Source organism: Mesoplodon densirostris, chromosome 1 (assembly GCF_025265405.1).
Source record: "Mesoplodon densirostris isolate mMesDen1 chromosome 1, mMesDen1 primary haplotype, whole genome shotgun sequence".
Taxonomy (NCBI): Eukaryota; Metazoa; Chordata; class Mammalia; order Artiodactyla; family Ziphiidae; genus Mesoplodon; species Mesoplodon densirostris.
Window position 1 is genome coordinate 85,818,231 of NC_082661.1, and position 72,089 is coordinate 85,890,319.

At 37.5% G+C, this 72,089-nt stretch overlaps 3 pseudogenes; 1 reads left to right on the forward strand and 2 right to left on the reverse strand.

Annotated features, from left to right (window-relative positions):
* Nucleotides 1–22,826: 22,826 nt before the first annotated feature.
* LOC132483482 (protein LTV1 homolog) lies at nucleotides 22,827–23,560 on the reverse strand (annotated as a pseudogene).
* Nucleotides 23,561–23,863: 303 nt separating this feature from the next.
* Nucleotides 23,864–24,513, reverse strand: LOC132488277 (protein LTV1 homolog; annotated as a pseudogene).
* An 8,097-nt stretch (nucleotides 24,514–32,610) lies between these two features.
* Nucleotides 32,611–40,547, forward strand: LOC132488284 (protein LTO1 homolog; annotated as a pseudogene).
* Nucleotides 40,548–72,089: the final 31,542 nt, after the last annotated feature.

Below are 72,089 nucleotides of genomic sequence, written 5' to 3' on the forward strand. Positions count from 1 at the left end.
AGCACTTATGATTCTAGAAGCTTTGGTGGAACTTCTTTCCCATTAGCTTTTGGGTACTTGGTTTGACGTTGATCCCATCTTACCTAAAGCATGCACCTTTATCTTTACAGAAGGTTTTTTAAAAACTTGTTTTCAGTTACTTGAATTTACTTTTATTCACAATTCAGTGACATCTTTCTAATGTGTATTGTTTAGGGGAAGGTTATTTGGACAGGGAGAAGTATAAATTAAGATTTATTTCTGAAGAAAATTCAAGCAGAGTGCATAATCAAATAACCTAGAATTATAAAAGAGATGAGTATGAAAACGTATGTCATAAACAGACCTGTATTCCATATTAGAATGCTAAAATCAGAAATACTCATTAAAATTTCCAAAACTAGAATCAAATGGAATTTTAGGCAGTTAACTAATAACTTAGCTGGACAGTCTTAGAGATGAGGAAACTGAGGTCCGGAGTGACTACATAGTCTAAGATTCAATATCTGGTTAGTATAAGATTTATAGTAATAGAGTCTAGGGTTCTTGACTTAGTTTCTTTTAAAATTATTTCTATTTGAAGACATGCTGGAAAATGCTCTTATTTTTAAAATACTAACTGATTTTAGACTAAGGGTGTTCAATAACCTGTATACTTGTCAAGAAAATGGCAATTACAGTCCTTAATGATTTTATGCCAGTGTGCAAATAGTTTCAAACGCCACAAGATGGCACTGTTTACATGTAAAATAATACTTTAAAAAACAGTCCATGTATATGTGCTTTAGTTCAAAGTGAAATGAGGAAAAAAGAATTTAGAGATTTCTAAGGTATTCGTATGTGTGGAACACATCACAATGAAATGTTGTATCATAATATATTACAGAACTGTTACACTTCTTTTAAACATGTAGCATGTATGCATACACACATGCCCGAAAACATATTTATTTACATTTACATTTAAGTTGCATATTTGTTTTTACCTGAAAAAGAAAACATTTTAGTTTGTTGCGTCATTATTCTGATAGACTTATGACAGTTTTCCATCACATTTCCAGGTGTTATTCTTGAGTCCAATATCTTGAAATAGAGCATTTTGTTCTAAAATGGGTAAAACAGGAATGCTTATCTTTATGATAATTTTAATAAAATTAAATTAACTTTATCCACTAAATTTAGATTAAAAATTCTGTGCCGGGCCTCCCTGGTGGCGCAGTGGTTGAGAGTCCGCCTGCCGATGCAGGGGATACGGGTTCGTGCCCCGGTCTGGGAGGATCCCATATGCCGCGGAGCGGCTGGGCCCGTGAGCCATGGCCGCTGGGCCTGCGCATCCGGAGCCTGTGCTCCGCAACGGGAGAGGCCACAACAGTGAGAGGCCCGCATACCGCAAAAAAAAAAAAAAAAAAAAAAAAAATTCTGTGCACATAGATATTTATGTCAGTATGGGGAATTTGCTCTCTTTAAAAGAAAGGATGCTGTCATAAGTCTTAATTATTCTATTTCTTATATAGATAATTTCTCATTTGATGTGAAGAGCAAGAATTAAAATCAGAAATTTTCTACTCTGATTACTTAAGGTTTATTTTGTAGATCTAATGAATGTTTACATTTTTTCATAAGCTTAAGAATTAAATTGTGTAATGTAAATCTCCTAAAGATCCATCTTCCCCAAATACTTTCCTTCTAAGGACTCTTTGATTGTTGGTCCACATGTTCAAAATGATAGAACAAATTTGAATCATGAAATTTGCGCAATGGCTTAATAAACTTAACAAATATATCTCTGTACCTGCATAATTCATCATTTTTAATGATCCAGTTGCATATATAGGATATTAAAATTTTATCTTTAGTAAAAATTCAGTACAAAAATTATTGAAAACTTATTAATAATTCCATAATTTCTTGTAATGAAAAGCATGGGCTGTTCTTACCGGAAAGTATTACCATGTTATATTATTTTATCATAAATCTATTATGATAAGTAATATATAGTCACTTAGAAGTCTTCCATAGCTCAACCATGATTAGGCACCAAAAGGCATAACTTGAAAGGTAGGTACTCTTATTCCTATTTAATCCTCAGAGACTGTTTGGAACATTTATATATATATGTGTGTGTGTGTGTGTGTAATATATATATGAAGAATGGATTCTGCAATCAATTGACTTTGACAGCAGAGTATATTTTAAAATGTAAATGAAATTCAAAACAGCTCAGAAGAGTGTCTGATATGGAAACTAACAACACAAAGCCTCTGTGAAGAATTAAAAGCCATGGTTGCAATTAAATTAGTAAAAACAGATTTAATGCATTAAATGATTTTATAATTACATATTAAATTTGGTTAAATATTTTATGCCTATAGTACATTTTAAGCTTATTGCTTCTGAATCTTTTGTAGGTGAAAGTCATTTTTACTATTGCTTAATATGTAAATATAGGTGAATTAGTTCTGCTGAATCTACCAACTAATAATACAACTAAGATGTTATTTGAGTAAGTGGAAAAGTATTTTTTGAGACATTCCATAGACAAAACAAAATAAATAAGCCATAAAGTTGGGTCTTTCTCAAATATTTGTTAGTACCTTTTCATAAAACATTTATGGGAAAAAAAAGCTTTGTGAGAACATGAAAATCACTTTACTTTAAATTCATTTATATTTTTCTATTTAGATAAACTTGGCTTTTTCAACTGAAACACTTTTCTTATAACTTGCATTGTGTTTATAGCTCATTCAAACAATACAGTAGTCAAGCCGTATTTATCAGGTTACAGATCAGTCATGCACATTAATTCTATTATTTGTGCTGAGGCTTTCTACATATAAATTGGCTATGACGGTGTTTTTAATTCTTGAATGATATATATAACCTGTTTAACATCAACTAACAGCAAAAAGGGTTACTGAATTCCACAGTTCTGGGTTTAATGCTGGAGCTTAAGTGGATTAAATATTAAACCGTGTCTTTTTCTGATTGCTTAGTCCCAATATGGTTGTAAATATAGATGGTAACATTTTACTCCAAAATAGATTGCAGTTTTGTTTTAAGACAATTGTTTGGGTTATCCAGTATATACTTCTTTAAACCTGTGTTACGCCATTATCAAAACAAAAGAAAACTTGAAATCAAGTTTCATTTAATTAGTATATCTCCAAGAATATTCTTGCAGACTCTAGTATGCGAAACAATGGACTGTAGCATTTTAGTTTACATAAATTTAGATGTTTTTAAAATTTATTCACAGAATTTTGTTATTAAAAGTAATGTGTGGTTATGAGTTTGTATAATTAAAAAATTATTAATAAGATAGATTTCTTTTTGTTTTTGGAATTATACATTAAGATTCTTATTAATTTTGAGCTACCTTTAATCTCCTTTAAAATAATAAGAAATTATGATATTTACTTCTCAAGAGCAGCCAAAAATGCTATTGTTAACACAGAAGTTGAACATCTTAGGGAATTAAGAAGTTATGTGTTGCTATTCCTAGGATGGCTGCCTGCCTTAGGAGAAAGATCAGGAGTGTGGGAAGAACTTAAGGCCCCAAGTACACTTGCCTGTGCCTTCTGGGAGACTGGAACTTGAAGGAAGATTATTCAAAGGACTCTGGAACTGTAAATGTACCTTCCTCTTCTCTTTCTCAGAGATCTTGTTTAAAATAGTATATCTCATCAGTAACAGAGAAGATAATGAATACACGCCAATATAGGTTTATTTATCTCTAAATTATATACATTTTCCACAGTATTAGGTATAGTGTGTGTATATGTGTGTGTGTATATATATGTATGTAGGAAATTAAGAAAGATGAGATAAAGAAATATTTATTTTAAAAAATGATTCTTGTATCACTAGAAAATAATTTTACTTTCACTAAATATATTAACTGTATTAAGACTTACATGGTTAATATGCTTCCTTTTTCTTAAAAATCTTGGTTTAATTATTTGTGAAGAGTGATTTAAAAGTCAGGTACTTCAGCTTAATTTAATACTTGGATTTTTTTATTTGTTTTTTGAGTTTTTGTTTTTTTGACCATCAGAGCTAAAAAAGTTACATCACAAAGATATGAAGATACTAATGAGAGTTCCTTGTTGACTTCTTATTTTTATTTACCTGTATTTAGCAATTATGCAGAGCCTTGAAAAGTTATTAAATTCCCCATTTTCCTGGTGCCAATTAGATGTTCTTACAAACTAAAAAGTGTTGTATTTTTATAATTTTAAAAAATGGGTCTAAAACAAAGGTTTAAGCAGTTTTGGTCCACTTCTTAAAACTATGAAAACACAGCACCTTTCTATTAGTTTGGAACTAATTGTTTTTATCTTTTTTTTTTTTTTTTTTTTTGCGGTACACGGGCCTCTCACTGTTGTGGCCTCTCCCATTGTGGAGCACAGGCTCCGGACGCGCAGGCTCAGCGGCCATGGCTCACGGGCCCAGCCTTTCCGCGGCATGTGGGATCTTCCCGGACCGGGGCACAAACCCGTGTCCCCTGCATTGGCAGGCGGACTCTCAACCACTGCGCCACCAGGGAAGCCCCTGTTTTTATCTTTTAATTGCCCTTGGAACTAATTTGTAATTTAGAAATATTATAAATAGATTAGAAAAACTTGTTTCCAAGTTTTTCAACGTTCAGATGAAGTTTTTTTAAAAAAATAATTGACACAGACATGCTCTCTCAGTAGCTTGAGTGTCTTGAAAAAAACTGTTCATTTTAAAAGTCACTTTTTCTCTGAAAGAACATGAATGTTAATTTTTCTGAAATTCTTGTTAGATAGCACAGTACCAACTGTTAGCTGCACAGAGAAAGAGCCATTAAATTTGCAACGGCTGACTTTCATTTCTTTGGGGATACTAGTCGTGACCTGTGACTTTCTGTCGTGCAGACTCTGAGGGTGTCGGTGTCAATCCATTTGTTACATTTTAGTACAGCTTATTTTCTTAAAGGGTCAATATAATTGGGAATTCTACATTTCTTCCTGTACCCCAGTGAATTGTTTTGTGCACACATCCCACTTTGGAAATAATTGGTTTTGAGAATGTATGCAGAAACCCTGTTGGCTGAAGGGATATATCACCAGAAGTTGGGGATGGTCATGGTCCTTGCTTGTCCCCTCTCCCAGGCAGACATGGAATGGATGTAGCTAGGTTGGCCAACTTGCATGCCTGTATAGAAATTTGAGTTTTCGTTCTTGCTGGCTTCTGTCAGAGCAATCCTATGAGGAAAATACATTATCTTTATTGGGAAGGAGTGCCCCAGACTTTTGAATCCCATTCATTCATTTTCCACTTAAGTCTGCTGAAGGCATGGAATAAAAACCCTCTTCAGAGTTTCAACAAATTCTTATGTGGTAGAAGCCCATTTGGATCACAAGAGAAAGAGCTTTACTACTGGTAGCATAGAGGTGGAGTGTCATGGCATTGCTTAAAGAAGCAGGAACCTCCAAGCAATCTATCAGAAGCAGAGTTCTTAGGCAAATGTGCAAGAAAGGGATGCCAAAATAGCATGTTCTAGAAACTTTTTAGAGGCAGACTATCTGGACAATTTAAAAAAAATTATCTAAGAATTTTTTCCCTTATCTGTAAAATGGAGGTAATAATAGTACTTGCCACATAAATTTTTTGTAAGGATTCCATTAGATAATGCAAGTGAAGCTTTGATTTACTATTAATATGATTCTTGTTATTGTTATATTATTGTTATTATTAGTTATTATTATTATTACTTAGGTAGCTTTTCCTCCACTTTCCCATGCATCTCTCCTGGTACTTGTCTGGTACTTGTTTAGTCTAGGATAACTGAAGGAGTCCTTAGGTAAAGCAACTTAAGGCAGAGATTGGGACAGACGCTCTCTTAACATTATGACAAAGAAGAAGCAATAATAATGCTAACTACCTTTAATTGTGCACTTATTTTCTGCCAGGCGCTCTTCTAAGTACTTTATGTGAATCAATGTATTTAACCCCTTCACAAGCCCATGAATTATGTACTATTATTACGTGCATTTTTTACAATGGAGGAAACTAAGTTACAGAAGGAGGTTGGATTAATTTATCCAAGGTCCAGGCCATCTAGATGATAGCAGGATATGAATCCTGAAAGTGTGGAAGGTCTGACTAGATTTTCAATAATCTAGCTTGAGGGGTCCTTATGCCCTGTCCTTCCCTCCATTTTTGATGTGAAACTCCTGGAACTCATCCAGCAATGGAACACAATGAAGCCGAATGGCTGGAAACCTAATGGAAACATAGGTTTCACCATAGAGAGAAGACTTTGGGCTTAGGATAGGGGTTGGAGCAAGGGAAAGAGGCCAGAAGTGGAGGAAGAGAGACAAGAGGTGGGGCCCAGGGTGAAGTACTGTCTCTTCAGCTTAAGAGCGGGCAGCTAAAAAGGGTACCCTGAGTAGGACTGCAACAGCAGAAATTGTTTTTTATTTTGTGTACTATACAAATGCTCTGGCTAAGGAACAGATTGGTGATTGAAATCCAGCCTTCTGCTCAGCTTGCCAACTCTGTGGGTAGTTCTGACAAAAGGAAGTGAGGATGTCCAGTACAATAAAAATGTAAAGGGATGACAAATCTGAGAGACATTTTGAAAATGTGTTCATGTGTTTGAATTCTGAAGAATAAAGTGTGATATCTTAGAGATCATAGTGAAATTGTATACATGGAGATGAGTTTGGGTGAGTTCAAGTGAGTTTGGGTCAGGAAAAGACTCAGGGAAGGAATTGGGGGTAGTAACTAATAAAATGTCACATAGTGGAAGAAGATACAATGAAGGAAACTCAGAAGAAATGGAGAAGTAGGAGGCAAATCATGAAATGAATGTCCTAAAAACCTACTTAGTGAATCTGAGTTGGGTGGGAAAATATTTTAGTAGTTTGGTATGCAATTCAGTACAAATAAGAATGACTGGGAAAACATTTGATTTTTTTTTTTTTTTTTTTGCAGTACGCGGGCCTCTCACTGTTGTGGCCTCTCCCATTGCGGAGCACAGGCTCCGGACGCGCAGGCTCAGCGGCCATGGCTCACGGGCCTAGCCACTCCGTGCCATGTGGGATCCTCCCGGACCGGGGCACGAACCTGTGTCCCCTGCATTGGCAGGCAGACTCTCAACCACTGCGCCACCAGGGAAGCCCACATCATTTGATTTTGCACTCGAGATCTTTGGTGAACTAAGAGGAAGCAATTGGGGGCATGAAGAGGGGATGGAAGTCTTTTTCAAGGAGTTTGGAAGTGAGGGATAATGAGATAGAAGCGAAAGTTTTATGAATTAGAGGCTTGGAGAGTGGGGGAAATAGCATGAACAATTGCTGGATCTTGGGAATTTTATTTTTAGGAATATAGAGGAAAGAGAGCCAGAAGAAATATAAAAACTGAAGCTGGAAGTTGGAAAGGTACAACTAATAGAGCCAGAGGCCACAGAAAACAGTGACATCGAGGACCTAAGTGGGGAATAAGCGCCTTAAAAGAGACAGTTTCTTGGGAAATGAAAATACACAAGAAAGAAGAGGTGAGAGTATAGAAATTTTTATTTTTAATGAAACATTGAGGATAATTGCAAAGGGTTCATGGACCCAATTCCAGCGTGTGTGTGTGTGTGTGTGTGTGTGTGTGTGTGTGTGTGTGCGCTTCTGTACAGCAGCAAGCAATTCTCTGACGCCAGCAGTGTCCGAGAATTCAACTCGATTCTGACACGATCTGATTCTACCCAGAAATAGAATCAGATTCCACAGGTAAAGTTCTCAGTCCCACAAGACCACCCTCCACTTCAGACACCAGTTTCAAGCCCAGGTTGGTTACCTGTGTTGCTGACCTACTGGCTACAAACCAGAGGTTCCCACATCCTCCTCCCTGGTTTCAAATAATTTGCTAAAACGGCTCGTAGAACTCAGGAAAGCTTATTTACTCACTAATTACAAACTTATTATAAAAGAATATTAAAGGATATGAATAAATAGCCAGATGAAGTGATACATAGATTGATGTCCTGAACAAAAGAGCTTCTGTCCTCTTGGAGCGTGGAGCCTGGCAGTGTAACACATGAGGTGTTCTGGTTTCCCTACATGGAAGCTCCCTGAAAAAGGGTAAAAGCTGTCCTTTTGGGTTTTTATGGAGGCTTCATTACGTAGTCATGATTGACTAAATCATTGGCCAATGGCGATTGCTTCAACCTCCAACCCCTCTCCCCAGGAAATCAGGGGGTGGAACTGAAAGTTCTAACCCTCTAAGCACAGAGTTGCTTTTCCTGGCAACCAGCCCCCGTCCTTTGGGTGGGACCCAAAAGTCACCTTCCCTGGAGCTTTTTCTGGAACTGAAGGCAGGAGACCAAATATTATCTTTTTTGCCCTTATTGATCAGGAAATTTCAAGGGCTTTGGGAGCTGTGAGCCAGGAACTGTGGATGAAGACCAAATATTTATCATTGTATATATATATATATATATATTTGGCCACTGTGTATGTATGCTTGTATATATATATATTTCTCATATGTATTTGGTCATCTGGTTGACCAAATATATAAATTTTCTATAAATCACAGTATTGCAATAACTTTTAGTTCTCAGTGGAGGAAAAGGCAAGATAGGGAAGTGGGGGAGGGCAGAGATAGACAGACAAGGTTTTTTTGAGCAGCCATTGTGGGGAATGGGAAGAAAAGTCAACCAAGGAGAATTAACAATACAGAGCATTTTTTTCTCAGTAGATATTTTTTCTCGATAGATATTTATTGAGTACTATTTATCTCATGATGTGGTACTGTGTGACTGCAAGAGGGAAAAGAAAACATCCTTTCTTTGCCAGGCAAATCTAATTGGGGAGCCGATACACAAAAATAGCTGCAAATAGGAGGTATCAGATGGGAATCAAGTGAATGTATGCAGCAAATGCACAATGAATTCAAAGATAACTATGGAATGTTTCTTGGAGGACAAAGAACTTAAAGAGTGCCTAGAACTGGCTGGCAGATATGGGTGGTGGTTAGGTTCTTAATGAAGAATATTAACTCCAATTTGAGTCATAAAGAAAAAGTAGATGTAGACATATAAGTAGGACATTACAGGCACAGAACTTAAAATCGATAGACCCAAAGTTTAAGCACCAAACTAGCTCACTTTACCCGGGACACAGTCCTCATGTAATTAGATCACATCTGGGTCTTTTTTCTAGAGAGTCTTGTGTGGCAGGCTGGAAAATTTGTACTGTTCCGGGACATTAGAGAGCCATTGAAGGTTTTTGGACCTGGGAACAACATAGAGTGATGTTTTAGTAACATTAGTGTAGCTGATAAAAGTACAGATTGCAGAGTTATAGTAACAGTCAAGGCAAGAAGCTCTCGAGTATTTCTTCACTGTTTAAAGTCTGGTGAGTGCTATAATTACCAGGAGAATCCCAGGTTTTGCCTCATTATCATAGATTCATCAGTTTCCCTCCTTTTTTTCCTTTCCAAAGACATCTTTGGTGTCTTTGATTTCTGGTTCTTTAACTCCTCCAAATTTTCAGTCATTAAAAAAATCTCCTATCCTTCCTCTTGGCTTTGTGTGCCCTGTCTTCCATTGCTCTTTTTGTATAAGCTGTCCTGCTCTCTGTCTTGACTTGATTCAGAGAGAGAGGCCTGCACGTTTCAGCCTCATCATAGAGAATGCCAATAAACTGATGGCCTGCGTCACTCAATTCCTAATGTTACGTATATATTCCATAATATTTGCTAAGCTTTCTATGGCTACTAGTGTTTGATATCATTTTATTAAATAAGTTCAATAAAGTATTTCTGCCTTTCTTTTTGGTATCATGACCAACAGATGAGCGTAGTAAATTTAGTGTGGTTGTATTTGTGACTGCATAGTAGCTCCAGGAACCCTAGAAGTTTCTTACCATTTTACTAAGTTTTCAGTCAATTTTAATTAAATTTGAAAACCTTTAAAATTGAGATCAGAAATTCATATACCTTAATTTGATTTTTTTACTCTCTTTAAAATACCAAAATATTGCTGTTGATTGCTATTGGATAAATTGTTTTTCATTTAAAAAATTATCCATTTCTGCCTTCTCTTACTGTGACTTAGTATCTAAAACATAGTGGATATTAAAATATATGAGATGAAAATATCTAAAGGGTGAAAATGAATAGAAAGAAGTCTTGATCCTGTAATATAGATATATCTACACACATAGTATGATCCTGATGTCATTTGAATCCATAATAATCTCCCTTTAAAAGCATCATTATAGTATTGATAGTTTCTAAGTCTCTTGAAATTATTTTTAAGTTACTTGAGACCTTAGAAAGTAGAAATTCTGAGTAATTAATACTTAATGCAATTTTACTGAAAGCAATAAGAAAGCATCAAGTAGTTAAATTAACTTTTTAATTCTGAGGTAATTTATGAATGATTCAGTCCTGCTCTTCTGCTTGAAACCTTTTTCCTTCAGTAAAAGAGGACAAACTTGGTTTTATCTTGAGAGTTCAAGAAGGAGTAAAAAATGAGTAGAAAGAAGTCTTTATTCTGGAAAATGGATCTGATTTCGAAGTTCAACTGGAATAAGCAATTGTTAAATTTTGTATAGAAAATTGTATCTAATTTCATAATTATCTGATTATTTGATTTATTGAGTAAACAAAGCATACTGTTTCGTAAAGTCTATGAATAAATACTTTTTCCAACCATGACAGATTAAGTGAAAACAAAGAGAGTGAACAAAAATGGAAGGGAGGGGGTCATGGATCTGCATCTGCATGGAGGAAGAGGGCAGTACTTTTGGGGAGTGCAATTTACATGAGCATCTGGGTCTTTTGTCATGTTTTGGATGGATGACCCGAGTCTGATATATTGGTGAATAGCATTAACAAAGGTCTCGTTGTCAAAGGCTAGGAAGAAAAATGCAATTAGCCACAGCAATGAGGTGATGTCTGTGTTTGGGGGAAAAACTGATACCTAACAGGCTATAGAAAAAACTGAAATGATACCATCAGTAAAAGGCCAGATTTGTGTGTGTGTGTGTGTGTGTGTGTGTATCCACTATATAGTGATCTTAACTCAGTGGGATATGACAGAAAGTCATTTTTTTTATAGTGTTTGGATTATGTGATGAAAGTGGATATGTACCTGTTACTAATGAAATGACCTGATAAACTCAGTGAATTCATAGTTCATAATACAGCAATTTCACCAACCTGACAATACTGGTGAATACTGCTTTGCAATACTGTTTGTTTTCTATTTAAAGAAAATTAGAATTAAGTAAAAGTGCACTGGAGTTCAAAAGAAGTTTGTTCTTTTTTTTTTTCTCTCTCTCTATAAACCATGCCATCCAGAGTAGGGAACCATATCTAATCTCCCAATTAGGTCAGGCCCCAGGATAATCAATCTCTTTAACAGCAGATGCCTTGTTTTAGCAAATGAATGCTTGATTTCAAAAGCAGTTTTGTGTTGAGAGAGGAGTGCAGTTGGCATGGGTGATTAGAACTCTTTTAAACCCTGTAAAAAGCTTCTGTAGATTGTTTTATGCCCACACTTTGTGAACTGAAGTAAATGCTGTATATATCCATCTTAAAATGAACATGGTGAGGACTTTCTACAGCCTGTGAGAACATCTACATGCATATAAATGGAGCTATTTTAAGTCCAAAATTTTAATACCCATTTGAATTACACTGTGATTTTGATAACATCTAAAACTAGTGTATATGTTTTTAGTAGGTGCTTTTCATGTTTATTAAGTATGCTCATCAATGACAATAACTTTATTAGATTAATATTTTTTAGACTGAAAATATAATAAGTTAACATGATTTTCATATTTGTTATTTGGACTGCATTTATATTAGTTTGTGAATGCCTTTTTTCATGTCTGGTGCCTTTTCAGTTCATATCCATGCTCTATGCAAATGGGCAGTGTGAGGCAACTGTGAAATCAAGAAGAAATAATTAAAAATTAAAGTTTATAAGCAATGTGTATTAAGTTAAAACTATAAATTGACTTAGTTTTGCTCACAACGCCATTTAATCTAAGGATAGTGAAATGTAGTGAGATACTTTTCAATATGGTAAAACAAAAAAAATTCTAAGCCTTCAATGAATTATTTTAGATAATCATTTTTCAATATGTGATTGCTGGAACTTATCAGTGATGCCTGAAAGTGATACAAAAATAATTCAGGAGGCCCCAAATTACCTATTGCCTGTTTTAGGAGAGCAGATTACATAATTAAAAGCATGGCATTGAAACATTTGCGAGGTAGTTAAGAAAAAAAGCATTCTCCAACGTATTTTGTCTGTTACCATTTAACTTTATTGTATAATGGTCAGTTCTACCAGTTTTTCTCCCGTCTTAAAAATTGTTTCAAACATGCCTAATTTGTGGAAAGTTAATATTTTTTATAGTGAAGGTTGATAAAAACATCTTAGGAAAAATTGAAAGCAGATGGTCTTTAAGAAACATTTATTGCTAATTACTTCTTACCTTTCACACAACTGTTGGTAAATGTATAGGATTATATTACTTTTTTTAGTAAGGTTTTAAGGCTAAATTGGTAGATAAGCTAGAGATGCAATGAAACAAGATTTCTTAAATACAGGCCTTTTTTAAAAAAAAAACCAACATTTAAATTAATTAATTAATTAATTTTTTGGCTGCATTGGGTCTTCGTTGCTGTGCGCAGGCTTTTCTCTAGTTGCTGTGAGCCAGGGTTACTCTTCATTGCGTTGCGCGGGCTTCTCATTGCGGTGGCTTTCTCTTGTTGCGGAGCACAGGCTCTAGGTGCACAGGCTTCAGTAGTTGTGGCACACAGGCTCAGTAATTGTGGTGCATGGGCTTAGCTGCTCCACGTCATGTGGGACCTTCCCAGACCAGGAATTGAACCCGTGTTCTGTGCATTGGCAGGTGGATTCTTTCTTTTTCTTTCTTTTTTTTTTTTTTTTGCAGTATGCGGGCCTCTCACTGTTGTGGCCTCTCCTGTTGCGGAGCACAGGCTCCAGACATGCAGGCTCAGCGGCCATGGCTCACGGGCCCAGCCGCTCCGCGGCATGTGGGATCTTTCCGGACCGGGGCACAAACCCGTGTCCCCTGCATCGGCAGGCGGACTCTCAACCACTGCACCACCAGGGAAGCCCGGCAGGTGGATTCTTAACCGTTGCGCCACCAGGGAAGTCCAGAATACAGGCACTCTTAATAATACCAGATACCAAAATAGAACTATGATGTTCACTCATGCTTATTCTAATGTGTAACAGCATTTCAATATGATTAGTAGAATAGCTTCTGTATATTAAAATTTTTAGCTGGAAGACAGTTTAATGTCCAGATCTGTTACTCAGCTACATTTTAGATTTTAAACTTAATTTAATTATTATAACATATCAGACAGTATACATTTAATTTAATGAAGTTAACACTTAGGTTTATACAATAGCTTTCTTACTCAGATCCCAATGATTTTCAGAATCTAGAGATTTCCAAGCTGAAATTCTTCATTTTCATGGAACTCTTGTAGCTAAATTTATATATGGATTATTTCTTCCTTGACAGGCACACACATTCACTATAGTATGAAAAAAAAGTCTGAAAGAAAATATAGTGAAATGTATATCTTTGGGTGATGGGTGGATTTGGGGTGACTTATTAAATCTTTACTGTATAGTATAGGCTTTATGATTCTTTTATAGTTAGGAAAAACATAAATATTTTCAGTTTCAAAAAAACATACAATTCCAGCATAAGTGATATGTAATTTGACAATAATTTTTTTTAAGATTTTTTTTGATGTGGACCACTTTAAAAGTCTTTATTGAATTTGTTACAATATTGCTTCTGTTTTATGTTTTGGTTTTTTGGCTGTGAGGCATGTGAGATCTTTGCTCCCCAGCCAGGGATCAAACCCTCACCCCCTGCATTGGAAGGCAAAGTCCTAACCACTGGACTGCTAGGGAAGTCCCTTGATAATAATTTTATAATATAGTTTGACAGTAACTTTTTCTTTTCTCTTGAAATTATGTAAAACCTGTAGGGGCAAATACCCTGTTCTTTCCTTGGCACTGCTGATTTGTCCATACTGTTGAAGTAAACCACTCAGTGGAAGGTATACTTTAATGACTGTAAACTTTAAGGAGTACATTAAAGCATCCCAGGAATGACCCAAAATAACAAACAGTAAACATGGTAAACAGAAATTGTATCTATCCAGGATTTCTCAACCCTTTTACACTATGAAAAATTATTGAAGGCCCCCAGAGAGCTTTTGTTTATGTAGCTTATATCTATGAGTATTTATCACATTAGATATTAAATCTGAGAAATCTTTGAAATATTTATTTATTAATTCACTTAAAATAATAATGAATGCCAATTATGTGTTAAAATATATAATGTAGATTTTTCAGAATAACAACAAGAAGTAGTGAAAAGAGTGGCACTGTTTTACATTTTTGTAAATGTCTTTAATATATGCCTTAATAGAAGACAGATGGATTCTTTTATCTGCTTCTGCATTCAATTTGTTGCAATATGGTATTTAGGTTGAAGTATATGAAGAAAACTTGGCTTCATGTAAATATGTAGTTGGAAAGACAGAATAATTTTAATAACTTTTTCAGCTAATTGTGGATATTCTTCTTTAATATTACACCAAATGTCAACAAGTAATAGTTTGTTAGAGACTAGTTGCAATGTGAAATCTGAAACCATATCAATAAACTTTTAATACTTTTGAGCTTGGCCTATTTCTCAAGGAAGGTTTCTAAAAGAAGTCTGACTTCTGATTTTAAAAATAATGAAATATAATATTCCAATAATAATAAAACAATCCCAAGAGAATTCCAAGGATATTTTAACGATTACTTTGCATCCAAGTGTTTTCTAAAACATATGAGCACTACGCGAATCTCTGAGCTTGATTTCTTAATTCTTAGATACATCAACTTTAAAGTTTACTATTTGTTGCATAGATGAGGTCTTAAAGCCTTTGCTTTTCATCTCTTTGGAGGTAACTTTACATATATGAATTCATCAGATGTGAGCAATGTAGGAATACAGTAAAGGCCTGATCAGTGGTTGCTGGCATGGTATTCTACTGTTGCAGAGCTCTGTCCTCACTGTAAGTATGAACAAAAGTATTTCCAAACAAAACCTTTGCTTGAGCCCTGAAAACCAAAATATTGATTTCCAAAAGAAAATATTTGTTTCAATTGTGACAAATATTTTTTTAATTGAAGACAAAATATACATTTTGCATTATGACACTCATATGTCAGATCTTATTAAAAGTAATTTAGAATGTTCCTACACATTGCTTTTGATGATGTCTCTTTTCTTTGTAAACATTTGTACAAAATGTCTCAACAAGGAACCTATTATAAAAACTTCTTATACAGCATACTGTATGCTGACACATATATATGGAATTTAAGAAAAAAAATGTCATCAAGAACATAGGGGTAGGACAGGAATAAAGACACAGACCTACTAGAGCATGGACTTTAGGATATGGGGAGGGGGAAGGGTAAGCTGTGACAAGATGAAAGAGCGGCATGGACATATATACACTACCAAACGTAAGGTAGATAGCTAGTGGGAAGCAGCCGCATAGCACAGGGAGATCAGCTCGGTTCTTTGTGACCGCCTGGAGGGGTGGGATAGGGAGCGTGGGAGGGAGACGCAAAAGGGAGGGGATATGGGAACATATGTATATGTATAACTGATTAAACTTGTAAAATAAAAAAAAAATTAAAAAAAAAAAAAACTTCTTAAAGTCCTCCTTCCTTCAAAATGAGGTCTAGTTGACTTCACTAGGAAATGTGGATGACATGTTTTCATGTTCTTTTTTTAATGGCAAAAACAATGATGTCACTCTTTAAAAAAAAATTTTTTTAACATCTTTATTAGAGTAAAATTGCTTTACAATGGTGTGTTAGTTTCTGCTTTATAACAAGGTGACTCAGCTATACATATACATATACCCCATATCTCTTCCCTCTTGCGTCTCCCTCCCTCCCACCCTCCCTATCCCACCCCTCTAGGTGGTCACAAAACACCGAGCTGATCTCCCTGTGCTATGCGACTGCTTCCTGCTAGCTATCGATTTTACATTTGGTAGTGTACATATGTCCATGCCACTCTCTCACTTTGTCCCAGCTTACCCTTCCCCCTATCCGTGTCCTTGAGTCCATTCTCTAGTAGGTCTGCATCTTTATTCCCATCCTGCCCCTAGGTTCTTCATAACCATTTTTTTTAATATTCCATATATATGTGTTAGCATATGGTATTTGTTTTCTCTTTCTGACTTACTTCACTTTGTATGACAGACTCTAGGTCCATCCACCTCACTAAAAATAACACAGTTTCGTTTCCTTTTATGGCTGAGTAATATTCTATTGTATATATGTGCCACATCTTCTTTATCCATTCATCTGTCGATGGACACTTAGGTTGCTTCCATGACCTGGCTATTGTAAATAGAGCTCCAATGAACGTTCTGGTACATGACTCTTTTTGAATTATGGTTTTCTCAGGGTATATGCCCAGTAGTGGGATTGCTGGGTCGTATCGTAGTTTTATTTTTAGTTTTTTACGGAACCTCCATACTGTTCTCCATAGTGGCTGTATCAATTTGCATTCCCACAAACAGTGCAAGAGGGTTCCCTTTTCTCCACACCCTCTCCAGCATTTATTGTTTCTAGATTTTTTGATGATGGCCATTCTGACTGGTGTGAGGTGATACCTCACTATAGTTTTGATTTGCATTTCTCTAATGATTAGTGATGTTGAGCAATCTTTCATGTGTTTGTTAGCAATCTGTATATCTTCTTTGGAGAAATGTCTTCTTAGGTCTTCTGCCCATGTTTGGATTGGGTTGTTTGTTTTTTTGATATTGAGATACATGAGCTGCTTGTAAATTTTGGAGATTAATCCTTAGTCAATTGCTTCATTTGCAAATATTTTCTCCCATTCTGAGGGTTGTCTTTTGGTCTTGTTTATGGTTTCCTTTGCTGTGCAAAAGCTTTTAAGTTTCATTAGGTCCCATTTGTTTATTTTTGTTTTTATTTCTGTTTCTCTTGGAGATGGGTCAAAAAGCATTTTGCTGTGGTTTATGTCATAGAGTGTTAATGGCTATGTTTTCCTCTTAGAGTTTCGTAGTGTCTGGCCTTACATTTAGGTCTTTATCCATTTTGAGGGTTTTTTTTTTTTTTTTTTTTGTGGTACGCGGGTTTCTCACTGTTGTGGTCTCTCCCGTTGCGGAGCACAGGCTCCGGATGCGCAGGCTCAGCGGCCATGGCTCACTGGCCTAGCTGCTCCACGGCATGTGGGATCCTCCCGGACCAGGGCACGAACCCGTGTCCCCTGCATTGGCAGGCGGACTCTCAAGCACTGTGCCACCAGGGAAGCCCCTTGAGTTTATTTTTGTGTATGGTGTTAGGGAGTGTTCTAATTTCTTTCTTTTACGTGTAGCTGTCCAGTTTTCCCAGCACCACTTATTGAAGAGGCTGTCATTTCTCCATTGTATATTCTTGCCTCCTTTATCAAAACTAAGGTGGCCATATGTGCACGGGTTTATCTCTGGGCTTTTTTTTTTTTTTTTTAGCATCAGTTACTACTTTATTTCTAAGACAGAAGTTCTTTATTAAACTATGCACATTCCCCAAACTACTGTAACACCTAAAAATTAGTAATTCTAATATTAAATAACCTGTCAGTGTTTGCATTTCCTCAGATTTCTTATGCCTTATAATTGCTTTTACAGTTTGTTTCAATCAGGAAGCACAAAAAGAAAGCCAGTAACTTGTCATTTATATTTCTCTTGAAAGTCCCTTAATTTATAATTGTCCCTGCCTGTATATTGATTACTTAACAATTTTTTTTAAAGAAACGGGGCCATTCATCTTGTTTTATGATTTTGCCAAATATCTCCATGCAGTGTCTTTGAACATATTGCTGTCACCTGTATTTTCTTTCAACTGAATGTTAATTCTAGAATCTTGGTGTGATTCTGTTTTGTTTGCTTGTTTACTTTGTGTTTTCCAAGAATACTTCATAGGTGGTATACTCTTCCAGCAGGAAACATATAAATGATAATCACTATTTTTCCTATTCCATAATGAATGACAAATTTATCTACCGAGTTCCATTATTTTGACATGGATTGCAAAATGTTCAGATTCTATCAGCCCTTCTTCACGTTTAGCTGTAATACTACACAGAACAATTTTCCCTTAAAGTTTGTTTGCTACTCTGAGGCAGAGCTTGTCCCTGGTAGAGAGATTAAAAGTTTCTCTCTCTTCACTTGCCAATATTCAGAATATGGAGTTGCTTTCCAGAATCATTCAAAGGTGACCTATGTGTTATTAATATACATTTCTGAGTAACATAATATTCTGGATTCAAATTATTGGATATGTTTCAGTACTTCACAATTATCATGCTTATTGATGCTCAAAATTGTCATATCTTTGGCCAGTGGGAGCAAATTCAGGACAACTTCTACACCTTCTTGACATGACCTCTAAATGATGTCACTCTTTACGAACAAGTCCAATAGCAATGCTAGAGAATTCCTGCGGATGTGGCTATCAAATATATTCAAGATTCCAAGGAAACCATCCTTTATCCTCCCTACTCTCCCAGAATAGATCAGATTCTCCTAATGTGCACTCTCATTCCCACAATCTTGGATTTCCCCATATTGCACTCATTGCAGTTGCTAATTACTTCTTTGCACAATCAGTTGATTAATAACTGCTTCTCTCACTATACTGTTAGCTCCAAGAAGGAAAGGTCTGAGCCAGATTTTCCATCTCATCCCCAGGACCTCCAGCATGGTCTTTGGCACGCGATGGGAACTCTTTAATAAGAGTTGCAGAATATATGATAGAATACTTCTGAGCATTTAATGCACTTTGGAGTCCCCAGAGTATTTTCCTGTACCTTTTATATTTTGGGATTCTTCATCCTTCTTGAAATTGGCTTTTGTGATAAATCTGAGTTCTCGTTTCTTTCTCACCTCCTTGATTCTTCCATTTTTGTCTTCCTTCATGGCTTTTGTTTTAATTTCTAGTTCTTTAAGGCAAGCATGAAGCTCTGTCTTGCCCTTTACTATTTTTCTCTTTTATACACTTTCTCTCAGTTACCCATAACCTTTGAGATTCTCAAATCTAAATCCCTAATCCCAATCTCTCCCTCAAACCATGGTTTTTCATCTTCCAGGTAGTCTCTCTACATTTCCAACCAGATATTCATCTTTAAAGCCAATAGATCTCTGACTAAATTCATCATCTTTCATCCTACGTCAATTGTCCCTGTGCTTCTCTGCGTCCTGGCAGTTACGTTTGTGCCGCCTTTATCTTTGCTTTCACTGAGTCCTGTCCGGTCTCTATCTCACTCAGGGTCCATGTTTTCATCCCAGTTACCATCACATTAGCTCACACCTTGGCTTTCTCATGTCTGTCCTGTTGTGATAGCATTTATACTCCCCCTTCTCTGTGCTGATTCTTTTCGTTTTAATACATCTTGTATACTGGTATGAGTAACTTTTCCCACAGAATTTTTCTCTTAAAAACTTTCATTCAATTAATAATTTGAACATTGCCTGGGCATTTGATGGTATTAAGGAATTTTAAAATAAATAAATCTATTTATTTATTTATTTATTTATTTTTGGCTGTGTTGGGTGTTCATTGCTGTACACTGGCTTTCTCTAGTTGCGGCAAGCCGGGGCTACTCTTCGTTGCAGTGCACGGGCTTCTCATTGCAGTGGCTTCTCTTGTGGAGCCTGGACTCTAGGCGCATGGGCTTCAGTAGTTGTGGCATGTGGACTCAGTAATTGTGGCTTGTGGGCTCTGGAGCACAGGCTCAGTAGTTGTGATGCACGGGCTTAGTTGCTCTGCGGCATGTGGGATCTTCCCGGACCAGGGCTGAAACCCATGTGCCCTGCAGTGGCAGACGGATTCTTAACCACTCCGCCACCAGGGAAGTCCCAAGGAATTATTATTTTTAGATCTGATAGTGGGTTTGAGGTTGTATTAGAAAGGAAAAGAGGCCCTTATCTTTTATGCATACATACTGAAATATTTATGAATAATTGATATGATCCCTGGATTTGATTCAACTCATACGGAGTGAGAAAACATGGATAGGAGTGTAGATAGATAGGACAGAGTTGATGCTTACTCAGACTAGTTGATGGGCACATGGAGGTTCACTATACTGTTCTTTATCATCTTATATATGTTTGAAATTTTGCATAATAAAAATTATTTTAAGTCAACTCTTTAGTTCTTTAAGTGCTCGTAAAATAAAGTCCAAACTCTTTATTTAGGAATAGAAAGCCACAAGCCAATCCCAGTCTATCCTCCCAGTGTCATTGGCCAGTGTCTCCCACATATATCCTTTGCTAGTGTGGCATATTAGCAGACTCTTCGCTGTGTGTGTGACCATCGTTCCCCAATCCTCTGCATTCCTGTACACTTCTTACCGTGAGCACCTTGGCTGCAGGATTGCCTTTACTCTAGGTATAAGGTAGTTTGCAAGAGCTGTACATCGCTGTAAAGCCATCAAGCAATGACAAAGAGTGTTGGTGATTAAATTCCCCAGCTGTTTTCTCTTTTGGGTGGATCCCCCAGAAGTCTCCAATGGACTTGAGTTCCACTTGCCCACACTGGTATCTTACTGTTGAACACATTAGTATTGCTTTCCTTCCCTTCTTGGTCTCACCTCTCTACTTCTGTACTGGATCAGTTGCATCGAGTCCTAGTTTCAGTCTCTTCTCTGGGGTCGCCAATCTCACTCAGCTGTAAACTCATCCTTTTCTGGTTCTGTGCCTTTGTTCAAGCCACGCTCTTGGCCATGCATGCCCCTCCATACCTATTACTTATATCATTGCCTTTTCTAATCTTAAATTTTAAAACAATGCTAGTTTTAGAAAACTTTGAACATATAAACATTACAGAGAAAACAAAAACCATTCACGATTACAACACTCCACAGATGAACATTTTCTTTAGTCTTTTTCTGTGTGTGTGTCTGCAATCATCTGACCATTTTCCTGGGGCTTGAAGATCCACTTCCAAGATGGCTCACTCACATGGTTCTTGGCAGGATCCCTTGGTTCCTCACTGACTGTGGCAGAAGGTTTCGGTTCCTTGCATATTGGCCTAAAAGGGCATCCTGAGTGTTCACGTGACATGGCAGCTGGTTTCAGCAGGGAACGTGATTTAAGAGAGAGAGCAAGAAGAAAGTTACAATATCTTATTATGACTTACTCTCGAAAGTAACGTACCACTTCTGCCTTATTCCATTGGTCACACCAACGAACCCAGGTACAAAGTAGGAGGAAACTATATAGGGGCATGAATATTATGAGGCTGGGAACAGTGAGGGCATCTTTGAAGCTGGCTAGCAGAGCTAGTTTGTAATCTGGAGCTGCTTTGGGGGTTTTCAAAAACTGCCTTTAGGGCATACCTTTTTTTATGTCTTTCTAGCCTGGCCTCTGAAGAGAAGTCATTTCATGTCCCTTTTCACTGTGTCTCACCTGCCTCTTTAAGATCTCAGACTTTCTTCTAGTTCTATTTTAATGATACTGTTTTTCTTTGTTTGTTACTATTCTGAAAATTTTCCAATTCTATGAATAAGACTCAGGCATCTTTTTCAAACCACTCCCATTTCTTCCTAATTTTTTAAAAAATATTTATTTATTTATTTAATTTTTGGCTGTGTTGGGTCCCAGTTGCGGCATGCAGGCTCTTCGTTGCGGTGCACAGGCTTCTCTCTCTAGTTGTGGCATGCAGGCTCTAGAGTGCATGGGCTCTGCAGTTGCAGCACAGGCTCTCTAGTTGTGACTTGCATGCTCAGTAGCCGTGGTGCACGGACTTAGTTGCCCCACAGCATGTGGGATCCCATTTCCCCATCAGGGATCGAACCCATGCCCCCTGAATTGGAAGGTGGATTCCCAACCACTGGACCACCAAGGAAGTCCCCTATTTCTTCCTAATTTCTAAAGCATATCTGATTTCTAGATTTAGAATGTTCCAGAAACATCCCTGTTAAATCACTTTCTTAGGCTTTGTTGCCTTATTTTCAGGATTGTTTCTTTACCTTAAGAAAAGAAGGTGAAATAGTATTTTTATATAACAGCTTCCTCCATTTTTAGTTGTTCATTGATAAAATCTGTCACTCTTCCCTTGGTGAAATAATAGTTCGGTTCTCATATCTAAAACTACCATCAGAATCTGTTCATTAAAGACAGTTTGTGTTATAGTGATGAGAGGGTAAGTTTTGAGGCCATAGGCAAAGCTGCATGACTCCTGAAGTGAACCCTTTCACAGATTTCTCCTTGGCCCTGAGTATAGTTTAAAGCAGAATAAGAAGAAAAATTATCAGGGCAGCTGAATTATACCTGCCCATCGAGGGCCTGCACTAGTAATTTAAAACTATGACTCCACCCATTAGTATTATGGCCCTTATGGAACTTTGTTGCCTTTGGATTTAAGTCATGAAGATATTTTCTAATAATTTATCCAAACATTTCACATTCATGAAATTATTTATTTTAGCGATAATGTAAAGTTTATAGCTTAACATTAAATGTAATTAAAACTTCAAAACAACATAAATAGACATTACAATTAAAATAAAACTATGACAGGATGTACATGATGGTCAGCAGGGAAAACTTGTGCTACAATTATTTTATAATTGAGCTATAAAATTAGTTCAAATACTCCACTTGTTTTTTCAGTACCTATCAATAAATATTGCGGAGTTTTGTCATTTGAAGATTGTAATTCATGATTGAACATAATGAGGAGTCCTTAATGGGGGATGTGCCTTTTCTTAAATGTCCCATTTTTATAACTTTGGACCCTCAACATTCTTCAAATGCAGCACTTATTTTCCTGCTCTCGTTTCTTCAGTTTGAAGGCTAATTTGTTACCTTTCTTCTCTGCTCTCTGTTCCCTGTGCTCTTCTTTTATAACTTGCTTTCTTGCTCTTTTATTTTCTTTGCTTTCATTTTTAGAATGTGGTTGAGTTGATACCTTAAGTAGATCACTGCCATTAATCATCTGCACTTATTAATTTGTTTTGCTGTGAGTCCTTTCTTTGGTAAGCCATTGAGAGGTATTCCTGTTTTATTAAATACTTGGATTTGTTTGGGCTTTGGTTAATATTTGATAAGCTAAGGATGGTTGAATAAATGTGAGCGTGTGCTACAAATGAATTCACAATCCCACTTCTCTTTTGCTTCTTCTAGAACTAGAGAAATCATCTCTTCTTCCTCAGACTCATCAATATCATTAACTGGCAGACCTTCATCCTCAGTCTTATAAAGTGTATTCAACTTCATACAATTCTCTGCCTTCTCTTTGCATTCGTCATTAAAAACTTCATGTAACCGATTGCTATCTATTGATACATGAATGGAACCCTCCAATTTGGCATTATCTGGCGCTCCAATATTGTTATCATCTTAATTGCTCATAAAACTTCTCAAACTGCTTACATAGGGTCAGCTGCTCATTTCTTCTCGCGGCTGAGGAAGTAACAGAATTCTCTATGAAGTGACTTTTTATTTCTCCTTCCTAAAAAAATGGCTTCCTATGACTTCATGAGGTTTGCACAGGCAGACGAATCATCTTCATTTGAGAATGGGCTTTAAAAATCATAGTCATCGGGCTTCCGTGGTGGCGCAGTGGTTGAGAGTCCGCCTGCCGATGCAGGGGACATGGGTTCGTGCCCTGGTCTGGGAAGATCCCACATGCCGCGGAGCGGCTGGGCCCGTGAGGCATGGCCGCTGAGCCTGTGCGTCCAGAGCCTGTGCTCGGCAACGGGAGAGGCCACAGCAGTGAGAGGCCCGCGTACCGCAAAAAAAAAAAAAATCATAATCATCATTCCTCCCTATCACTTTTCTTCCCATCCATATCTTTCCACTCACTGCCATTTTCAGCTTTAGATTTCTTTCCATCTATTCCCTCTTCCTCTCTTGTTCCTCATTAGCCTGAAGGATAAAATCATTTTCACATAGATGCTAGATAACAAAGTCGAAATCATCACCAAGAGCTGCAACAACGTCAGGATCCAAATCCAGTTGAGGACCCAAAATAGCAGCTGTTTTATTTACCAATTCAATATCTTCCTTAAGTTCTGATGCAAACTCTGATTAAGGCAAAGTAATTCCATGGCCTAGAATTATTAAAGTTTCCCCTTTCTCATCTCTCCTGTTATGCTGAAGGTATTTTGAATTTAAGCACATAGGGCCCAGATGATTCTTTCAAATGCCATAGGTAGTTATAATCATTGTCAAAGAACTCTTCATAACTTCCTCTGTTTTGCTCACATTCTTCATCATTTATTTTGTGTAGGCAACAGAACCCTCTGGGGTGCATTTTCATCTGCTACTAAAGACTCTTTGGCTTGAATGGACCATGTGGAAAAGACACAGTTTTCCTCTCTCTAAAGAACTTTTCCCCCCATTCTGTTGCTGTGTGGGGCTCACACCAAGAACAGTGACCTGAGGGTCCCAGAGCAGGTGACACATCTTGGAAGTGGACAAGGCCTACCTAGTAGCCACGTCTTAAGGCCATGCCATACATCTACTCTTGGACTTCACAGTGCAGGTCTGAAGAATTGGCTCAGAGACACAATAAAAGCTACAAATATTATTCCACCCAACAATGCTGAAAAACACTTAATCCCTGCCTCAGCTACACCTTAAAGGTCAGCCAAAGCTGTCAAAAGAGTCTCAAGTTACCTGTCTGACTCTGCCCCACTCAGGCTTGAAAACCCACATGGCATAACACAGTAAAGCCCCAGCCTTGATCAAAACACTGATTTCCCATGCTATTTTGTCCCCTCCCTCATCCATTTCTTATTTATTTCTCAAGGTTGCCTGCCCATTTACCAAGATGTTGGAGTCTGAGTGGATCAATAAGTACTTGATCCCTTCTCCCCATCCTGAGTCTGGAACCAATATAGAGACAGATGTAGGCTCCCAAGAGAAGAAAATAATCACTTAATTTATCACTTTTATTAAAAAGAAAGCTGATTTCTAGAATCAGAGAATTCCAGAGATTGTCCTTTTAAATTAAACTCTTAATTTCTGGCTTCCATGTGTTCACTGAGTGTTGTTTCTAAATTACTTAACCCCAAAATGAAACTTATTCTTTTCATAATATAGGCCTTCACTAGTTGTTATTTGTTCATTAATAAGTCTACTAATTTTGCCTAGTTAAATAATAATTTGGAAGGCAACTGATTCAGAAGACAGAGTAATCATCAGAGGAAAGTACCAGTAGCACATCTAGTCTCATCCCTGATGATAATTGTTTCTGCTATATAGGTAACCTACTAGTCAGTGAAAACGTTCAGATTTGGATAACAGAAAGTTTAGTTACAAAGGTCAAATCAAATTTCCTCCACTTAACTTTCATGATTTTTCCCCTCCAGTTTAAATTATAGAACAGAAAATGGGAATGACCATTTGTTAGCATTCTTCATGCCACTGAAGAATGTTCCTACCATATTATGTGGAGGCTAGGTATAAATTAGAGGATATGCTCCCACTTTTTTTTATGAGGCATTGACATATCTGTCTTATATTTTTTTATTTTCTATAGAGATAACAATCTGAGAATTGCTTGAGATGTTTGAGAATGATGCAAAAAAAGAATCTTGGGTTAGGCTTGGAAACAAATATAATTTAAAATATAATATAGTCCATAAGAAAATGTGTTGATTTACGTGTTTAAATAACTGATTGTGACATTTGAAGTGATTATAATATAGCAGGTAGAGAGAAAATTATATCTTTGTAAATATAAGTCAGTGCATTAACAGCAAGAAATTAGTATTGTGAAATTCCAAAATTAATTTGTTATATCAAATATACACAATATTCCTCTTCCCTCTTTTTTATTTTTGTCATATAATGAATTAATTGTATACATTTTTTGGAGTCCATTTTACCTCCATAGTTAGCTTATTAGCTGTAACTCTTGGCCATCTTACTTGCTAGGTTGTTTTAGAGTGTGTATTATACATCTTTAACTGATCACAGTCTACCTCCAAGTGATAATCTATTTTACATACAGAATGAGAATATAAATATAGTATACTTCCATTACTTTACTCTCTGCCTTTTTGCTACTGTCATCATACAGTTTACTTCTAGATATCTTATTAAGCACCTAATACATTGTCACCATTTTTACTTTGAATGGTTGATTATATTTGAAAGACTAATAATAATAAAATAATAATTTAGAAATTTTCTTTTTTTATTGAAGTGTAGTTGATTTACCATGTTGTGCCCATCTCTGCTGTGCAGCACAGTGACTCAGTTATACACACGTATACATTCTTTTTTAATATTCTTTTCCATTATGGTTTATCCCAGGAGATTGGATATAGTTCCCTGTGCTATACAGTAGGACCTTGTTGTTTATCCATTCTAAATGTAATTGTTTGCATCTACATATACCAAACTCCCAGTCCATCCCTCTGCCTCTCTCCTTCCCCCTTGGCAACCACAAGTCTGATCTCTATGTCTGTGAGTCTGTTTCTGTTTTGCAGATAGGTTCATTTGTGTCATATTTTAGATTCCACATATAAGTGATATCATATGGTTATTTGTCTTTCTCTTTCTGGCTTACTTCACTTAGTATGATAACCTCTAGTTGCATCCATGTTGCTGCAAATGGCATTATTTCATTCCTTTTTGTGGCTGAGTAGTATTCCATTGTATATATGTACCACATCTTCTTTATCCACTCATCTGTTGATGGACCTTTAGGTTGTTTCCATTGTATATATGTACCACATCTTCTTTATCCACTCATCTGTTGATGGACCTTTAGGTTGTTTCCATGTTTTGGCTATTGCAAACAGTGCTGCTATGAACATAGGGGTGCGTGTATCTTTTTGAATTATAGTTTTGTTCGGGTTTATGCCCAGGAGTGGGATTGCTGGATCGTATGGTAACTTTATTTTTAGTTTTCTGAGGAACCTCCATGCCGTTTTCCATAGTGGCTGCACCAACTTACATTCCCACCAACAATGTAGGAGGGTTCCCTTTTCTCCACACCCTCTCCAGCATTTGTTATTTGTAGACTTTTTAATGATGGCCATTCTGACCAATGTGAGATGGTACCTCATTGTAGTTTTGTTTGCATTTCTCTAATAATTAGTGACGGTGAGCATCTTTTCATGTGCCTACTGGCCATCTGTATGTCTTCTTTGGAGAAATGTCTATTAAGATCTTCTGCCCATTTTTCAATTGGGTTGTTTGTTTTTTTGTTGTTGAGTTGTATGTGTTGATTGTATGTTAGAAACTTTCTTTATATTTACCCTCGTGATTACCAGATTCAATGATCTTCAGTCCATCGTGTAGATACAGGTTTCCATCTGGTATCATTTTACTTCTGCTTGAAGTATTTTAACATTTTTTGTAATGTGGGTCTTCTAGTGATGAAAACTTTCAGCTTTTGTGTTCCTGAAAAAGTTTTTATTTTACTTTGTTGCTTTGTATGATATTTTTCCTGGGTAAAGAACCTCAAGTTTATCATACTTTTCTTTTAGTACTTTAAAGATGTTGCTGCACTTGTCTTCTAGCTTGCATTGTTTTCTTCAAGAAATCTGTCATCACTATCTTTGTGTCTCTGTATATTGTCTTTGTCCTCAGGTTGCTTTTAAGATTTTCCCTTTAGCACTGGTTTTAAGTAATTTCATTATAATGTGACTTGATGTAGTTTTTTCCTTTTTTCTTCCATGTTTCTTATTCTTGGGGTTTGTTAAGTTTCTTGGATCTATGTGTTTATGATTTTAATCAAGTTCGGTACATTTTCAGCCACTATTGCTCTAGATATTTCCTTCTCCCAGCCTTTTGGAGACTCTGATTACATGCATATTTGGCTGCTTGTAGTCATCCCACAGTTAATGGATACTCTGTTAATGTTTTCAATCTTTTTTCTCTATATATTTCATTTTGGATAGTTTCTGTTGCTGTGCCTTCAAGTTTGTTAATTTTTTTCTTTTCAGTGTATAATTTATTAATTCCATCTCATGTATTTTTCCTCTTAGATGCTATAATCTTAACCTCTAGATGTTCCATTTGGGCTACTTTTATGTCTTTTATGTTTTACTTACTTTCAAACTCTTCTCTAACTGCTTGAACATATGGAATACAGTTGTAGCTGGTTTAATAGCCTTGTGTACTAATTTTATCATCTGTGTCATTTCTGTATCAGTTATGATTGATTGATATTTTTCTCATTATAGATTATATTTTCCTGCTTCTTTGTATGCCTGGTAATTTTAAAATTTGATATAAGAAATTGTGAATTTTCCCTTGGGTGTTTCTATTTTCATATTTCTTTAAGGTATTCTTGAGCTTGTTTTAGGATACAGTTAGTTGGAAACCATTTGATCCTATGTGGATCTTGCTTTTAAGCTTTGTTAGGTGAAACTACAGTTGTATTTAGCCTAGAGTTAATTCACCCCAACTAGTGAGGCAAGACCCTTCTTAGTACTCGGAACAATGATGCTTAATAATGAGATTTTTTATTTTCTGACAGTTGGGACAGACATTATTCCTGACCCTGTTTGGCCTCCTAATGCTGCTTGCTCTAAATTTTTCTTTTCTGGACTCAGGTAGTTTCCTCACTATATATGTACTGATCAGGACTCCACTGAATAATCAGCAAAAACTTCTGCAGATCTCAAGAGTTCTCTCTTTGTAAAACATTGTCCCTTCCAGTACTCTGTGATGAAAATTTTAGCCATCTTCATTTTCCTGGACAGCCAGCTCTGCCTCCTAACTCAGGGAGATACCTGGGCTCTGTCTGACATTCCCCTCCCTGTGCAATACCCTGGAAACTTTTTTCAGGCAGTAAGCTAGGTAATCAAAGGGCTCACCTCAACTTTTCCCTGTCTCTGAAGGATCACTATCCTTCATTGCCTGATATCCAAAGTTTTGAGTGCTGTTGTTTCATATATTTTGTCTGTTTTTTTCAGTTGTTTGAAGAGAGAATGTAAATCTAACCCCTCTTATTCAGTCTTGAATGGAAGTGGAAGTCCCATTGGTTGATTTTTTTTTTTTTTAATCTTGCACCGGCCTTACATACTGGTGTAAACCCTACTTGGTCATGATCCACCATTCTTTTTATTTATTGCTGGATTGGGTTTGCTAACAGTTTGTTGAAGAATTTTACATCTGTGTTCCTAATGGATATTGGTCTGTACTTTTCTTTCCTCATAATGCCCTCACCTGGTTTTGGTCTCAGGGTAATGCCACCTTCATAAAATGAATTGGGAAATGTTTTCTCCTCTTCTACTCTCTGCAACAAGCTGTACATAATTTATATTATTTCTTGCTTTTTAAAAATATTTATTTTATTTTTGGCTGCATCGGGTCTTCGTTGTTGAGCATGGGCTTTTCTCTAGTTGTGGCGAGTGGGAGCTACCCTTTGTTGTGGTGCAAGGGCTTCTCCTTGTGGTGGCTTCTCTTATTGCAGACCACAGGCTCTGGGTGCATGGGCTTCAGTAGTTGCAGCACGTGGGCTCAGTAGTTCTGGCTCGCAGGCTCTAGAGCACGGGCTTAGTAGTTGTGGCACACGGGCTTAGTTGCTCTGTGGCATGTGGGATCTTCCCGGAGCAGGGCTCGAACCCATGTCCCCTGCACTGGCAGGCGGATTCTTAACAACTGCGCCACCAGGGGAAGTCCCTATATTATTTCTTTATTAAAGGTTGGGTAGATTTACCAGTGAAAATATTTGGGCCTGGAGTTTTCTTTCTTGGAAGCCTTTTAAGGACAAATTCAATTTCTTTAATAGATATAGGACTGTTCAGATTACCTTTTTCCTCTTGTGTGAGATGTGATACTTTGGGTGTTGTAAAGAATTAGTCAATTTCATCAAAGTTGCCAAGAGCAGTTTCTGTGGAATGGTGCAGACAAAAGCCAAACTGGAGTGGACTTAAGATGTCTTTAGAGGAGTTTTGGTGCAAAGAGAACCACATAATGTGGTCGCTTCTGAAGAGAAGTGGGTTCAAGAGAAGTTTTTTTTTTTTTAATATAAAGAGGAATAAGAGAATATATGGTGATGAGAGTAACCCAGTAGAGAATTCTGGTTGCCCAATGTTTAATTCATATGAGTAGTGTGTAATCAAATAAGATAAAAGGTACACAAACTGATTTTAGATTGCAGAGTGGTATGCATAGAGAGTTTTAATATGAATTTAATGCACATTCTTCTTCATCTTTCATCCTTGCATCCTAAATGAAGGCAGATTACTGAGTAGCATTCAGTCAAGAGCTTCTCTACCAGCTTGGAAAAAGCATGCTGCTAGGTAACTATTGGTCTTCAGGCTTAATTCCAAATGAGAATTATTATAGTTGAGGGGAAGTTGTTTGAATATACATTATTACTATCCCCTAGTTCCCCACTTACTCTCCCACGACTTGCTATTTTGTTTCTAAAATGGGCAATGGAAAATTATGCTGATAACTTTTATTCAGTTGTGAAAAGAGCCACTGAATGGAGCCAACAAGATACTCTAATGCCCTTAGAAGAGGAGGGAGGGTTTCAGCAGCTGGCATGCAAACAGTTATATGGGGGACATGGGATGAGAGATGATTTCTGCCGACTGAGATCAACAAATTGTCTTTGATTTGGAGCCAGTCATCATGCAAAGAGCTGAAACAAGAGTGACCTAAGCAAAGCATACTATAAGTGCAAAATCCTGAGAGGGAAAATCTTACTGTCATTCAGTGTGTAGTGTGACAGAATACAGTGATGGTGGAGTGTGTTACAAGATGAAATATCAGATATAAGACAGGGTCCAAATTATTAGGGATTTGTGGGCTATGGTTAAAAAATTACATTTTATTAAATGTTTGATACTAAATAGAGGATTTCTGTTATTAAAAGACCACTTGGGCTGCTGCATAAAAGACTGTAGCAGGCAAGAATGGAAGCTGATAGACTATTGCAGTAATTCATAAAATGGTGGTATTATATATTAGGGTGAGATAAAGTGAAGTAGATGGATTTGGAGTGGATTTTGGAGGTAGAACTCAAAATCTGAAATTAGACTGAGGTTAGAATTCTTCAGCAGCTTACTTATTGTATGACTTTGGAAAAGTTTTAAAAACCTTTCGTACATTTTTTCACATCTGCAGAATGGGGATTATGGGAATATTAAAATAACATGTGTAAAATATAAGGTTTATACCATGATGTCTGACATGTAGTAGTCACTTAATAAATAGTAGTTATCATTCTTATGTTATTGTAGCCCCGTAACTGTGTCCAGTTCCCTCTCCACACAAACATATCTCCATATTGCTACTAGAATTGTCTTTTAAGTCACAGATTACATCACTCCTTTGCTCAAGAAACCCTTTAAGTCCTTCTAATCAGTATAAACTTCATGGCAAATATCAGGGACACCCATCTGTCTTTGCATCTTCATCTCTCGCATCATTCTTCTCCCATTTACCATAGACTCTGGACTAGTGCTTCTTAAATTTTAATGTGCCTACCACTCACCAGGGGATCTTGTTAAAACGAAGACCCTAATTCAGAAGAGCTGAGGTTCTGCATTCCTAACAAGCTTCCAGGGGATGCTGTTTCTGCTGGTCTCTGGACCACACTTTGAGAAGCATAGTACTAAAGTACTTAAAGTCCCTGAAGGGTACATTGTGTCCCTGCAACTTTGGCTTTTCTCATCAGTCTGATCTCATTGTCCAGACTGACCTTTCTCTTATTTCTCTGAAATCATTCTCATCTTTCAAGGTCTATCTAGTTCAAAGGTCACTTTCTCTATGAAATTTTCTTCAAACATCCATTTTGTTCACCATCACAGCTTCCCAAATGTTTGCTTTCTCCATTCCCCATAGTATTTTGTAAATAGCTTATATCACAGCATGCATCATTTTGCATTGCCGCTGATATTTAGATCCATGGTCTTCCTTGTTGGACGGTGCTCTCTGAGGTCAAGCATGTGTCTCTGTTTCTTCTTTAAGTTCTACAGCTTCTTCCACAGAGGGCACCTGGCAGATGCTCAGTAAATATTTCTTGAATAAATGAAACTGATATATACTTCTGAAAAATGGTGAATCACTCTGTATAGCAAATGTTACTCCAAGTAAAGTAAAAGGCTTTTTTAAAGCTTAAATTGCTCATTTTGCATTTCTTTATGTAAAATACGCCTATTCTTGTTAAGTTTTCTTCAGTGTTCTAGCTGGTCACCCAAAGCAATACATTCATAATACATATCTATTAGTTCTTAACAGAGCAATATATCTTTTCAAGCTTGTAAAGCCTCAGGCTTTCTCTTAGTTAACGCCAAGCTAAAATTTATAAAGATTACATACACTGTGAAAAATGATTTCTTTTAACTGTGCTGTCAGAGAGTAACATGGTTAAAATCTTTTGTCTGAATCTGGTAAGGAATGAGAAAAAGAATGGGAATGTAACTGCTTTTTAAACATTTAAATTATGTAAAGAGAAGAATAGGGATGCTACTTAATATATGTTTTAATATCTATAGCCAAATACAAAATATTTCATTTCCAACTTTTAAGAAATCACATTCGTCTAATGGAGAAATTTAAGAATCACATTAGATTCTTAAGGGCATGCATGTGCAGTTATGTCCACTTCTCAAGAAGTCTTTAGCCTTTATGAAATTTTCTCAAGGAGAGAAATCAGGTTAGCCCTCCCTCCTCACCCCACCATGTTCCCAACCAGGGAAAATCTCTTCAAAGTCTGTTAGAACTCCTTGCTTACTTTGCAACATAAAATTAGAGCATTCCCTTAAATGGCTAAAGCTAGAGATATATATAGCTATCAAAGCTTGGACAGCTCCTTCTCAGGGCTGAAGAATTGTGTTTTCCATATGTACAACTCTTGGTATTGCTGATTTCAGTTAAGTAGACTTTCAAATTTTAATTTGCATAGCATTAACACTTTGCCCTGAGAAGCAACAATTTTATGGAGACATTTCCTTGTCTGTTCTCATGCAATTAAAAAAAAAAAATCCACGGGGCATTCATTAACACTTCTAAAAGTGATAGGCTGTGTTTTATGCCATTTTCATTTGCATTGCTTCTGATCTTGCCATAACTAATTAAAAGGGAATTTAGGGTAATATAAACAATGCTTTTTGGCTATAATAAAAGCTGTTGTTTTGTCTGACAAAGAAGTAGAGTCTACAACGTCTTTTGGACAAAGGATAAGGATATGCTCTTTATGGCTTGACTCTCAAGAGACCTTTATAATCTATTATGTTTGAGGTCACTTCCTTTGTGGAACTTTCTTCTAGTGTAGCTGCTACTGCCTAGCATTCTGTCCTCTTACCTCAGCCTAGGGAGGCTGCCCTTAAATAAATCTCTTTGGTGGGAAGGTAGGATTTCAACTGGGTCTTGAAATAAGAATATGATTATAGTATTAGGAGGGAAGGTAGTTGGTTTTGCCTCATTAAGAAAGAATTATCAGCTGAAGCCAAGATATGGGGAGAAGGTCGGTAACATTCTGGAGGTAGCTCAGTAATCAGCTTTGTTGAATAATAACAGATAATTTAAAAAAGAAAGGTGAGACAGATTTTTGAGAAACTTCAATTTGGAGCATGAATTCAGTACATATTGAAACTTATTCACTACATATTGATAAATTATTAAAGGATTTTTTAAAATGCTAGAATGATGCCCATGTTAAATTTGGATGGGCATAGTTATGAGATATCCTGGGACTACAGTAACTCTCAGGCAGTTAGGAAAGAGAGGGAAATACAATAGATGAAACTGAGCCTTGGCAAGCTGACCTACATGTATGATCTCGTCCATGGCAAGCTCACAAGCTCAAGCAGTAAATGGGCGATTATAGTAACAGGAATCATTCCTTCTGCTGGGGAATAGCAATCAAGAATATTAACTAGCGGGGCTTCCCTGGTGACGCAGTGGTTGAGAGTCCGCCTGCCGATGCAGGGGACCAGGGTTCGTGCCCCGGTCCGGAGGGTCCCACATACCGCGGAGCGGCTGGGCCCGTGAGCCATGGCCACTGAGCCTGCGCCTCCGGAGCCTGTGCTCCGCGACAGGAGAGGCCACAGCAGTGAGAGGCCCGCGTTTGGGAGTCAGGAAGGTCACAGTGCATGTCACAAAATCTTACCATTTGGCAGATCCCTCGCCAGTGGGGGACAGGTTCAGAGTGCAGTAATCAGGTGAAGAAAGGGCTTTTCATAACTGAGGCAGAGAATTAGGGACCCCTTGTTGGTTATTGAGGTTCAAGACAGGATTCCAGTTTTACAGTTTCTGTGTATGGTGGGATGGAATAGGTTGAATGTGGGGGCTGGAATTTTAGGCTAATCTAAGCAGAAATAGAGAGGAAGATAGAGACATACACTCAGTCTGATGGATTGAGCCAGCAGCATCTGGCTACATGATTGCCCCAGGCTTATACCTAGTTCACTGGACCTTGGTTTTGGTTGGTGATGAAGGAGGCTATAGGCTTGAGGAAATCCAGCTGTCAGTGCTGGATCATCATATCTGGAAAGGCTAATCCAATAGTGGTATTGAGGTTGTAAACTGCTATGGGGCTGAGCCTGCAGTAGTTGAGTCAGCTTTGGGGAAGAAGAAGAGGAAATGAATCAGGGTATAGAAGATGTTTCATATAATGGGTCTGTCCCCTCTGGAAAACTCTTCAGTGGCTTTCATGATAATGTTCAAATGCAATGGCCTGCTATTTAAGTCCCTATCCAATACAAATTAAATGCCTCTGTCCTGTGTTATCTCTTACTGTTCCCTACATGGATTTTCCATTGCAAGCAACTTAATTTACACACTGTCCTCATATACCTCATGCTTCTCATTTTCCACTTCTTTTCTTACAATTCTTTCTTCCTGGAGTAACTTTTCTTACTTTTTTTCTACCTACAAAAGTCTGTAAGATCCAGAACAGTCATTTGTGTACCTCTTGTGTATTTCAGCACAAAGTAACCTCTCTCCCAACATCAATCTTATCCATAAAATGTTTGCTTATCCTACATTCCTGTGAGAATTCTTCTTAATTCTTAATTCTTAATCCATATTTATTCAGTATGACAAGTTTATTGAGAGTCTACTATATACCTTTGTAACGAGCTCCAACCTTCGAATTTCCTAATCTCTATCAAAACATGTCACCGGGTATATTACTCTGCTCAGGTTGTCATAGGAAAATATCATAGACTGGGTGGCTTAAACAATAGAAGTTTATTTCTCACAGTTAGAGAGGCTGCCAAGTCCAAGATCAGGGTGCCCTTGTCCTGGCTTGAAGATGGTTGTCCTCTTGCTGTGCTCACACATGGCAGAAAGAGGACACTCTGATGTCTCTCCCTCTTCCTATAAGGGCACTGATCCCATCATGGGAGAGTCACCTTCATGACCTCATCTAAACCTAATTACCTCCCAAAGACCCCAACTCCTAATACCATCACATTGGGGGTTTAGGGATTCCACATATGAATTTGGAGGGGACACATTCAGTCCCTAACATTCCTCCCCTGGCCTCCCAAAATTTGTGTCCTTCTTGCATGCAAAATATATTAATTCCATCCCAGCATCCCTAAAACTCTTAACTTGTTCTAGCATCAGCTCTAAAGTCTAAAGTCCTATCTCATCTAAACATCATCTAAATCAGATATGAATGAGGCTCAAAGTACAGTTCATCCTGAGGCAAAATTCTTCTCCAGCTGTGAACCTGTGAAATCAGACAAGTCATTTGCTTCTCAAATACAATGGTGGGACAGACATAGGATAGACATTCCAGTTCCAAATGGGAGAAATAGGAAAGAAGGGAGGAATGCTGGGTCCTAAAGAAGTCTAACACCTATCAGAGCAAATCCATTAGATGCGAAGGTGCAAGAATAATCCTTCTTGGTTCAATGCTTTATCTTCCTGGCCTACTGGGGTGGTAAAGTCACTTTCACAGCTCATCCGGTTGACCCCACACCTGTGCCTAGGCAAGGCCAAGGCTTTCTGTGGAGGCCCTAATCACACTGGGGCTTTATGTAGAGGCAGTGGTCCCCCCCACCGAAACCAAGGTAGGGGCAGCCTTGCCCTACCTTTCCCCAGGGCCTGTGCACACTGGGTCTGTGGTGGGAGTGGCAGCCCTGATGATCTCTGAATCACCTTTGGGGTCTTTCTTCTCTTCCCTTTTCTTGAAGAATAATACATGCCCACAGCTGAATAGCTCAGTGTAAAATCCAAGAAGTTTGACAGCCTTCCTTCATTCTCTCCTACTTTCTCTGTCCCCTTTAGTTCAATTGGCAGTGTCTTTGCTGATTTAATCCTATCTTTATTCCTGGTCTCTGATATGGCTGATAATTTCATGAACCACACTCATGATCTCTTTATCAAATGATTGCTCAGACACACACTAAGTGTTCTCTTCAGAATAAGCTTTCTCACTTTTGCAATATGGATAGGCTGAGATTTTTTCAGAGCTCCAAGTTCTGGTTCATTTTTACTTAACAATTACATCTTCAGTTTATTTCTTCCTTTGGCATTTTACTTTGGCATTTTAAGTAGTCAGGAGGGATTAAGCTACTCCTTCAATACTTTGTTCAGATATCTTCTCTGCTAAATATCCAATTTCACTGCTTGCAATTTCTATCTTCTACAGAACAGTAGACCATGAATACAATTTACACAAGTTCTTTGCCACTCTATAACAAGGATCACCTTCCCTTCAGTTTCCAATAACATGTTCCTCATTTCTATCTGAGACCTTGCCAGAATGGCCTTGACCATCCATGTTTCTGCCAAGATTCTATTCATGATTTTTTATGTATTCACTAAGAAGATGGAAGCTTTCTCTATAGCTCTACTCTTTTCTTTCTGAGCTCTCATCAGAATTACCCTTAACGTCCATATTTGTATCATGTACCTCAAAATTACTTCCGCCTCTACCCATTACTTAGTTCCAAAGTCATTTACATGTTTTTAGGTAGTTGTTAAAGCAGCATCCCACTTTTTGGTGTCACTGGCACACAGTTCTAAATATTTATGTACTTAATAATAGAACTTCCTAGATACATGAAACAAAAACTGGTAGAACTGTAAGGAGAAATAGATAAATCCACAGTTACAGTTAGAGATTTCAACACTCATTTTAATAATTAATAGAATAAGAAGAATATTAGGGAGATTATAGAGTTGAACAACATCATCAACCAACTTGACCTAATTTATATTTATAGCACCCTCCAACTAACAATAGCAGAATCCACATTCTTCTCTAGTTCACAGGAAATATTTATCAAGATAGACCATATGCAGCACTTCCCTGGTGGCACAATGGTTAAGAATCTGCCTGCCAATGCAGGGGACATGTGTTCGAGCCCTGGTCTGGGAAGATCCCACATGCCGTGGAGCAACCAAGCCTGTGCGCCACAACTACTGAGCCTGTGCTCTAGAGTCCTTGAGCCACAACTACTGAGCCTGCATGCCACAACTACTGAAGCCCACGTGCCTAGAGCCCATGCTCCGCAACAAGAGAAGCCACTACAATGAGAAGCCTGCGCACCGCAACAAGGAGTAGTCCCCACTCGCTGCAACTAGAGAAAGCCTGCACGTAGCAACGAACACCCAACACAGCCCTAAATAAATAAATAAATAAATAAATAAATAAATAAAGTTAATTTAAAAAAAAGATAAACCATATGCTGAGTCATAAAATAGATTCAAATAAAATTTAAAAGATTAAAATCATATGAAACTTGTTATCTGACCACAAATGAATTAAATAAGAAATCAATAATAGATATTGTAAGAAATCACTAATATTTGGAAACTAAATAACATACTCTTAAATAAGCCAAAGCTCTCAGAGGAAATGAAAAGGAAAATTAACAAGTATTTTGGTCTGAATGAAACAGACATGACAGTGAAAATTTATGGAGTGCAGATAAACAGTACATAGAGGAAAATTTATAACACTAATTGCATATTTTAGGAAAGAAGAAAGGTTATCCATGACCTTAGCTTTAACCTTAAGAAACTAGAAAAGGAGCAAATGAAATCCAAAGTTAGCAGAAGAAAAAAAATAATGAAAATACCAGCAAAAATTACAAAACAAAATAACAAAAATCAATGAAACCCCAAACTGATAATAATATTGATAAAATTCTAGTTAGACTGATCAGGAAAAAAAGAGGAGATACATGTTGCAAATATCAGGAATAAGAGAGATGACATCACTGCAGATTATACAAATATTTCAAAAGAGAAGAGGGAAGAAGACGTACACATGGCCAGCAGATACACGAAGAGGTGCTCAAAATCCTTAATCATCAGAGAAATGTGAACCATAACCACAATTATCTCACACCTGTTAAGATAGGTATCATTAAAATGACAAGAAATAACAAGTGTTGGTGAGCATGTGGAGAAAATGGAACCCTTGTGCACTGTTGGGGGGAATATAAATTGGTGCAGTGATTTTGGAAAGCAGTATGGAGGTTCCCCCCAAAATTAAAAACAGAACTACCATATGATCCAGAAACTCCACTTCTGGGTCTATAGTGAAAGGAAATGAGAACAACTTGAAAAGATATCTGCACCTCCATGTTCATTGCAACATTATTTACAACAAGTGAGACATGGAAACAACCTAAGTCCATTGACAGATGAAATATCATTCAGCCATAAAGAAGGATGAAATCTTGCCATTTATGACAACATAGATGAGTCTTGAAGGCATTATCCTTAAGTGAAATAAGTCAGAGAAAGACAAATACCATATGATCTTGTTTATATATGGAATCTAAAAAAACAAAACAAAACTGAACTCATAGATACAGAAAAGAGATTGGTGGTTGCCAGAAGTAAGGAGTAGGGGTAGAAGGGTGGTGATATGAGGAAATGTTCAGAAGGTACAAACTTCCAGTTATCATCATGGTAGCCATGGTTAGCACTACTGTGTTTGAAAGCTGCTAAGATAATGGATCTTAAAAGTCATCATCACTAGAAAACTAATTGTACCTAAATGCGGTGATGGTTGTTAACTAAATTATTGTAATCATTTTGCAATATATACATATATCAAATTATTATGTTGTACACTTAAAACTAATACAATATTATATGTCAGTTTTATCTCATTAAAGAAAAATGATACAGGAATATTATATATTTTTTCATACTAATAATTAATATAAATGATATGGTCAAAGTCCCTAACAGCTATCAACTTTCATTCGAGAAGAATTAGATAACCTGAATAGCCCTGTATATTAAAGTAATTGAATTTTTAGTTAGAAACCTCCCCCAACCACCCCCCTCCCCTCCAAAAAAAATGCACAGGTAGCTTCACTTGTGAATTCTACAAGGCATGTAAGGAAGAAATAATACCAATTTTGTGTAAATTCTTCCAAAATTTAAAGAGGAGAGACTCCTTCCCAGACTATTCTATGAGGCCAGGAATTCCCTGATATCAAAACCAAAGACATTACATGGAAAGAAAACCACAGACCAATATCTGTCATTAACATAGATGCAAAAAGTCTTAACAAAATTTGCAAAAATCAAACACAACAATGTATAGAAGTGATAATACATCATGACCAAGATAAACCCAGGAATGCAGGGTTAGTTTAACATTTCAAAATCTGTCAGTTTAATACAACATGGTCAGTTCAATACATGCAGAAAAAGCTTTTGACAAAATCTAATATCAATTCCTGATTAAAATTTTTCAGAAAGTTAGAAGTAAAAAGAAACTTCCTTAACTTGATAAAGAGTTATAAAAAAAAAACCCTGCAATTAAATAATACTCCACGATGGAAGACTGAGTATTTTCCTCCCTAAGATCATGAACAAGTGAAGGTTTTCTGCTTTCACCACTTACATTCAGTATTATAGGTTTTAGATAGGGAGAAAAAAAAACAACAACAAAGGCATACAAATTGGAAAGGAAGAAGTAAAACTGTCTTTATTGACTGATGGCAAGTTTTTCTCTGAATCCGGTGAAATCTACAAAAACTTGGTTAAGGAACAAGCCCAGGCCCAGCCCTGGCGCGTGCTGAGCCCTCCCGCGTGCCGTCCTTACCCGGCCTGCCCCACGTGGCCAGCTCCAGCAGTGGACTTCACCTCCCCGGAAGCGTTTTCACAGGGGAGGTTATCAGGAAGGCTGTGAAGAAGAAAGTAGTTTGGGTATGATTGAAGGATGACAGTATGGCATGTTACAGGGGGATAAAATTGGATCTGAGATCGGGTGCTACCAATGTTTTGCTTTTGCTTGGAGATGTCTCCTGCACGGTTGCGCCACTGAGAAAGACAGCAAAAAGATGAAGGTCTTAGAATAGTTGATTGGAATGATTCAGAAATTCCCTTATGATGACCCTACTTATGATAAACTTCATGAAGACTTAGACAGAATTAGAGGGAAATTTAAGCATCTTTGTTCATTGCTAAATGTTCAGCCCAACTTTAAAATTAGTGCAGAAACTTACGGACTTCATTTTGAGGATGACAGACGCACAAAGACGAAACATAAGGGAACAGATGTTCGCATGTTAAGTGTTTTAAAATGTGATTAAAGGCAAAACAATGATGGAGGACTCATTGTTTTGCGGGGGGGGGGGGGGTTCCAGCGTGGTCGGTGAAAGGGCTTCCTTCTCCCGAGGTCTGCCAGGTCACCTCGGTGCCTCCCACGGGGCCCCTCCACACAAGCCCGTCCTTTGTTGGGCCCTGTCTGCTCTGCAGTGTGAACGCGGCCCTGGCAGAGCCCTCGCAGGGCTGCTCTTCTCTGGTCCAGGGTCCAGGCCCCTGGCTCATGGGTTCTCGTCCCCTGGCAGGCCTAGCTGGATCTAGACTCGGGTTGGCTCTGGATAGGATAGACCTCCCCTTTACCCTCAGGGCTTTGGTCAGTGCTCAGAGGGACAGTTTTTTAAAAAAAATGAGAGCCACAGGGTTGACACGAAGCAGGTTAATGGGAAGGAGTGATGGGTGCTGTGACATTCATTGACCCTTGAGATGTGCCAGTGCTGTGATCTGCTTCTCATGTTTTATTTAGTCCCTTCAGGAGCCCATGAGATGGGCGTTATTCACGTTTTACAGACGAGGAAACCGAGGCCCAAGAGACTACCTGGTCCAAGGGCAGTGGGCGGCAGAGCTGGGACCCCAGCCCCGTCTCCTGGTGCCCGCTCTGGAACACACGGTCGCACCCACAGGCTCGGGGTCCCTGTCCGCAGGTCCCCACTATGCCCCGTGGAGCCCTGGGGAGTCCCCTGTGGCCATGGACGTGGACGTCTGGCTAAGAGGAGGAGAGGCCAGCCCTGTCCCCAGGGAGCCAGGACGTGCTCTTCCTGTGTCCCCGGGTGGGTGGGGCTCTGCAACATCAAAAATGGTCAAGGGGAGGAAACTTTAAGGCCACCGTTCTATGTGCAGAAACTTTGGAGCCTTCCTTTTAGTGTGAGGTCTTCTGTCTTCTGCTCGGACTTAAAAGGCATCATCTGTACGAGGTGCACAGCCTCAGGTGCGCCTTCATCACAGACACCAGCAGCGCTTATCTCTCTGGCTGGTGGGTTGGAAGGGCTCTTGTCGTTTTCCTGGGTGGATTTTTGTGCTTCCTAAACTATCTGTTTGGATAATGTATTATTTTTATAATTGGAGAAAAAAATAAACAGCATATTTTAAAGCAAAAAAAAAAAAAGAAAACACGTATTTAAACTTATTCAAAATGTAATAGGTGAATCTTGCAGGTTTGCAAGACACAAAATCAATATACAAAAAAAATCAATTGTGAAATGGCCTCTATCAATAGAGTTTTGTTAAATTGAATTGTTTTAGGATTAGCAAAAGAAGACTAAGAACCTGTTGATACCTACTATATTAGTATGTATCACTTTTTCTATGTTGTTAATACCCTCAGAGACCAAAATCTACTTTGTTTTCTACCTTCAGACTATAAAGTCTGTCCTCTGAAACAGCAGTGATTGGAGTTATACTTAGGATTCTACAACTTTTCAACTTTTTTCTATTTTATATCTGTTCTTTATTTGTTCTGCCTAATTCTTGCATTCCAGGCTATTGTATTGGCAAATACATTACCTCACAAAAGTCAAGGATCATTATCTGATATGGAGATTCATAATATTCTTCAGCCTTTTGTCTAATTTGCTTACTTCACTCAAATGTTCTAAATAGCAATATTCTAGGAATTTCTATGTTAGATATTTGAACATAGACTAGAAATCCAAGAAGTAAATAAAAAATTTATTTGCATCCCGTCATTCCTATCTCTAGACTGGTTCCCAGGGTTTGATTTGACACAAGTGGGGCTTAAAGAGTTGGCCCATTTCCAAGCCATCTCCTATACAGACATTGACGAAGAAGGTTTCACTGTCAGTTATGGTCCATACAAGTGATTATGCTTAACTGACATCAAGAATGTTCTTTTTTCAAGATAAAGGGATAAATAGCAACGTACTTGCTATATTTAATTTCTAGGGTCCTAAAGTAAATCGCTTGAGGAAATTGGATCCCAAAGATTACAGGTGGGGAATTTTGAAGTGTGTCCATATTTTATTGGCGATCGAAGAAGCCTAACTAAAAGAATTGTGGGCTGACTCACATGATAACTTCTTTTTGAAAGGGCTATTTTATCTTGAAGATTATGAGTTTGGAGGAACTAAGGTGATTGGCAGTGGAAAGAATCAGACCGTGTGAAATTCCTTAAAAATTTATTGACTTAAGTAACTTTGTGTTGCACATAATAAAAAAAAAAAAACCTTTAAAAAAAAAGAATGTTCTTTTTTCTGTATTTCTATCCACATGGTCCATAAATATGTAACAGTTTATCCATGCATTTGAGTGAGAATAATACTGAATGATTGACTGTATTTTTTAGGATGAGAGAGGAGGTCTTTTGGTTTATTTGAAGTAAGCATTTAATATTTTAAAATGATGCAAGGTGTTAGAAAACATTGAGTCACAGTTTTGAATAATTTAGAAGTGTATGTTTCTAAAAGAATAGAAATAAGAAAAGTAACAATGCCTATTTAAAAATAGCTCTCATAATGTTTGACACTGAGAATTAAAAAACTAATGACAAACATTATTATATAGTAAAGTATTATATAGTAAAGCAAAGATGTCTCAAGTGTTCTAGCTTTCTGATATTACCTCTTTTTTTGGTATATATTCAAATGTAGTAGACTAACTTCCATCTTAAATATTGCGAGAGGCATACCACTTTACCCAATATTTCTATGGACTCTGGTTTAAGGTGGGCCAATTTTTAGTCTGCTCTAAACTCCTGCTTCTGTAGATTTCTCAATTCCTACTTTGCATTTTCTTTAGGTTCTGTCCTTTTTCTACTCTGCTTCTTTCTTAGGTATAAACTCAGCCTTGTTTGTTTGTTTGTTTGTTTTTCCATTCCCCCAAGCTGTACCACAACATGGTTATCTATGTAAGTGTCTTAGGTTAGATGGTTAATATAGGAGGATTAAACACAGAAAGAACAAAGAAAACAAGTTAAATGAGGACTATAGTTCTTCTTTTAGATGTTGGGGGTAGGAGTTTATTAATTAATTTATTTATTTTTGCTGTGTTGGGTCTTTGTTTCTGTGCGAGGGCTTTCTCTAGTTGTGGCAAGTGGAGGCCACTCTTCATCGCGGTGCGCGGGCCTCTCACTCTCGCGGCCTCTCTTGTTGGGGAGCACAGGCTCCAGACGCGCAGGCTCAGTAGTTGTGGCTCACGGGCCTAGTTGCTCCGTGGCATGTGGGATCCTCCCAGACCAGGGCTTGAACCCGTGTGCCCTGCATTAGCAGGCAGATTCTCAACCACTGCACCACCAGGGGAGCCTAGGACTATAGTTCTTAAAAGTCTTCCGGCCATGCTGGCTACTGGGAATTTCTCATTGGCCATCCTTCTTTGTTGTCACTTTTCTGAATTCCTTTTTTCTCCCTCTATCAGATATTTCTGTCATCCCTCGTAATTCAAGTAACTTGTCACCATGTCTGCATCACCCCTTGCCCATTAATGGAAAAGTTTCACAATTTTTTCTGAACAAACAAAATCAGGATTTGCCCCCTGTGTTAACTGATTAGTCCAGAGAAATACAAAAATCTTGGAGTAGGTAAACAAACAATAACTAACTTAAATATTTCACTTATTTCTTTCATGTATTAAGATATTGAGTAATTTCGTGGAGCATATCTCATGTGGACTGTGGCTTGGTATCAGTTGATGGCACTGGTAAGGTCATTTTGGTTGTTGACAACAGTGCCACTGTCATTAATTGGTGCCTGTGCCTGGCAGTTATCAAACACTTTGAACATCACCTCTAGCTACATCTGTTTTCCTGTTTGAGATAAAGGTGCACATTAATGTAGTTTTATTTTTAGTGTTTTGTGGTTATTATATCAATAATTCCCTTTTTCCAGTTGACCCATTTCAGGTTGCTTTTCTTTCATGCTTTTTTAATCAAAGATCGATAATACATACATATCTTAAAGAAATAATAAATATATACATGAAGAAAAGTGTCCAGTAAAGCACATTATTTGCTGTTTTCTTTTTTCCTAACCTCCTCATCTCAAAATCTATTTTCGGATGTATGTGATTTTCCCATTGGTACATAGATCAGAATTTACCATTTAAACACATTTTACATGTAAATTCTAGAAAACATTTAACTACTTCTGTGTTTTCTGCTTTGTGAGAATTTTGGTAAGTAAAGAAAATCTCTAAGCTGATCTGAGCCATTACTGCTGTGAAAACTGAAAAATGAAAACTTCAGTGTACATAACATAATATATTCAGGCATAATATTTATTTAGATTCATCTTGCAGCTGATTTTCTCTGGTTTAAGTATAAACTTCCAAAAGTGAGCACAGCAATGCCTTGATCATACTAGTCTGACTCCTAGGATGTTTACTTCAGGAGTGTATGCTCGACACAGTGTTTATAGCCTCAGAAAACTTGAACCTAATTTCCAGAAATCAGTCTATACACTTGAAGTTAGAGGACACTATTTTCTCAAAAAAAGGTCATCTCTTTTAGATTTACTTATAACCTCTGAGAAGCCAAGGACTTTTTTAAATCTTGGGAATGTGACAATAGGATAATTTCATTTCTATGTAAACTTAATAGCCCCTAAGATGTAAGTACAAATAAAATGATGGTTTTGCTGCTGCTGGTAAAAATGCCGGTGCTGACATCATCACTCTAACTTAAAGCTCTAACTTAATCCTTTAAAGTGGAGTTAACCCTTTAAAGTGGAGTTAATTCCAGACTTGTAAGCGCAGATGAACAGTGAAGAAATTCAAAGATGCCTATAAGAAACTAGAGCTGTAGACCAAATTTCTTTACAAATCTTGGCTCTTAAGATATATTTAAAAGATTCTAACATTTACATTTTTTCTTCACATTTTAATATCTCTGGAAACAGGTTGTGTCTTGTGGTAGTCCTGATAGGGTTTCCCTTGCTTGTCTTTGTGCATGAAAACTTGCAGAATGGAGTGTCCAGCAACTTGGAGTACAATTTCAGAGACAGTACTGCATCGCCAGTGCTCTTGATGACAGAGATGATGTATTGTGTGGGAAAACTTTAAAAGTATCTTGAAAGACTGGACTTGGAATGGGAGGAAGCTTTAGACATTCCTTAACTAACTAGTTTTACTTATATTTTCATTTTTATGTAGGCTTAAGAATGACATAAGGTAAAAACCTATACCTCAATAAGTATTAAAAAGCCCTTTCAATAAGTATGTAGTAAAAGTCCTGAGTTACCAAAAACGTTGTGTTATAACTTGTGTAGCAGTGTCTGTTTTCCTTTCTCTGTGGTACATAAAATAATAGAACCCTTATAATCAATTTGGTATTATGATTCTGAGATGGACATAGATTGTGGGATTATAGAATTTTTGAATTGCTGACTTTTTTGTTTGTGATTGCTAATTTTAAAGAAGTTTTTTGTTGTTGCTATGTTTTAAAGGGAGTGTTATGAATTATATCAAAAGAGTCATAAAAGCATTTCTCAAAGAGGATTAACCATAAAATTTTAAAGGGTTTAATATTTCCTTTCATTCTCATAAGTAACATTTTTTTTGAGAACTACTTCCAAATATGTTCTTTAAAGGCAAACTTCAAAGTCTAACTTTGGGCCATAAGTAAACTATTTTGTCTTGTTTATTGTAGACAATCATCTTTGAGGGTTTTGAAGTTTAGTGTGGTAGAGGATTTAGCACTCTGTACGTTTATATTTGAGGTTGCAGTATTGACTGATTATCTTTCCTAAAATGTAATAGACATCATAAATGGCTTGCAACACTCAATATTTTCAGGATGTTTGCCATTGCTGTCCTTGATGATTATTATTTAAAAAAATCTCTCTGATCCCTTTTTTCTGAAGAGAAAATCAAAATTACCTCTCAATCACTTTACTGTCTGTGTATCATCTATGATTTAATATCATTAAACCAATGAGGAGCCACCTGATTTCCCCAGCATTGCCCAAAATTTGTTTTATGCCAGTATATTTCTCAAATAATGGAAGTATAGACATTTAAATGCCAAACCTAAATTTTTCATTTACTATTTCTGATATAAATATTTCTACAACACACCTTTCTGTCATTCTTAGTCAGAGAATACTAAAAATTGAAGCCTTAAAATTTTGTGTTATGTGGCAATCTCAAGAGGGAAACTGCTTTATTTGTTGAGGGGTCTTTAGTACATGCTGAACAGCGAGATAAGAAGAACAGTTAATGGGGGCAGACTACACTCAACACTAAATGAATGTTCACTTTTTGTAGAAGATGTAGACTCATTATTCTGAATATCAGTTACAACAGATGATCTGCTCCGGCCCCTGGGGCTATGTGCACAGGCAGGGCCTCAGCCTCCAGCGGTCTGTCACCACCCCAGGCACAGGACTCTCAGATGGGTATTTTTGTTTCTCCAGAGAGGCAGTTCCATTATCTCACTGCACTATTTTTGACTGAACGTTCAGTATTCTGATCAATAATTGAATTAAGCATCACCTCACTGTGTGATTCCCCCTGACTTTCTTCCTTCTAGTTATGGCACAACTATTCACTTAGCCATCCAGTTTTGAAATCTGTGGTTTTCTCAATTTCTGATCTTCTGTGTAGGTCTGTCGGTTGTACCTCTGGTTTCCTCTTTACATCTCTACTCTCAACACCCTCTTTTTAAATTGAATTTTAAGTTTTTATTCTATTATTGTCTTTGCCTAGAAAATTTCAGTTTGCCACGTGCTTGATCTTTAGACTTCCGGTCTCTTCAATTTCCAGTGTATTAGGTATAGAACTGACAGTATTTCCCTGTTCAAAAATCTCCAACGGTTCCCTGTTTTTTTTAAATTAATTTTTTTCACCAAGTATTAAAACAATTGCCAGCAGAAGCTTAGTTCTATAAGATCACATATGGATGAAAGGATATAAAATGATTTTGACATTAAGTGTCACATTCCTTTCCCACTAGTCATTTGTATGACAATCTACTCTAAAATTTCCTTGGGCATCAGGATTGAATGCATCAAAAATATCAATCTTCATGTGTACTGGATCAATTCTTGAGAAATCTTCTCTACACAATCTTCTGAAACCACTCAAGAGATTCATTGACTTTTTGAAACTTATCTACAAATACTTCAAGGACATACTTGTAAATTTTGTCAGCAACTTGAGATGCCACTGAATCTGATTAATTTTTTTTTTTTCTTTCTCGGCTGCACCACGCAGCATGTGGGATCTTAGTTCCCCGAACAGGGATCGAATCCGTGTCCCCTGCATTGGAAGGTGGATCCTTTACAACAGGACCACCAGAGAAGTCCCTGCCACTGAATCTTTCTAAAGTCCTTGATCCTGCTTTAAAATTTTTTTCCAGTTTTATTGAGCTATAATTGACATATAACATGGTGTAAGTTTAAGGTGTACATGTGTTGATTTAATATGCTTGTATATTGCAAAACAGTTGCCACTGTAGCTTTGGCTGGCACCTCCATCCTGTCACATAATTACCATTCCTTTTTCGTGGTAAGAATACTTAAGATCTACTCTCTTAGGAACTTTCCAGTAGATAATACAGAATTATTAGTTATAATCACCATGCTGTACATTAGATCCCCAATGTTAATCTTATAACTGGAATTTGTATCTTTTGACCAGTATCTTCCCATTCCCCCCACCTCCCAGCCCCTGGTAACCACCACTCTTGATCCTTATTATTGTGTATTCATTCCTATATTCATTTGTTTGCCACTGTTTTAACTGAGACACCACTATATGCCGATGGGCCAGGTGTTATAGACATGGTGCTACACAAAAATGGATACGATTTTTATCCTAATCTAGCTTATAGACTAGCTTTCTTCACCATTTAGAGTTGAAATTTATATATTTTCATTGAATATTCTGTTTTTAGAACTTGAAGATCATTTTTGGTGCTGGAGGAAAATAAAATTCTATTGTCTGTTAGCAAATTGCTCTCTTCTCCAAGCAGTAGGATCCTTCTTTTCCTGCCTTTTCTTTCCTCATTGCCTAAAATATGATGGAAAACTACTTTGTATTGTCCTAAGTATTTTTCACAAGTCTCAGCTCATTTCAAACATAGCACTTTTGACACTGATTTAAAACATATTGTATATATAGCTGTGCATGTTTTTTAACTTTATAGTATATTATGTGTATTTTTCCATTTAATTAAGTATATCCTGAAAACATGTTGTTTAATGTCTGTTTAATAGTCCATCTTATTTAACCATCCCCTATTTTGGGCTATTTGGTTTGTTTCCAATTTTTTTTTTCTTTTTTTGGCTTGTTCTGCAATTTTAAATAATGCTTCTGTGAACATCCTGGTACATAATTCTTTGCCTGCATTTCTGATCATTTCTTTATGCTGTACTCCAGCCTCCAAATACTGTCCATTTCTTGTGCCCAGGGACTAAGTAGATGGGCTGTTTTTCCAATCTATGTCCAGTGAATATATTTTTCACTCAATGATTTTTAGAACTTTTCTGATGACCAGATGGAGTGTTGCCCATCTGTGCCTCAAGATCTTCCACAGTCTATTCCAACATACACCCTTACAGCTTGCTAGGACACTATAAGGACAGGAGAAGGAAGGTAAGGGCCTGTACACCCTGCTGGGTGATGATGGGAAAGCAGATAAACTCTAGTCCTCTGTCTTGGAGCTGTGCCCATGTGCATGTCTCTGTTTGTGTATGGTGGGAGGAAAGATGGAGTGTTGCTGCTTGCTATAGACTAAACTGTGTCCCCACCTACCATCCCAATTTGTATGCTGAAGTCCTAACCCCCACAGTGTGATGGTATTTGGAGGTAGGACCTTTGGGAAGTAATTAGATTTAGATGAAGTCATGAGGGTGGGGCTCTTATGATGGGATTAGTGCCCTTGTAAGAAGTGTCACCAGAGAGCCTGCTTTCCCCTTCTCTCTGCCATGCAAGGGCAGCAAGAAGGAGGCCATCTGCAAGCCAGGAAGAGAATTCTTACCAGGAATCCATTTGGCCCACACTTTGATCTTGGACTCCCCAGCCTTCAAAACTGTGAGAAAATCAGTTTCTGTTAAGTCACCCAGTCTATGAAATTTTCTTATGGCAAATATACTGTTGAAGGCAACTAATTTATGATTCCCTGTGAGCTGGAAAAATGGCAATACACAGATGTTTTAGACTGCCACTGAATATTAGCTTTAAAAAACCTGAAACCCCAAACTCAAAAGCTTAGCCAAATATACCAAAATATTTTGTCTCACTTTTATTACTGTTTCTTTAGTCTTGCTTCTTCTTTCTTGTTTCTTCTTTTTTTTTTTCTTTATGTAGTAATTTATGGATGAGTAAACTATACATGCCATTTCAGCTTCAATCTTTCAGTTCATATGAGAGAATTAACTGATAATCATTTCAAAGAGGGTCCTTTTTAAAGGCATATAACCAGGGCCTCCCTGGTGGCGCAAGTGGTTAAGAGTCCGCCTGCCGATGCAGGGGATACGGGTTCATGCCCCGGTCTGGGAGGATCCCATATGCTGCGGAGCGGCTGGGCCCGTGAGCCATGGCCGCTGGGCCTGCGCATCCGGAGCCTGTGCTCCGCAACGGGAGAGGCCACAACAGTGAGAGGCCCGCATACCGCAAAAAGAAAAAAAAAAAAAAAAAAAGGCATATAACCAGTCATTTATATAGGTACTGCTTTCAATCCTTGCTAACTAAAAAAAAAAAAAAAATTGAATGTGAAAATGTCCCTTTTAGTTCCTCTTTTTTGGTTGACTCTTCTTGTTAAGTTATGATATTACAACTTTTCCTTTTTATGAAATTTCTAGAGTTTAATGTTTCAGCTTTTTTTTTTTTTGCTTTGTGATCAAGGAGTAGTAAATTACTTATACTCATGTAGTCTCAGTGGATTATAAAGAGGAATTACTTATATTGAACCATTTTTCTGTCACTTTGTGACATGGGGTTTTCTTTGTTCATCTTGACTGTTTTGCCTCATTAGGCATGCTGTTGTAAATGAATTGTTGGATCTAATCATACCAGGAAATAGTTGTCTTATGTGGCCACTGTGTTGCCTGGGATGTGTGAGCTGAAAAACCTACTGGGCTGTAAGTTTTCCTTTGGAATGTTTGAAGAATCCTTAAGTGCTGTTGAACGTGAAGGATGGAACTGCTCTCAGGAAAACAAAGGTTTTATTACGTTTTCTCAAGTAATGAGGCTGTCTAGATAAAATAAAAAAACAAAGCAGTAGAAGTCACACATGTAGTGCCATATGCCAATAAGAGAAAGGATTGACCAACAGAAAAGTCCCCAGTGGGACCCTGCTAGCTTACATTTGTTTTCTCATGCAGTAGTGCATCTTTCAGAGGGGAAATCAAATGCCCTGACTCACACCTAACATATATCTGCTCCTGGGGTTTGTGTGTTCCCCTGCTCCCCACCATGAATCCAGACTCTATTTTCAAATACAGTAGGCTTTATAGGTAGGAAATGAAACCTTGACTGGCATCAGATGATGTCTCAGATGGTCAATAAAGCTTCCTCATAGTCATTATTATCCTCATCTTATTTTACATTTAAAAAATTAGAAGCAACAATGCTGGTGGTTAAGGCAATTATGTGAGATATATATCAATATATCTATCGAGAGATAGATAGATATATCGATATATAGGTATTGATTCCAGGATTGATACCAAAGCAGATACTTCCAAATTCTTGGGTATTTTTATTGGGTGAAAAAGCCTGGTAGACTTAAGATAAAGTATCATGCTACTATGATAGTCTGCTGCATCTATGTTCCTCTGGAACGGCAAACTGATGGAGTTGTCAAGGTTGGAACTGAAGAGGAGTTTTCGTTTATATGTTTTCCAGAATATGGAGGCAGCAAGACTTCTTAAGATGCCAAGTTGAACATTTTGGATACATCTTAAATGCCTGAGAAAATAAAGGGCAGGTTCAGGATTCTGCTCAAGGGGCTCAATTAACTCAGCCCCATAAGTGACCTTAGAATTTTTATTAGTCTCCTCACTCCTAACTTGGATTAAGACTGATTTTTTTTTCCTCTCAGTTCTACTAGAGAAATAGGGTACTTTGGAGACTCAACAAGCAGTCTAATAGGTGGTATGTGTACTTGTATTTGTACCAGCTGGCTTCATAGCAAACACATTGAAATAAGTGTAGATGAGATGGAAATTCTAATCTGATTTAACTGGCAACTCACCAAGCCCAACTTCTCAGTGTAAAAATGCAACTTGTGATTGCCATCAGAAAACACAACTTATTCTCCTACATACTTGATTGTTCTTTCTAAAAGGGTCTTCTTAACAAAACGCAATAAGAGGTATATTCTTTCCCTGCACTGTGGCTAAGACAGCAGAGTTTATGGTATATACATTTGTGTATTTAACCGAGTGGAGTTCTCGGATTAGACCATAAGCTCACACATTTTCAGTAAAGTCTCAAGTTATGGAACCCCATCAGTTATTACTATGTATAGACTTGTCCCGCTTTGCTTAAGAAAGCACAGCCTTTAAGTTGTGAATTTCATCAACTGTTTCTAGAAAAGTGCTGTTCTTTTCCAGTATCCTTTGTAAATTTGGTTGTTCTTTTTACGTGTAAATTCTGGAATGGTTCAGGTAGGAGAGCTCTTGGTCTCTCACTTGAGTCTCTCATTATGGCCTGTTATCTCTGAAGGCTGTGGGTCTCTGTCAGGATTAATATGCAGCAGAGCCAGGGTGAGGGGAGAGATATTTAAAGTCCCTTTCAGTGGGAGTCACTTTATATGTGAAGTCTAACCCAAAATGTCTTCAGTGGTTGCCAGCACCATGACACTTTCTGTGTAACAGCAGTAAACTGTCGGAAAGCAGCAATGATGGGCAATGTTATTTCAGTGCTTGGTAACCATACCATACAAGCTATGTTAGTGTCCCTATTAGCTTCGTGAAGAAGACACTGGAATTTGCATGGCATTTGGGGACCCTTACTTAGGTAGAGGAAAATTGGAAAAATGACTGACAGAATTTTAGAAATAGAGTCTGGGCCCATTTATTGACAGTAAAAGGAGCAAGTGAGGAAGCTCACATTTCAAGATTCCGGAGACAGTTCGATAAGAGCAGCAAGAAGCACTTACAGAGCTTCCTGGTGGCGCAGTGATTGAGAGTCTGCCTGCCGATGCAGGGGACACGGGTCCGGGAAGATCCCACATGCCACGGAGCAGCTGGGCCTGTGAGCCATGGCTGCTGAGCCTGCGCGCCCGGAGCCTGTGCTCCGCAACGGGAGAGGCCACAGCGGTGAGAGGCCTGCGTACTGAAAAAAAAAAAAAAAAAAAAGAAGAAGCACTTACATATAGAAGCAGCATTATAGATTTTTTGTGTCAGGGTCATGCTAAATGTGTTACCAGAAAGAGTAGCCAGGTAGCAGACAAGATAAATACTAAGGAGGTAAGTGAAATCTGTATCAGGGAACAGAGTGGGCATCCATGTGTACTATTTTTAGGGGAACCACTGACTGAAACCATCAGCCCAGGCCAGGTAAGATAGTAACCACTTGCATGAGTTATCTTACTACAGGAGGTCCTGGTAAGGAATGCAGAACCAACAAGCTACCGCCAACCGGCAGAATTTGGGAAAGGTCAGAAGGAGAGAGGAGACACCAGTCCACATGTCCTACCAACCTCCCAGAATCCTTCTCACTGGAATCCATCTTGGCTGTGTGATGTGCCTGCCACCAGGAAGGGCCCTGAGTCAGTGACTGGCCAGAGACAACCCGGAAACTAACCCCATTACCATAAAACCGAGACTGCGAGCCACGTGGCAGAGCAGTTTTTCTGGGTCCCCTCCCTCTGCTGCTCTCTGCCCGGGCACCCCTTCCCAATAAAGTCTCTTGCTTTGTCAGCACATGTGTCTCCTCAAACAATTCATTTCCGAATATTAGACAAGAGCCCACTCTTGGGCCCTGGAAGGGGTCCCCCTGCCTGCAACACTGTGAGATGCAGGCTAAGTAGTCAGCAGTGACTCTGAGAATCTTGTCAAAGGGTATACTACTTTACCAGTTGGGAGATGATGGGTGGTGTCTCCACAGTGAGGAAAGCGGGACACTCACGTACAGTAGTCCTCCTTTATCTGCAGGGGGTATTGAAGACCCCCAGTGGATGCTGAAACTTTGGATAGTTGGATAAATTGGATGTCCTAGATGACTTGGAGTTAGTAAGCAATATTTTTTTCTCAAGGTGATATACAAATTAATAATTTCATAATGAATAATATCACATTCATGGCTTAGCAATACAGAAAGTTCACCTTATTGATGTTTTTAATTTTAATTTTTTTAACTTAATCTTTTTTCTAATTCTTCCATGTATCTTACCTTCTGACTATTTCTCTGAGGTAAAACTCTTAATAGGGAAGAGACCTATGTGCTTTTGAAAATTCACTTTAAAAAGAAATTTTTGATATGTGAGATTACAACTCGTGATTTTTCTCTTCCATAAAATTTACAAATCTAGTTTCAAGAAAATATATGTCAAAAATGCATTATAAGTAATTGAATTATACATTTAAAATGGGTGAATTTCACTGTTTATAATTTATACTTTAATAAAACTGATTAAAAATGCATTCTCTGGAAAAATTGGTTGGAAGTTATTAGAGTAGAATAATGTAAGTTCCTGAAGCATAATTCAGAAATACCCTGTAACTGTGTGTTCATGATATTCATATAAGAAAACCTTGATAACCAAGTTATAAAATATAAAATTTTCTCTTGCTTTGGGCCTATACTAATCATTTATGTTTGCTATCCTTTATGTTTAGTTTCCCACTGATTTAACACTGAATCCTGGCACATTATGTTTAGAAACTGAGCGATCACTTTTTAAAATATATTTCCTGTGTTTGCCAGATGGATTTGGAAGTTCTCCCAGTAATGCTTTCATTGTCATAACCCTGCCCCACAATGCTATATCATGAATGAGGTCGTCAGGGAATGACATCATTTTCAGTACCTCCCCCCAGATTGCAAAATTTAAAAAAAATGCAGTAACCTTTTAAAAAAAAAAATTGTTTCTCTTATATAATTATATCTTAAGCAAGATATAGTTCCTAAATCACACACACACACATGCATGCAGACTCACACACACAAGCATAATGCAACTTGAAATCATGCAGCTGGAGGAATTTCTAAGACATATTTGGTTGTGGGTGGTCATGAAGTGCTAAAGGTTCAGGAAATACTAAGGAATATTTAAGGTAAGCCAACAGGAAGAGGCCACCAAGAGTGGGTAGATGAATTCAGAAAGGAAGTAAGAAAGCACTTAGGAGTTTTTCTTCCATTTTCCTCCTTCAGGAGACTATGTAGAAAGTTGCTGCTCTTTTTAAAATGAGGAATTATGTAACAAAGTTTCAAAATAAAAATTCACATTTATTTATTCAGTCACACAGCCATATATTCAACAAATATTTATGATTCATATGTGATGTGTAATACATAGGATAACCATTGGGTATACAGTTGTGAAGAAGTTAGATGTGGTCTCTGCCCTCATGGAGATAAAATTTTAGCTGGAGAAACACTCACTAACCAATTACGGAGATAATTTAAAATGTTCAAATATGGTCAGTGTTGGGAACAAGAAGCACATGTTTGTAGAAAAGTCTACATCAGAAGGTAAGAACCTAACCAAGAGGGTCATGAAACCCTTTCCTCGGCTTAGCTTTGTAAGATAATTAGGAATTAACCACACGAGGAAGTGTGGTATGTGGAGGAAAAAGCTCTAGGAAGGAGAACCTGATGTACAATGTCCCTGAGACAGAAAAGAACACCCTGTACTGGTAGCAAGCTATCGGGACAGAACTCTGAAATTGAGAGGAAACAGCAGCTCTCTCTCGAAAATATTTTCTCTTACCAGAAAAACATTTGGATAAAAATATTTCCTCCTTTGAAACAGAACATCTTTTGAAAGGGTGAAATCAATTCCATCTTAAAGCAAATCGTTTTTGAAAAGTAAACAACATCAGTATATAATTAGGTTCTAAGGCAGTGGTTTGGGAGAGAAGGGGATGAGGGCCACGACGGAACTATGTTGCTTATAGGCTGAGAATCAGCAGATAGGCATTATGGTGGGGACCATTTAAAGATTCTATCCCATTAATCCTGTTACTGAGCAAGGGCTAGCTGCCTGACCTACATAGAAGCAAGTACCATGGCACCAACTTTTGTGAAAAGAAAGAGCTTTATTGAGAGGTTGATGGGCAAAGAGACAGAAGGCAAGGGTCTCAAATCTGTCTTTCTGGTCCAGGGTTTGGGGGGAAATTTAAGGGGTTAGGGGAATTTCAAATTTGGAAGCTGATTGGCTAGTCTCAAATCAGTCCATATAAACTACTTGTGCTGCTGGAAGCCAAATTTTCCTTACTGAAGGACTTCTTAAAGGGCTCCGATGGCAATATTTCTATTTTTGAGTTCTGGAGACTGACAATTCTTGGTTCTAGGGTATCCTGGAGATGTGCAGTGTTGTTCTGTTTGATTCCTGTCTTGCACATGTGCAGTGCTGTCTCTGTAAGAAAACTGAGGGGTTAACTAATCGATCAGCCTATTTAAGGAGGCAAAACCAGTTTAAGCTGGTCGATGTTTTATGTGCTATTTCAATCTGGTAATGTTAGATAATTTAACAGCATTCAAGAGATAGTAATAGAATGTCTGTTACATCCCAGCCACTGGCTGACCTCGATGTGTTGGCATGTCTTATTGCAGTGCCCCTATTGGTGATGACAGTGATAGTCATAAAGACATGAATGAATAGGACTGACAAAATTATGACCCCTGAACTCCTTTCTATTTTCTTCTGTGTGGCCCTAGTCTTCCAGGTGTGTGCCAGAGATTATTGCAAGTATGGTAATTACAGTTGTAGCTGCTCTGAGCTGGCTGATTGAGATAGGAGAATGGGAGGTTTTCTTGTGCAGAGAAATAACTTCCTAAACAGTTCCTACCAATGATAGAAATCTAAAACAAGACTCAATACCATTTTTTAAAACAGAGGTTGTTTTGGAAGCCCCATAAATGATTTATTTTTCTGGGAAAGTGGCATGAGTGTAAAGTCTAGTTTTTACTGGGAATGTTTGCATCGTAGACCATTTGAAGAAATTGCTAAACTATGCATTTGGTAGGTTGTATTTCTGCACACAGTTATACAGTGTACCCCTTCCTCATGATCAGTTTATATCTCCCAGCCCATTGCCATGGGGCTTGCCTGCTTCCTGTTGTGGGGAGTATATATTTTCCCTCCCACCCCACTGATTTTGGATTTAACCATGAAATTTTCCCTGGTCACTGGAATGTGAACAGATATGACTACACTATATCCAGTTAGAAGCTTTAAATGAAATTCTAGGGATTGGCTCAGACGCCTGCTTTTCAAAATGTTATTTTGAAAAATGGCATGCTCCACATAAGGGCTTCAACCTCAGGCTGAGTCTTCCAATAAGACCCACAGAGCCAAGCCAAGCAGAGCCACCCTAGCTGCATCCATCCAATAACTGCCTATATGAAACATTAACAAGAACAAGATGCTTGTTTTTGTAAGCACATGAGATTTTACAGCAGTTACTCAGAAAAGTTGAAAAGTATAGAATTTGATACTTAGAGGTGGAGTGTTACCATATAAAAACTTAAAATATGTGGCACTGATTCTAGGGGCAGGAGAGCTAGCAGTGAGGAAGCTTATTGGAGGCTGGAAAATTGGTGATACATTTTATTCAGTAGCAAAACATTTGGTAAAACTGTTACCTGAGATAACTTGAAAGGCAAACTTGAAAGTTTATATAATGTGCTTAAGGCTTTGCATAAAGAGGATTTGAAATGTTACTAATGTGAATTGGTTGTTAGAAGCTGCATTTGATAAGATAACACAAGAAGGAAAATGATCTCAAACATAAGTGACTTGTTTAACCTAAAGGATGAATAGGAAATTAAAGAGCGAGAAACTCCAGGATTTACAGGGTTAGAAAATCAAACTCTTTCTCATCTCTAACTGGTTAAAAGATAAACACTTTGAACCGCAAAGGCTAATTAAGACTCAGATTAAGACTCACTTTAGGGACAAAGACCAAATTATTGGCATGTGCACAAAACCTTTTGATTGGATTAAGGTTTCCCTCAGTAAATCCTTTCAGTTGGACAAAATGGTTCAGGAAAAAGAAACCAAAGGAGTGATCTCATGAAGTCTGATAAACGCAAATATGTGTACTTCAGTTTAGAGATTGGTAAAAGAATAGTGAGTGTGTTTTTTAGTACATGGAGCAGAATAGATTAAAAAAATATAAGAAAAGATAAAAAATTTGAAAGAGTTTCAATGCAAAGAGTATTTCCAGCCTGAAATAGCAGATATGTGGCTTTTTGTATCTTAAAATGACATGTGGGCCACCAACTTTCTCTGGGCAGGAAGCAGGCCAAAAGAGCTACTCAGCTTTAAGGAGGGCATATTTTCCAATTTTCTATTCTGATGTGGTCAAGGAACCTAAAGGAAAAGGAAGGAAGAGGTTGGAGCCAGTAACGCTGGAGAAAATCCTCTGAGGAGTTAATCCCAGACTCCTAATCAAAGACACTTCATTTTCCCTATCCCCAATGCCCTCCTGTTTGCCCAGTGGGATTTCAGAGCTTCTATGGACCAGTGAGTGCTCTGTGTTCTCCATTTTTTTCCACCTTCAAATGAGAGTGTTTATGTGTTTATCCTGCCTCTTTTGCACCATTTTATGTTGTGTGCATGTAGAGAAGATAATTTGCCTACTTAGCTCAAAATAAAAATTTGTGTTCAAATCAAGAGGAGCTATTTGGATTTGTTATAGATAGGTTCATGATCTTCAAGGCTGATGCTTTGGCTGGTTGAAACTTTTAGAATGTCTTCCTTGTAGGTGTGAGTGAATTTTGTGTGAAGAGGTATAGAAAGTGAGTATCTGTGACTGAGGAGGTGAACTGAGAAAGATTGTATTCACAGGTGCTCACTTCTTCCTTCCAAGCAAGAGGATTATATAAAATGCCACTGCTGTGTCACTTGCTTGGGAGGAGTATATATCCCTTCCCCATGTTCTTTGGCCTTGGCCATGTGGCTTACTTTGTCCAGTGGAATATGGTATATGCCGCAGATAAACAGAAGCTTTAAATGCAATGGTGTTGCTTACGCTAGGCCACTTGAGTTTCTCTCCTGCAAGTTTTAGGGGATTGTCTCCTAAAGAGCTGCTTCTTTAGCCTGGGTGTGGAAATGAGGAGACACATGGGACAGAGACAGACAGGACCAAGTAGCTAACCCTCAGCCATCGAACTGTAATATGAGAAAGACACAAATGTTTATTTAGTAAGCCACTGAGAGTTTGGATTATTTGTTGTGCAGCAAAACTGACTTCATACAGAACTTAATTAAGGGAGTTTTTGATACTGATTTGTTTAGCCTCATGAATTTGATCTTGATTTATAAACCCAAAGCATTTCAAAGAGAATTGATGTATACTTTCATTGATGTCTCATAAAAGCTTGCATAACTCTTATACTTATGGTTTTTTGAACACAAAGTATAATTTGTACCATGTCAATGATAGTTTGGATTAACTTTCATTTACTCTAAAGTTCCACACTGTGATTTTGACATCACACTCTTCTGTATTTCATGACTGATATGTTAGAAGGTATTTGGGAAGGAAAAATAATTTATATTTTTTTCTGATTGTTACCTAGTGGGAAGCAGATGCAAATAATGTTAAAAATGTAAGGTTTATCACGAGCTCACTATGTCAGTTATTGTGCTACATACTGCGTATTTGTTATCTTCCTTAACACTGAAAAATTCTTCATCACAAAATAGTTCTACTGTTATTTCCCTAATAAATATCAGAGAAATAGGTAATTTTTTCAAGGTCACACAGCTAGTGAGGTGGCATACCTGGGATTCGAATCCAGAACCCAGACTCTAAACCCATGCTGCCTCATTATTTTGGTCGGTGTTCAGTGATATATGAATGCCTCTAGGTACCAATTTCTTAGTAGCTGAATATTTCTAAGACTATAAATACTTTGGAAAGCCCAAAGGGTCTGTCTTCATTTATAATAAGAAGATAGGATGTGTTTTTCAGGTTTCTTGGGTTATACATAAAGAGAACATGTATGAATAAAATAAATCTCTACATGCATATTATCTGTGATGTAAAATAACATATACATCTATATACATTTATATAGATCAATTAACAAAAACATATATTTACCAGTTTCTAAGCTTGATAATTATTTGTGGTTTCTAGATTTTTAAAAATGATGTAATACATAATCAATGTGATGTATCAGGCTATTATTTTGCTATAGTATAGCAAAATAATAATTAGTGATATAATTTATTTTATAGGAGGAATAGAGCTGCTTACTATGTAATAGAAATAATACAATGATCTTTTCAAAAAAGTGTTCCAAGTGTCACTACTTTTTCTAGATGTTAAATTATGCTATACTATAAAAGTGTTCAGTGGGAAATCTTAGATTCCACCTCTTTTCTTTATTAAGGTTTCTTTTACTGTAGGACTCATCAGTATCTTCGATATAGTAATGTGCATTGTAACTGTACAAAAGGCATATAAATATGCTTTATTTCTCAGATTTATTTGACAAGGACTAAGTCATCAGTCAAAATTTGGAAAACATTGATTTAATCAAAGGAAGTGTTAAACTCACCCAGGAAATCACAGGGGTAAATCAACCCACCATATTAAAAGGAGGGGATTATATGTTTGTGTATGTATAAAGAACTTCCTATTAATTTAAAGTGAAGTTTATGATGAGTTAATAATTAGCAAATAACAGAGCTAATAATAGAGCAGATAGCATATTAGGACAGTTAAGTCATGTTGTGAGGGGACTTTAAGACTTAAAAATGTTTTCCTGTGTTTCATGTATACACTTAAACTTATAAATCAGATGTCAGTATTGATTTAAGACAGTTCAGTCATGATTATGGGATTTTAAAAGGCAGACATACAAAGACTAACTTCACTAGTAATGACACTAGTGATGACACTACTAATGACAGCCTACCTACAGAACATTGTTTCTAAGGGTAAAATACAATCTTATGGTCAGATTGGCTGTCCTCAATGCTCCGGTTGATGTTAAATGTCAGAGTGTCTAAGGCTGTTTAACATCTAACGTCTAAGGCTGTTTAACATCTCCAGGAGCCCTCATTGAGTTGTAGTGAGAGGTACAAGAATTCCATTTGACAGAATGTCATTGGTGAAATCCACCTAGAAACTCTGCAATTCGCTTCTATTGTCTCTTTTGCTTCCTTCAAAATCTCTGGGCTATCTGCTCAGGGGATATACCAGAATAAAAAGATGTGAAGAAATGAATGTGGGATATAGCCATAGAGTGGATAGTCAATCAGCAATAAATAATATATTTATTTGGGGTCAGCAAAGAAAAGAGATGACAGCTAATCACCTGTAATTTTAATCTTTTGCTTTGTTTTTCCAAAAACCAAGCACCTTTTTTTTTCTTTCATATTTCTAAAGTATATTTTGTAATATCCATCAAGTTGCAACTTTGAGAAAACTTGTCAGATAATCTTGAAAATTCTTATCTGACTTCAGGTTAACTCTTCATTTGTGTAACACAATCAAACATAATATTTACTAAAGCAGATAATGTGGATCTTTTTTTAAAAAGAAAAACTAAACATTTCATTTGGAGAATAAAGCTTGTTTTATTAAGGAAAATGACAGTATCATTCTAATATAGTACAGTACTATTGTACAGTTTTGTTTTTTTTTTTGCGGTACGCAGGCCTCCCACCGCTGTGGCACCTCCCGTTGCGGAGCACAGGCTCCGGACGCGCAGGCCCAGCGGCCATGGCTCACGGGCCCAGACGTTCCGCGGCACGTGGGATCCTCCCAGACCGGGGCATGAACCCGCGTCCCCTGCATCGGCAGGCAGACTCTCAACCACCGCGCCACCAGGGAAGCCCTATTGTACAGTTTTATAATAATAACAAATGTACAGATGACACTGTACATCTAATACATTTTAAATATCCAAGATGACTTGAAGTTGTTAGGAAAAAATTTATGAATTTGGGAAAACAAATACCATGTTTTCAGTGTTTCATAGAAGAAAATATTCCCATGGTCACAAAAATCTGTTTCTAAAAGGAAACTTTTGTGTGTATATATATATATATATATACACACACACACACATACATATATATGTATATATATTTCCAGACACAATAAAAAGGCATCTATATTCAGAGGTAGTCTTTAGTGAAATTTTTACTATTCTATCTTGAATGAAGATCTTTGTAATATTTGACCATATTCAAACTAATGAGAGGTTAAATGCTGAAGATGTTAATGCCAAAAAAGTTACCGCTTATCTTTTGTTAGTCTGAGAGAAATATCTAGAGTTTGAAGTACTATTTTCTAGGAATTTGGGGGTCTTCTTGGAAATCTGTCTTTTTAGAATTATAGATGTGGAGAATTAGTGTGTGATTTCAATAGCGCATGACCTCATAAAAAGCCTTTTAGGAATCTTACATAACTTTGGTTCTTCTGGTATGGAGGTTAAACATTTTTGGCAGAGGGGAATCTTAGGAAAGAATTATGCTTACCTTTGATATTTATTTCACTCAAAATAAAGTATGTACATTATACTACATGCTCAATTCAAAAACGAAGAGTTTTAAATTTTTCCAGAGACTTTTCAATTTCTCCTACAAAATGTTTCCATGAAACCACTTTACTGTTTCTTGTAGGCAAACATATTTTCTGGAATTGGCTTTACTATGTTGAGCCTTTCTCAAATACAGTCGCTTCTTACCACTGGTACGCCTTCTCATAGTAAACCTAGCCACAAAAATCCAGAGGTCACTGTGGTTTCAATTATGTGCTATTCATGAATGGTGCTATGTATGAATCTATATTTTGCAGAAAATTTCTAAAGATTTTCTGAAGCCTTTACAGAGATACAGCAATTCTACAAGCACCCAAAATGGGCTGATACAGTTTGGGTGTTTACAGTAGTTTTGGCTAATGAAAGATGGGGTTTGACTACCAGCTCTGTCATTTGCCAGCTCAGTGGCCTCAGGTAACTTTCTTAATTTCTCGAAACCTCAATTTCCTCATCTGAAAAAGAACAATAAAAATGTCTAATTTACAGCTCTGCTGGAAAGATTAAATAAAGTGTAGTACATAAAAGCACCTATGATGTCCAGTACATTGGTTGAAACTCAATAAATAGTAGGAATACTTTGTCTTCTTAGTTATATCCTTAGGTCCCATTTGCTTGTTCAATGCTTGTGATTAATTGTTCAAAATCTTAGAAGAATAATTATGAACAGTTTACTTTTGATAACTAATTAGCATGCTGCCTATTAACACATATTCTATAATATAAAATGTTAATCTAATAAACTGTGTATATCTTCTTTAGCTACAGGACAGACCTTCTTATGTTTGCTTGGCTGCCAGGGTTTTCTGCTCTTGTAACATGATTGTGTACCTGCTGACAACCTTGAACTATGAGAGAAGTGCTGGGCGGGAGCAGGTGCTGGGAACTTGCATTAGTGAGGGAAGTCAGCCTGGGAAAAGAGTTAGGGCAATAAGGAGCTTGGTGGTAACTCCAAAGGGAAGGAGCAGGGCCCACCCATCAAGGGGCAGGGACACAAAGAATAAGGCTTATCCAGAGAAGAAAGGGATTGGGGGCACAAAATAGTGAGTAGGGGAAGAAGGTGGGGTCAGCTGCCAGGGGGAGGTAGACAGCTTGACAATAGGTGTTCCTGTTGAAACAGATTAAATTCCCCCTGGTCAGATATCTCTGGTCCTGGAGTTAACCATTTTTACTGCTGTGAAAGACAATTTACTTATTAAAATGTCATTTAAAGTATTATACAAAGATCATGGAGTCAAGTATTTTATTTCCATTTTACAGAAGGATAAATACACTGTGTCACAAAGAGTTAGTAGCCTACTATGTTTTTATAACATAAAGTAGAATTCAATCTCAAAATTTAATGTTTTTATGATCATTTCTGACTATAGATTTTTATAGTTACTTTTTAAAAAATTAATCAATTAATTAATTTAATTTTTGTCTGCCTTTGGTCTTCATTGCTGCACGGGGGCTTTTCTCTGGTTGCGGTGAGCAGGGGCTACTCTTCGTTGCGGTGCACGGGCTTCTCACTGCAGTGGCTTCTCTTGTTGTGGAGCACAGGCTCTAGGCATGCGGGCTTCAGTAGTTGTGGCACGCAGGCTCAGTAGTTGTGGCTCTCGGGCTCTAGAGCGCAGGCTCAGTAGTTGTGGCTCATGGGCTCCAGAGTGCAGGCTCAGTAGTCATGGTGCACGGGCTTAATTGCTCCACAGCATGTGGGACCTTCCCGGACCAGGGCTTGAACCCGTGTCCCCTGCACTGGCAAGTGGATTCTTAACCACTGAGCCACCAGGGAAGTCCCTCTGACTATAGATTTTTAACTAAAGCTCTTACCATTAACCATGCTGCTTTCTCAACGTAGTAATCTAGAACTACAGTGTATCTCTAGACATGTGCTTGCCTCCCAAAGGGAGGGCTACACAGCAGTTAGCAACTTTATTCAAATATAAGGAGAATTTTTATAAAGAGAAAAACAACCAGCTTTTTTTCCCTTTTTTCACTGAAAACAACATAAGAGGAATATGCAGTTCAAAGAACTCATGTAAAACCAAAGTAGTGTTTTTTGGTCCTCTGAGTTTGCAGGGGCCTGGGCCATTGCATGTACCTGATCATAGTAACTGGTCTTCAGAAATCCCATCAGACCTGAGTCTTTGGAAGCTGTGTGTATTAGTTTGTTAGGACTGCCATAATATAGTACCACAGACTGGATACATTTTTTAAAATATTTATATTTATTTATTTATTTGGTTGCGCCGAGTCTTAGTTATGGTTGGTGGGCTCCTTAGTTGTGGCACACGGCTCCTTAGTTGTGGCATGTGAACTCTTAGTTGTGGCATGCATGTGGGCTCTAGTTCCCTGAGCAGGAATCAAATCCAGGCTCCCTGCATTGGGAGCGCAGAGTCTTAACCACTGTGCCGCCAGGGAAGTCCCCAGACTGGATAAATGAAACAACAGAAATTTATTTCCTCACAGTTCTGTAGGCTAGAAGTCTGAGGTCAGGGTGCCAGCAAGATTGATTTCTTCTGAGATCTCTCTCCTTGGCTAGTAAATGGCTGTCTTTTCCCAGCGTCTTTACATATTGGATTACTGTCCATCTGTATGACCTCATTTTACCTTAGTTACCCTCTTTAAGGCCTCTATCTCCAAATACAGTCAATTCTGTGATACTGAGGAGGGAGTAGGGCTTCAACATATGAATTTTGTTGGAGGGGGCACACAATTCATCCCATAGAATTGTGCAACCGTCACTTGGGCTCAAGTTTTAATTATGCTTCCTAAAAAGTATTAAAATTGTTTAGCACATTTAAAAAGTTTAAGACATTTAAAAAGTTGTCCATGTCATTTGGCCCATAACTCATAATTGTAACTACATATCACATGCCTATAATGTGCCAGGTACTCTATCTGCAGTAATTCTTTACATTCAGTATCTCATCAGCTCCATCAGTCCAAGATCAGAACTATACTAACAAGAGGAGCTGAAATTCAAAATGATCTGTCTGATTCCAATATTGAGGTTAGTTCCACTGTGCTGCTGAGATTGTTAGAAGATTAGATTCTTGGTTTGAGAAGAGTGTGGTGCAAATTTTACATTTTGGGGTAAGAAACAGCTTACAAAATGTTGTAAAATTATTTATGTAAACTTTTAAGATTAAACAGCTATCATTTTCTTGAAAAACTGTTAAATGTTAACCAAGATGGAAGTGGTAGGATTGTTAGCTCTGCCTCTGTCAGTTTCCATCAGCTTTTCCCAAATGTTGGGGGTTTAGGGAGTTTAGGAGATATACTAGCATCTTTTTATTTAGCAAGTTATTTCATTTCTTTCACTGAAATTAAAATTGATTGGGCATGTTTTAATATTACTTTGCAGCAAAATATTCACCTATTATATTCCAGCTTTATGACATGGAGTGGTGTCCTATCTTTAATCGTTGGTGCCGTTTCTCTTTATGTGTGATTCTCCCTCTATAGTCGACATGTCACAAGGCTTGGAGAGACATTCTAGTCAGTCTGATCCACCAGGGCCTTCAGCATCGTAAAAAATCATAGTTGATCTTAGAAATTCCTGTGAGCTGTAGTACATTGTCTAATTTAATCCCTAACAACCCTAGCAAGTGGGCACTGTTATTTCCACCATCCCATTGATAAGGAAACTGAAACTTGCATGGGTCACACAGCAAGAGGAGCCAGGGCTGGGATTATAAGGCATGCCTGTCTGGTAGAAGGCAAGTAGTCTGTGTTAAACCACTCGAGTATACTGACTCATTTAACTAAAGGCTGCTTTCTCAGATATTTCTACTAACGATTATACAAGGAAGTAGTCAAGAAAGGCCTCGATTGCTGTATACATTCACATAAAATGTTTTGTTTTTTTTAATTAAAAAATTTTTTATTGGAGTATAGTTGCTTTACAATATTGTGTTTATACTGTACAGCAAAATGAATCAGGTGTACGTATACATATATCCCCTCTTTTTTGGATTTCCTTCTCATTTAGGTCACCACAGAGCACTGGGTAGAGTTCCCTGTGCTATATAGTAGGTTCTCATTAGTTATCTATTTTATACATAGTATCAGTAGTGTATATATGTCAATACCAATCTCCCAATCATCCCACACCCCCCTTTCCCCCTTGGTATCCATAGTTTGTTCTCTATGTCTGTGTCTCTATTTCTGCTTTGTAAATATGATTGTCTATACCAATTTTTTCAGATTCCACATATATGTATTAATATACGATGCTTGTTTTTCTCTTTCTGACTTACTTCACTCTGTATGTTAGTCTCTAGGTCCATCCATGTTTCTACAATTTATATGAAAAGGCCAGCCCCTCATACCCTCACTCATTCTTATATATGTAGTTGTCTGCTTTTCCAAACACACAAGATTTACAAATAGCAAATTAGAAGAATGGGGACAAAAGTCTTGCTGGAAGTGAGCACACAGAGATAGTAATAAACAGGACCAAGTGATACCTGAGGTGAGTGTGAAAGAGATTTTACCAACAAAAGGAAAGAAAAGGGAATGAAACAGAAGACCAGAGCACGTCCAGGACAGCAGGGATCCCATCTGTCCGGTACACCACTGACACCCCGTACTCAGCATAGCGCCCTGTGTGCAGTAGGGGTCTAATACATCTTTGTTGACTAAATGAACAAGCAAAGGCACATTTGCAAATACTCAGAGTGGGGAGGCCTTTTGGCATGAAGAAAATTATTTCTCGAAGCATGCCCCTTGAAACTGTGGTTCCAAAGATACTTGTAGGAAAAAAATAAAGACCACATGGTTTAGTTTGTTAGGTAGGCATTTCACAGTCTGATCTATTTTTGCCACACAAATAGGTCAGTTAAGAAATCTGTTGAACTTTGTTTCATCCCATGTAGTCCCAAATTCAGTTCAGAAAACTTTTCTCATGTAACACCTGAAAACGTGCTTGTTAGTTGTGCTCTGAGGGACACAGGAGTGCACACTTTGTGGACACAAGTGTCGGGTCAGCAGTTACACCCCTTTGTTGCTCCTGAGGGTACTACTGTTTTAGAGCTAGTACAAATATTTATTTATGGACTATGTCCTTTGTTTTTGTTTGTTTGTTTGTTTGTTTTTTGTGGTACGTGGGTCTCTCACTACTGTGGCCTCTCCCGTTGCAGAACACAGGCTCCAGACATGCAGGCTCAGCGGCCATGGCTCAGGGGCCCAGCCGCTCCGCGGCATGTGGGATCTTCCCGGACCAGGGCACGAACCCTTGTCCCCTGCATCGGCAGGCGGACTCTCAACCACTGCGCCACCAGGGAAGCCCTGTCCTTTGTTTTAGAAGGCAAGAAAGTAAGACAAATTTTAAGAAGATATTTGATAAGAAAGTTTGGGGACCTTAAATGTTAGTATTTTAGAAATCTGGAAAAATAAGTCAGCTAGCCTTCTCCCCTGCTCCCTACCCCAGGAGGCTGACCTGTCTGGGCATCCTCAGCAGACTCCCTGGACTTCTAGTTGCCAGTGAGGGGCCTGCTAGGGGGTCCCCAAGAGGAGGTGTGAGGCCAGGTGTCCACTCCTTTGCCTCCCTCCCTGCCCGGTCACTTTGGGTTGGCTGTGCCTTTTAACCCAATAATTTTCTCAACGAGGGCCTCCCTACATGACTTGCTCTTTCTGGGTTCCAGTCAAATTCCCTCCCTTTGTACCTTCCGATTTGCATAGTCCCATCATTTCTGACCCGAGACATTGTGCTCTCTCCTACAGTTTCCCTATGGCCAGCTCACTCTTTTGTAAATAGCTCTTTCACTTAAACCTTCCTTGGATTATCCTAATTGTGTACCATTTGTTTGCTGTATATTGTTTATCTCCTTGATCGATTGGATATTTTAAGTATGTCCATATAACTCTCTAATGTATTTTGCAGTCATCTTGAGATAATTTATTAAAATTGGAATAATATGTATATATATTTTAACTGCCTAAAAGGCACTTTAAAATAAAAGTTTTGCCAGACAGCTCAGAATCTAACAGTAGAGCATAATGGTTAGATGCAGAAGCTCTGGAATGAAATAGTCTGGGTTTTTATTTTAATTCAGTCTCTATTAACTGTGTGACCTTAAGTCACTTAACCTCTCAGGTTCTCAGTGTCCTTATTAGTAAAAGAGGTGTAATAATAATAGGTGACCTAAGAATTGTTATGAAGATTTTAAAAGTTAATATTTACAAAGCACATAAAACAATGCCAGGCCTGTATTAAGTACTAAGTATTTGCATTATAAACATTATGATTTTATTGAGTGCCTATTGTGTTCTAGGCAGTATACCAAATCCTTTTTTTGTACTTTATCCCATTTAATCCTCAGGACAACCTTGTGAAGTAGACTTTATAATATAATTCATAATAGAAGAAATTGGAAGTCAGAGTAATTAAGTAACTTGCCCCCATCCACATAGTAAGCAGTGAAGTTGAGATTTGAAGGCAGATTGTAGTGTCTTTATTAAATTAAGTTATACACACACGTAGTATATATACATATACACACAGGTGAATCTTTACCTACTATATGTAGTGCTGAATACACAATAGTTCCTTTTATAGAACAGTTGTACCTGGCACATCATAGATGCTCAGTATATAATTGTTGCTTCATCTCACTCCTGATTCCAGGTTGCTTTCCACTTTAACATACTGCCTTCCATCTTACTTGTAAAGAAGTAAAATGAACTTTTTGGAAGTTCTGTGAGCATTAACTTGAGAGGAGAAGAATGTAATTTATCTCTACTGCTGAACATCACCTTCCTCACCCACCCCAAGACAATAGAAACATTAAATTAACAACATACTTAACAATATACAAAATTTGGATTTTCCCAAATGTACTAAGCTGTTAACTTGGAAAACCGTGGAGGGCTGTGATTTCTGCAGTGGACGCATGTCAGATAAGGAGATCAAAGATTATTACGAGACTAGCCAGATGCCATGGTAAAGAGCTTTGCCTCTTTTTAAAGTAACTGATGGATGATGTGAGAACTTCCATTGGAATGCTTTTGAATGTTCTATACGGATGTCATAAATATTAGAAATTTTATCAATGGGTCAGATGGCTTTGAGACAGCAAAACTTCGTTAAAGAACCATTACCTTAAAACATTATCTGACTTTACACAAACATAATTAGAAATTCAATCAGACATCATTGTAAGATTTATCCATGCCATCATTATGCCAGTCTTCCACATTGAATTTGAAAATATCTTTTGGGTTAAGGATTTTTTTAAAAATTCTAAAATAGTACCTTCTTGTGTTAATTCCCAAAGGGTTTAACTGACTTGCAAATGTCATATAGTTAGTAAGTAGCAGAGAATCGATTTAGACAAAGATCCTTCTATCTCCCAAACCCATGTGCTTTCTTCTATACTATACTGCCTCCAACTTCAGACATGTGTATATATATATATGTGTGTACATATCATATTTAATTCTATTAGAATGACTAGCTCTCAAATCCATAAGTTTTGTGTTTGAACATCTGGAGTAGGTATTTATTAGACAAAAGTTGTAAATTTCAAATGCTGGAGAGGGTGTGGAGAAAAGGGAACCCTCCTACACTGTTGGTGGGAATGTAAGTTGGTGTAACCACTGTGGAAAACAGTATGGAAGTTTGTCAAAAACCTAAAAATAGATTGGCCATATGATCCAGCAGTCCCACTCCTGGGCGTGTATCCAGACAAAACTATAATTTGAAAAGATACAGGCACCCCTGTGTTCATAGCAGCACTATTTACGATAGCCAAGACATGGAAACAGCCTAAATGTCCACTGACAGATGAGTGGATAAAGACGATGTGGTACATACATACAATGGAATATAACTCAGCCATAAAAAGAATGAAATAATGCCATTTGCATCAACATGGATGGACCTAGAGATTATCATACTTAAGCAAAGTAAGTCAGAAAAAGACAAATACCATATGGTATCACTTATATGTAGAATCTAAAATATGACACAAATGAACCTATCTATGAAACAGAAACAGACTCACAGACATAGAAAACAGACTTGTAGTTGCCAAGGGGAGGGGAATAGCGGAGTGTTGGATGGGCAGGTTTGGATTAGCAGATGCAAACTATTATATATAGAATGGATAAACAACAAGGTCCTACTGTATATCACAGGGAACTATATTCAATATCCTGTAATAAACCATAATGGAAAAGAATATATATATGTGTGTGAGTGTGTGTGTGTATAACTGAATCACTTTGCTGTACACCAGAAACTAACACAACATTGTAACTCAACTATACTTCAATAAAATAAAGTTATAAATTTCATTATTTATTAGCCACTTCCCCTTAGAATAGACTGTCCATATCTATCTATCTATCTATCTGTCTGTCTATCTATCTATCTATGTATCAAGATTTGCCTTTAGTCTAAAGGCTTATAGATGATTTGGCAAGGTGATGCCCAGCTTTTTGTGATGTTAGATATTTATCTTAGTAAACAGGAAGAAAAAAAAGTAAATTTTGTTTTCTAGCTTCTAAGTTATCTCATTGAAAAATGTCTTTGGAATCTACACTTTATTTTCAGTTTCTCAACTAAATATGTTTATTCTAACTTCTGGAACAGCAGTATTATTATAGTTGTGAAACTCTTATTCTTTGACTTCTGACTTTGTTTTAATTGGCTTTATTTTTCAACAAAAATCAACATGTATAATATTGAATTCTTTTTGTTCCATATGGTTATTATTGACACTATTTTCAATCTTCAGTGCAATCATGTAATCTTGCTATCTTACTGCACCTTTTTTTTTTGTGGGAACAGGGGCTGATTCAACTATGTTTCCAAAAGAGACCAATGATTGATTCAGCTTCTGGCCCTGTAAGATACTTGAACAATGGATGAGAAAACTTCTTTTGTTCTCTTCCCAATTCTCCCCAGAAATGGTACATCTGACCTTGAGGCTGGAGCCTACCTTCCTGGCCACCTTCAAGTCTAACTTCAAGTGCTGACAGAATTACATAATAGTTGCCAAAACTATGTGAAATTATGGACTAACAAGTCATTTATCATAAATAGGAGATAAGTGGGAGCCCCAGTAACAAGTGGGAAGGCAGGAGCCCTTTGTCTTCTGAGCTGACACAGACAGTGGCTGGATTGCTTACAATCATGAATATTGAAGAGTTTTTTTTTACAGTGGTCCAGGGCCCTCTGCTCAGTTCCAAGTAGGCAGCATTATCCCTTTGAGGGATAAAAGCATTTGATAATTTCTCAGTGATAACCTTAGCATTTTATGGTGAGAAAGTGCACATTTTTTTTACATTTATTATACATTGTTGTTTTAGAATGTTTTAATATATATTCTTTTTTTTTTTTTTTTTTTTTTTTTTTTTTTTTGCCGTACGCAGACCTCTCACTGTTGTGGCCTCTCCCGTTGCGGAGCAGAGGCTCTGGACGCGCAGGCTCAGCGGCCATGGCTCACAGGCCCAGCCTTTCCGCGGCATGTGGGATCTTTCCAGACCAGGGCACGAACCTGCATCACCTGCATCGGCAGGTGGACTCTCAACCCCTGTGCCACCAGGGAAGCCCTGTATTCTTTTTCTTTTAGGATAATTTGTCTCTTTCTCAGAGACCTTGTCTTACCTTGAGATATTTAGTTCATTTTTGGAAAGTCAGAAAGTACTTCTGAGGAATGATTTTATTAGAAATGCAAACCATTTGATCATATCTCTAAAGATGTGGCAGAAAATGGATGTTTCTTCCAGGGAGAAGGGCATTGTATAAATGAACCCATCCACATTAGACAGAACATTTCATATCATTACTTTTCAAGTATTAAACTACTAATTGTTGACAGGTCTCTGTGTCAATGTATAAACAATTAGCCAAATATTAGAGTCCCAGAGAGTAAAAGAAATTACCTGGATCAAAAAGAGTTCAGACTGGGAGCATA